Source organism: Gobio gobio (genome assembly GCF_949357685.1).
Source record: "Gobio gobio genome assembly, chromosome: 16".
Lineage (NCBI taxonomy): Eukaryota > Metazoa > Chordata > Actinopteri > Cypriniformes > Gobionidae > Gobio > Gobio gobio.
Genome location: NC_137109.1, coordinates 10,799,984 through 10,872,072, shown reverse-complemented (window position 1 = coordinate 10,872,072; position 72,089 = coordinate 10,799,984). Strand labels below are relative to the sequence as shown.

General features: G+C 40.0%; 6 protein-coding genes across 7 annotated transcripts; all 6 read left to right on the top strand.

Moving 5' to 3' along the window:
• Nucleotides 1-14,199: 14,199 nt before the first annotated feature.
• On the top strand, nt 14,200-20,816 carry LOC307140228 (protocadherin gamma-A6; the record flags this gene model as incomplete). 2 transcript variants are annotated; one of them, XM_079839568.1, is made up of 5 exons in its annotated part: nt 14,200-16,512; nt 16,606-16,719; nt 18,729-18,787; nt 19,258-19,376; nt 20,461-20,816. In XM_079839568.1, 5 exons carry the CDS (start codon nt 14,200-14,202, stop codon nt 20,814-20,816), a joined length of 2,961 nt encoding a protein of 986 aa, XP_079695694.1. The 2 variants fall into 2 exon arrangements, with proteins under 2 accessions (XP_079695694.1, XP_079695693.1); XM_079839567.1 differs by having other exon boundaries at nt 14,200-16,719.
• A 15,840-nt stretch (nt 20,817-36,656) lies between these two features.
• On the top strand, nt 36,657-39,014 carry LOC307140238 (protocadherin alpha-C2-like; the record flags this gene model as incomplete). Its single annotated transcript, XM_079839580.1, has 1 exon — nt 36,657-39,014. Exon 1 carries the CDS (start codon nt 36,723-36,725, stop codon nt 39,012-39,014), a length of 2,292 nt encoding a protein of 763 aa, XP_079695706.1. The 5' UTR covers nt 36,657-36,722.
• Nucleotides 39,015-39,787: 773 nt separating this feature from the next.
• LOC307140229 (protocadherin beta-16-like) lies at nt 39,788-45,068 on the top strand (the record flags this gene model as incomplete). Its single annotated transcript, XM_079839569.1, has 2 exons — nt 39,788-42,157; nt 43,995-45,068. The coding sequence occupies exons 1-2, from the start codon at nt 39,872-39,874 to the stop codon at nt 45,066-45,068; spliced, it is 3,360 nt and encodes a 1,119-aa protein (XP_079695695.1). The 5' UTR covers nt 39,788-39,871.
• A 638-nt stretch (nt 45,069-45,706) lies between these two features.
• On the top strand, nt 45,707-51,456 carry LOC307139530 (protocadherin beta-16-like; the record flags this gene model as incomplete). Its single annotated transcript, XM_079838525.1, has 3 exons — nt 45,707-48,100; nt 49,991-51,052; nt 51,388-51,456. 3 exons carry the CDS (start codon nt 45,707-45,709, stop codon nt 51,454-51,456), a joined length of 3,525 nt encoding a protein of 1,174 aa, XP_079694651.1.
• A 156-nt stretch (nt 51,457-51,612) lies between these two features.
• Nucleotides 51,613-60,024, top strand: LOC307139529 (uncharacterized protein; the record flags this gene model as incomplete). Its single annotated transcript, XM_079838524.1, has 4 exons — nt 51,613-53,973; nt 54,096-54,106; nt 54,534-56,931; nt 58,954-60,024. The coding sequence occupies exons 1-4, from the start codon at nt 51,619-51,621 to the stop codon at nt 60,022-60,024; spliced, it is 5,835 nt and encodes a 1,944-aa protein (XP_079694650.1). The 5' UTR covers nt 51,613-51,618.
• Nucleotides 60,025-60,504: 480 nt separating this feature from the next.
• LOC307139528 (protocadherin alpha-C2) lies at nt 60,505-67,643 on the top strand (the record flags this gene model as incomplete). Its single annotated transcript, XM_079838523.1, has 2 exons — nt 60,505-62,865; nt 67,611-67,643. 2 exons carry the CDS (start codon nt 60,505-60,507, stop codon nt 67,641-67,643), a joined length of 2,394 nt encoding a protein of 797 aa, XP_079694649.1.
• Between the last annotated feature and the right edge of the window lie 4,446 nt (nt 67,644-72,089).

The following is a 72,089-nucleotide window of genomic DNA, read 5'->3' as shown; positions in this document are numbered from 1 at the left end:
TTCTTGTGTTACGCAGCACGTTTGAGCTTCAGCAAGAACCAATGAGGTTCATTCTGGTGTTACGCAGCACGTTTGAGCTTCAGCAAGAACCAATGAGGTTCATTCTTGTGTTACGCAGCACGTTTGAGCTTCAGCAAGAACCAATGAGGTTCATTCTGGTGTTACGCAGCATGTTTCAGCTTCAGCAAGAACCAATGAGGTTCATTCTCGCGTTACGCAGCACGTTTGAGCTTCAGCAAGAACCAATGAGGTTCATTCTCGTGCATCAAACAGGTTCGGTTGACCTTATGTTTATGTTCGCTGATCACTCAATGTTTATGTGTGAATAAAGGCCTAAATTCAATCTGTTCATCATATAAAGTGACCCAAGTTTCAAAAATGTGTTCTAAACCTATCAATTCATATGGATTAGTTTTATGATCTCTTTATGAACTAATTGAAGCGTCAAAGTGGTAGTTACAGGTTTGGAACGACATGAGGGTGAGTAATTAATGACATAATTTTCATTTTTGGGTGAACTATCGCTTTAAAGGAACACTCCACTTTTTTTAAAAATAGGCTCATTTTACAAGTCCCCTAGAGTTAAATAGTTGAGTTTTACCTTTTTTGAATCCATTCAGCCGATCTTTGTATCTGGCAGTAACTTTCAGCATATAGCATACATCATTGATTCTGATTAGACCGTTAGCATCTCATTCAAAAAATGACCAAAGACACTTTCAATATTTTTCCTATTTAAAACTTGACTCTTCTACAGTTACATCGTGTGCTAAGACCAACTGAAAATGAAAAGTTGCGATTTTCTACACCTATATGGCGAGGAACTACTTTCTCATTCCTGCGTAATAGTCGCAGATCTTCGTGGCCGTACCATGGCTGCAGCAGCAATGATATTACAGCGCCTGAAAGTAACCCAGCTAGGTAACTTTTAATGTGACCGGCACTAAGTTTGTGTAGTTGCAGAGAAAGTTTCAGGCTTGCAGCCGACAAATTGTGTTGTGGATTTACCTGTGTGATTAGCCATGGTTCTGTGTGTTGTAAAGGGCTGTGATAGTAAGTCGAAGGTGTAAACTACCACCATGTTTCACAGAATACCAACGAATCATTGCGCTGCTGCAGCCATGGTACGGCCGCGAAGATCCATGACTATTACGCAGGAATGAGAAAGTAGTTCCTAGCCCTAGGTGTAGAAAATCGCAACTTTTCATTTTCAGTTTGTCTTAGCACACAATGTAACTGTAAAAGAGTCAAGTTTTAAATAGGAAAAATATTGAAAGTGTCTTTGGTCATTTTTTGAATGAGATGCTAATGGACTGATCAGAATCAATGATGTATGCTAAGCTATGCTAAAAGTGCTACCACCAGATACAAAGATCGGCTGAATGGATTCAAAAACGGTAAAACTCAACTATTTAACTCTAGGGGACTTGTAAAATGAGCCTATTTTCAAAAAAAGTGGAGTGTTCCTTTAAGGGTGTTAAAATTAGTATATTCCAAGAGAATGAAGAACCAAAAATGATTAAAATAAGCAGCCCTGTCGACTAAAATCCAGTATCAGTTGGTTTGATATTTTTTTATGTTTTCTGACTTTTCAAAAAACGTTCTTGTCGTAGATTGTTGATATCCTGATGTGATGTGAACACTTTCCTCTTTATAAATCTGTAGAAGCCTCATGGCTGTTGAGCGTGTCTCCAGTTTCAAGTTCCCGGGGATCCACATCTCGGCGGACATGTCCTGGACAACCAACACCTCCAGCCTGGTCAAGAAGGCTCACCAGCGCCTTTTCTTCCTGAGGACACTGAGGAAGAATCAGCTCTCCTCGGCTATCCTGGTGAACTTCTATCGCTGCGCAATAGAAAGCATCCTGACCAACTGTGTGGCAGTGTGGTATGGGAGCTGCTCTGTTGCGGAGCGCAAGGCACTGCAGCGGGTGGTGAAAACTGCCCAGCGCATCACAGGGACTCCACTACCTGCCATCGAGCACATCCAGAGGAAACGCTGTCTGCATCGAGCTCGCAGCATCCTTAAGGACTCCTCTCACCCAGCCCACAGACTGTTTTCTCTCCTGCCCTCCGGCAGGCGTTTCAGGATCCACCGGACCAGGACCAGCATGCAGACTAAAGAACAGTTTTTTCCCCAGAGCTGTCTCTTTACTGAACTCTAACACCCGTTGATCCACTTCCCTCATATACTGATAACTCTCCTCTCACACCTGACTTCACTTTGTTATTTGCACTACTGGAATGTCAATTTCCACTACCGACTGTTTATTACAGTAACAACTGTTTACTTATGCATTTTGCACTAGCTTAACTGGATTATGCTCATTTGCACTGCCGACTGTTATTTACAGTACCAACTGTTTACATATGCATTTTGCACCGTACTTCTAACTGTAATATGCAATTACTTTCCACTGCACTTTTACACTTTTTTTCGTATAGCTTCTGTCCATACTTCATTGCACTACCTTAATCCACTTCTATATTCCTCACCTTAGCCTAACATATCATTGTATACCTCTATCTGTAAAATTCTGTTTATGGTAATAGCCATCTGTATATTATATTATATTATATTGATAGTACATATTCACCTGTAAATTCTGTTTATAGTAATAGCCATCTGTATATTTATTCACTGTACATATTCACCTGTAAATTCTGTTTAATAACCATCTCTATATATATATATTTATATATATTCAGTACATATCCATGTCCTGCACTTATTCAACCATTGTATATCCTGCACTTGCTGCTATTGCACTTCTGGTTAGACCTAAACTGCATTTCGTTGTCTTGTACCTGTACTTGTGTAATGACAATAAAGTTGAATCTAATCTAATGTGTCCACGAGATGGCGCACTAAGACTGTGTAAAGTAGCCTGTCAGCGTTCCTGTAGCGAAACAGAAGTCTTATTTAAAATTAGGTTATAGGTTAGGTTTTATAATACGATCATCTGAGTTATTACCATGTGTCTTGACGGGTGTTGATGTTTAACTGTAATAGCGTCGCTGTTTTCAACGAGCAGTTTCGTTTTCTGTTGTTATGTGTTGGACTTCCGTGTTGTCAGTGATCACACTGGTTAAAGTCTCTCTTCAGTCCTGAATCTCTCGCGCTGGTGTAGCTCAGTGGTTACTTCATTTCTATGTCAAGAATTCCCGTTCATGGCCGCCGGTATACCGACGGCCAGAGCTCGAACCACGGGCTCTGTCCAGCGTTTTACATTTTTTGATGCCGTGAAAAACTTAATCTTCTGTTCACCGACTTTAAATGGTTTTGATCGCACGTAGGGTCAGTTAAATGCAATAAGGCCAGCGTGAAGCTAAACAATTTTTTCTACATTTAGCCTAAAGGCCTATGTATAAATGATTTATTATTCATGTGTAAGATGAGTAAAACGTAGAAAACGGGCTAGTAGTTATTAATGTTAGTTTTAAGCAAATGTTTTCAATTAAGTGTTAGGCTATACTAATAGGCTAATATAAGATATGTAGGCCTAAGCCAGATACGGGGTCAGTAGGCGAACTGAGAGAATATTTCATAATATTCATGTCAGAGCAAGTTGTCGTATATATTTTATATTATTACAGTATCCGCTGTCTTGATAATTATTATTATTATTTTTTACTATATCTGTGTTTGAAAATCCTATATATGCGGTTAAATGACAGGTGCCATGATTTATAAATGATAAAAATAGGCCTACTCTTGTCTTGAGAACAAATCTATTTACTGATATAGCTATATAGACCTTGCATGGGACAACTAGCCCTGATCTGGCCTATATGGGATTAACACATGACTTCTGTTAAATGAAACATCAATAACCAGTGTACCCTTGAAAAGGTAAAGTAACAGTTTAGGCTATACTCTTAATTTTTTATGCAATTGAATTACAGTTAGGCCTACTTCTGATGTAATTGCATTAAATAGCCTATTGTATAGACTGTTATGTTAAAGTGTTTTTAAAGGGATAGTTCACCCAAAAACGAAAATTTGATGTTTTTCTGCTTACCCCTAAGGCATCCAAGATGTAGGTGTCTTCGTTTCTTCAGAACACAAATTAAGATTTTTAACTCCAACCGTTGCTGTGTGTCACTCATATAATGCTTGTCAATGGGGTCTAATTCTATTAGAGTAAAAAAAAACATGGACAGACAACTTCAAATTAAACTCTGCGTCTCGTGATGACACATTGATGTCTTAAGACACGAAACGATCGGTTTCTGAGAGAAACCGAACGGTATATGCAATTATATCACCTCATATCAGACGAACGCTTTAGCTCTCCAGACTGCCATCACTTCCCGTGAGTGAGGTCAAAATTCCGGCCGGGTCATAGATATATACATAGATACCTCATTCAAGCGATCCACGCAGGCACTAATGAGGTATCTATGTATATATCTATGACCCGGCCGGAATTTTGACCTCACTCACGGGAAGTGATGGCAGTCTGGAGAGCTAAAGCGTTCGTCTGATATGAGGTGATATAATTGCATAAATACCGTTCGGTTTCTCTCAGAAACCGATCGTTTCGTGTCTTAAGACATCAATGTGTCGTCACGAGCCGCTGGGTTTAATTTGAAGTTGTCTGTCCATGTTTTTTTACTCTAATAGAATTAGACCCCATTGACAAGCATTATATGAGTGACACACAGCAACGGTTGGAGTTAAAAATCTTCATTTGTGTTCTACTGGAGAAACAAAGACACCTATATCTTGGATGCCTTGGGGGTAAGCAGATAAACATAACATTTTCGTTTTTGGGTGAACTATCCCTTTAATGTAACTTTCTCCCTTTACACACTTTGGTCAGTTCCATAATAATTGTATATTGTTCATTTTGAAAGAATTAAAAGAGCAGTTTGTTCAACTGAGACACCACAGGTAGCAATGTTTATTAGCACAATAAAGAAAAACAGTGTTTGCATCTTACACCTGCGTTCATGGAGTCATACGCGTCAAATATTGCTCGCTCCTCAAGCGGCTTTGAAAGACGTTACACGAGGTTTATATAAACCTATAGGATTTAGAAAGTAATTAGCAATTAAAATAGCTAATTATAGTAATCTAATTACACTGTTGAATATGTAATTAGTAGCTAGTAATTAATTACTTTTAGAGTAACTAGAGTAACTTTCACAACACTAATAGCCTACTATACAACTATACAATTTGGGCGGTAAGTTTTACTCTTCTTGCATATTAATAATTATAGACAAACTAATATAGAAAAATAATAAAAATCTTGCATGCAAAAGACGATTTTGACAGAGCCAAAAAAAAAAAAAAAAAAGTAAAACGTTGGACAGCGCCCGAGGTTCGATCTCTGGTCACCGGTTGCCCAGCGGCCATGAGAAGGTTGATTTGGCAAGTGATCGGAAGTAACCACTGAGCTACACCAACGCGAAAGTCACATGCCACACCAAAGCACATGACTTTCACAGTTGAAAACGAAAGTAGCGTATAGCTAATGTTAAATAATTGTATTGTTCTTTTGAAACAATTAAAAGAGCAGTTTCATGTTGTGTGGTCGAGGTGTATTTTAATGCAATTATATATTTGACCATTAGGTGGTAGGGTGAATTGGGACACTTTTTGCCATTGAGATGACTTGAGAAAAGTGTCCAAATCAGCCTGAAATCACCCTATATTAAGTATATTAAGGGCACCTAATGAGACAACAGGTGTGTTGTAATGGGGAAGCTCGCGGTCTTTAAACGTGCAAGACCACACAGGAAGGTATGATCGTCCTAATGAGTGTTTCATTATGCTTCATTGTTGAAGAAGGACGTTCAATTAACAATATGGACTATATGGACAATGTGTGTGTTGGATCTGCAAGGTATGGACTACACATTTGTATGCTGTGAACTTGAAAGTATGAGACACCACAGGAAGCTAATTGGAAGCAATGTTTATTAATTGGAGCACAATAAAGAAGACCATGTTTGCATCTTTACACCTGCGTTCATGGAGTTTGTACACGTCAAATAGCTACTTGCTCACTCCTCAATACCAGCGGCTTGGAAAGACGTTACACGAGGTTTTTAGGATTTAGAAAATAATTAGCTATATGTAGGCTAATGCAATAGAGAGAACAGCTAATTATACAGTAATATAATTACACTGTTAAATATGTAATAATTAGTAGCTAGTAAATATTAGGCCTTCTTGTTTAGAGTAACTTACAACACGGAACTAAACTATCCATATAAAATTTGGACGGTGAGTTTTACTCTTCTTGCTTATTAATAATTGTAGACAAACCAATATAGGAAAAAACACAAAAATGCAAAAGACGAATTTGACAGCGCCAAAAAAAGAAAAGAAAAAGTAAAACCTTGGACAGATCCCGTGGTTCGGTCACCGGTTGCCCAGCGGCCTAGAGAAGGTTGACTTTTGTTCATCGGAAGTATAGCCTAACCAACCACTGAGCTACACCAACACGAAAGTCACATGCCACACCAAAGCACATGACAGTTGAAAACGAAAGTAAACAGCGATCATTCTAAACACACACACACACACACACACACACACACACACACACACACACACACACACACACACACACACACACACACACACACACACACACACACACACACACACACACACACACACACACACTTCTCCTCCAGACTTTGAGAAGGCAAACATCATAGATCTCAATATGAACTAATATTCTTACATCAACTGCACATGCCCCTATACTCCTTTAACTCTTACAATTTATTTTTTCTTTCAGTAAAGTAAAATTATACTTCACATGTAGCCTAACATTTTCTTTTATGGCTGTGCATGGTTGTTTCTGTATAGCTCAAGCTGTAGGCCTAGCCTATAGAGCATAATGTTTGCAATGCCAAGGTCATGAGTTTGACATGAATAGGCTAGTTATATAAAATACGATGCAAGTCACTTTGTATAGGCCTATAAGCATTTATTAATTCCTAAGACGTGAAAGTAGAATGCTTTTTTATTTTACAGAGCTCAGGGTCTTTGTGGAATCTGATTGGTTGTCAAACACATCATCAGCCGCCTTAAGATTCCATTTCGATTCTCAGCATCTGCAGTGCATGTCTACAGGTTCTCCTGATATTATGTGGTCTTTCCTGCCCTCTTATTTGAGATATATTATTAGCAAGTTAAACACACTTTCCTGTCTACCCTTGCAAAAACAAAGTTTTTTTCTGGGGCCTGTGTATAGTGAAGTAATCCCCCAAAACCCTGGTATATTTGTGGTATAGCCTGTATAGCCTATAGCTTATATTCCGGGAGCCAATTCGACATAATTGACTATTTGAGAAAATGGCTGTTGACAAAATTCTCTCTGCGATTTAATGGAGCTTGACCCATTTTCAAAGAACAACAGGCAAAATGTGTCGCTAAGCAAGAGTGTTAAAAATAGTACTAGCCTATTAGTAGCATATTAGATATATTCCAAGAGAATGAAGAACCAAGGATGATTAAAATAACTAAAAAGCAGTATCTGTCTAAAGCAGTATCTGACTAAAATCCAGTATCTGTTGTTTTAATATTATTTGACGTTTTCTTACTTTTCCTACAAAGAACAAAACAAAACAAAAAAACTTTCTTAATGTCCTGGATTGTTGAAAACCTGATGTGAACCTTTCCTCTTTATAAAGCTGTAGAAGCCTCATGTGTCCACGAGATGGCGCACTAAGACCGTATAAAGCTTCCTGTAATCGTTCATTTTATTGAAACATACGTTTTATTTAAAAATAAGTTTTATAATATGATCATCTGAGTTGTTACCGCGTGTCTTGACGGGTGTTTTATTGTAATAACCTCGCTGTCTTTGTTTTCTGTTGTTAATGTTTCAGACTTCCGTGTTGTCAGTGATCACACTGGTTAAAGTCTGTCTTCAGTGCTGACTCTCTCGCGCTGGTGTAGCTCAGTGGTTACTTCATTTCTACTGATAAGAAAACCTCGTTCATGGCCGCCGGGTCACCGACGGCCAGAGCTCGAACCACGGGCACTGTCCAGCGTTTTACATTTTTGATGGCGGTCAAATTCTGTTCACTGACTTTAAATGGTTTTGGTTAAATGCAATATCCAATATGGGCTATAAAAAGTGTTAGCCAGCATGAAGCTAAACTAGCCTGTTTTAGTTTTGTGTTTATTTTCTTCTACTTCTACATTTATAGGCCCATGTTTCTAGATTAATAATTCTTAGAATAGAATAGAATAGAATAGAATAGAATAGAATAGAATAGAATAGAATACTTTATTGTCCCTATTGTCTTTATTGTATTAATGTGCAAGATGAGTAAAACTAAGAATATAGGTAAATAACTCACTGCGCAAATTGGCTAGTAGCCTAGTGTTAATTTTAGGCTTATGTTTTCAATGAACTTAAGTGTTATAAATAATCTCATACTGTAAGCAACCGGGGCTAGTTGTCACATGGGGTAGTTACCTGTTAGCAGCTGCCTGAGAGTATTTTTCATAATATTCAGGCATGTCAGAGCACGCAGAACGTCAGACCATGCTGTATTGATACACACACACACACACACACACACACACACACACACACACACACACACACACACACACACACACACACACACACACACACACACACACACACACACACACACACACAGACACAGACACAGACACAGACACACACACACACACACACACACAGACAGACACAGACACAGACACAGACAGATAGACAGACAGACAGACAGACAGAGACAGACACAGAGACAGACACACAGAAATACAGACACACACAGACAGTTGTGGACTTTTGACAACCAGCCCCGATCTGCCATATTACAGTTTTTTTTATTTGCTTTGGTACTATTTTCACTAGTAAGGTGTACATTTTCAAAACTCTTAGTACAAAAATCTAAACTGATCACACTTGTAACACAGCTAGTCATTCTTTCAAAACCTGATGTAATGCTTTCATTCAGTGGCACATATCTTCAGTCCACATAATCATTGTTTCAAACACAAGATTATTGTAATATGTAATGAGAACATTCGGTTTAATCACTGAAACACAACAGTATGATCTTCTGTCAGTTTAGTACTTTTAACAATCAGTTCATCCAACAGCAAACAATGCAAGATACATGTTTCAAATCACCCTTGTTGCTGAATTATCTACAGTAACACAGGCTACAGATGCCACATAAGAAAATACGCTTACATTACCTAATTTATGTTATTTAATCTATAATGTTTGTAATAGTATCTATCTATTCAGTGTGTTATCAAAAGGTGTGATGAAGTTACAACACAGCCATGAGGTTCTGGGCTATAGAACAGAGTTTGCTGCCAATACAGTAAATGCTCTCACTGTACCATATGACTGAATCTACTGTAGTTGAGCTTTATAAGGGTGAGTTACAGTAATGTGTCTCTACCATGGTAATCTGTTTACAGTATCAAATGCATACATACTGTAATGTACAGTAAAATGCTGTATTTGATGCCATCTGTCTCCCTTCTTCTGATGTATTTCTGATCAGTCTGATGTTACATTGTCATTGACTATTTCCTTTCCCTTATACTCTACTCTGCTCTGTTCACTCACTCACACACACACACTCACACACATATGTCTGGTTCACTATCTTTCTGGTTATAAGCAGGCATAATGGTTACAAACTGTATATTCTCTCCCCTTACACTAACCCTACCCATAAACCTATCAATCACACAAAACTTTCTACATTTTTACATTACAGTAAAAAAAAAAAAAAGTCCCTGCAAGGACAAGTAATTAGGATACTGCCATCTTTATAGGGACATCTTGTCCCCATAATGTAGAGTTTACCAGGCCACACACGCGCACGCACTTTGAACATAGTAGTTATAATCTATGATCAATTGCTTATAATGTAAAAATAAATAATTACATATGGTTATCTATATCGGAAATTGCAAACAAAGTAGAAACTATGTATATAGAATCAATATCTAAAAGAAATCTATAGGGGAACCAAATGATTAATTGATTAACCATTAAGATCTGTTGGATTAAATAATAGACAAATGTATTAAACTGAACGAGAAGAGATGCAAATCAAAAGTTTCATAGAAAGAGCTTTATGAAAGGCAGTTACTGTGAATGAAACATTTACATAGATGAAACAGTTATTTTTTGTGGTGAAAAGGATACTTTGTAGTTTTGTGTATTGTACTAACACAATTGAAAATATGCTTAAATGTTTGAAAAAAGTGCACTTTTGATGATCTGTTGTGATATTAGTACCATGAGTTTTGAAAATGCACACCTTGCTTGTGAAAATAGTACCAAAGCGAATAAAAAAAACTGTAACACTTGAACTCTGTTAAATGAAACATTAATAACCAGTGTTGGGTCTAATTAATTACTAACAGAGGTTGAACTTTTACTTCACTACATTTCAAAGCATAATGTCGTACTTTTTACTGCACTACATTTCATAAACTTTGAATTACTTTTACTTGAGTATGTTATATAACTGAGTATAAAAGTCATATTTTACATGTTATAACATCTATAAGAAAGTAATTAAGTATTAAATGATATTCAATATGAAACGCAATGCAGTAAAAGGTAAAATATTATGCTTTGGCATGTTGTGAAGTAAACGTTTTCAAAAGAAAAACACTTTGATAAAGTAGGCTACAGACACTTGAAAAAGGTACTTAAGAAGAGTAAAAATACTTCATACTGTCCGCCTCTGATTACTAAGTAATCGAATTACTGTACTGATTACTAAGCAATGTAATTAGGTTTCCATTGAAGAAATAACGTAGGGATTTCTCTTAGTTTTGCTGTAATTTAATTACAGTTACTTCTGATGCAATTGCATAGACTAGAACAATTCTATATAAAACAATAGTGTGTTCAACATTAAAATGTAATGTTAAAATGAGTGATTTAATGTAACCTTCTCCCTTTACACACATTGGTCAGTTCAATAATAATTTATGCAATTGCATGTTGTTCATTTGAAATAATAAAAAAATTGCAGTTTCATCATGTCTGTTCAACTGGAAAGTAAGTAATAAGTAATGCAATACTTTTTAGAGAGAGTAATACAGTAATCTAATTACACCGTTTAAGATGAGAACCTATAGGCCTATTCTTAGTTTTGCTCGTCTTGCATAGACAAACCAATGTAGAAAAAATACGTACTTTACTTAAATTACAAAGACGATTTTAACAGCACCAAAAAAATGTAAAACGATGGACAGTGCCCGCGGTTCGATCTCTGGTCACCGGTTGCCCAGCGGCCGTGAGAGTTTTCTTATTGGAAGTAACCACTGAGCCACACCACCGCAAAAGCGAAAAGTGATTTTAACACACATGATCATTACAACACACCAACGCGCATGACTGTTTCACAGTTAAAAACGAAAGTAAACAGCATTCCTTCCAAACAGTGAAACTGTCAAGACTATTATAGCTAATAGTTATTATTGGGGAGACCAATGATGATTGTTACACATTTGTAGTGAATGTTCTTTGGGTAAGAATTATTATTATTATTATTCAAGTCTTTCTTACGCATACCTTAAACAGGTTTTTTAATTGGCCTAAATGTCATGTAATGCAAGCGGTCGTGTTTTAAATGCACCTGAATGTTGTAACACCCTTAGATGAACAGCAGAGGGAGCCCAAATATAATTTTTCATTCCAAAGATGGCACAAAGAATCATAAAATCGTGTTTAATCATAGGTTTTCTTTCATATTCTCGATGTCCCTAATGCATTAGTTTCTTATTTATACCTCTTCATTCATACGTTTTTTCTTCATGATTTATTTTAAATGTACTATTATGCCTGTTTAAAGTGAATTGAGTCTCTTTGCCTGCGCGCGTGTGGGTCTTGTCTAGACTTTATTCTGATGTCTTTTGTTAATGTGATCTCATCCTTTCCTGTCCCTGTGTTTTTTATTCTCCTATATGAAAGGCCAATGTCAGTTTCTCTCTCATCCTTTCTTTTCGCCTCTCTCTTTTCTTACTAAGGTATTCAGCAGAGACGGACAGGGGTTTTGCAAGGTTACCGTGAGTGAGTTTAAATGGAGCTTGTGGTGAAAGTAATGGCACTCTCGCGCCCCGTGGACAATAAGCCGGCGGATGAAACGGGGCTTAAGGGCTCGTGTAATGCATGTTAATGTGACGGGCACCGTGAAATGCGCCGGGGATTATTTATCCAAAAACATTTGTATTCTTCTGTTGAAGAACGGCTGATCCCGGATAGCCGAGCACTAATCCGTCTCTCCGTTAATTAAAAAGAAGTCGAGAGCGGAGGAACTCCTGTTTTTTCAAATGTAATCATTTCTGCTGGAGCTTTACCATCTGCTGGAGGTTAAATCTGACAGCAGATTGTGTTCTGCGGTTATTTAAACCTGGTTGGAGGATTTCACCTCCCTGCAGAGACGAGAGGGGTCAAGAGATGTCGGAAAACCTAAAAATATGCGTTGACGTGGTTTGCTGGTCTCAGTTTAGGATGGTAATTTGGCGTTCACCTGACCCGAGTTGGTGGTTGACCATGGTCAGCCATTCTGACAAGGCTTCCAAACACACTTCAAAACAGCAAACCACATCAAAACTGGTTTATTTTTTAGTTTTCTCCAGCATGGTTCTTCCCTCACCCCTCTCGCCAGGTTACTATCCTAACCAGAGATACTACAGGGGGAGTACTCTGGGTTCGGGCCAAAATAACGAGCTCGCGGAGCGCTCTCCTCAGACAGCACGCCAAATACGCATACTTTACTTTATCTGATTATTTGTAGGCTAAGTGTGAACTCGTGAAACTGCAACAATGTGTATGTGGTTTACGAGGAAACAAATGTGTATAATGACATGGGTATTTCAACGTTTATGAGGACACTTCCTTAAAAACATTCTAAACAGTGTTTTCTGAAATTCAAAAAATGCCAAAAGTTTGGTGTTTATTGGGGTAGGGTTAGTGTAGGGACACAATATACGGTTTGTACAATAGGCCTTTAGAAACCATTACGCCTGTGGAGAGTCCCCGTATAAACCACTCAATAATGTGTGTGTGTGTGTGTGTGTGTGTGTGTGTGTGTGTGTGTGTGTGTGTGTGTGTGTGTGTGTGTGTGTGTGTGTGTGTGTGTGTGTGTGTGTGTGTCTGCTACGAGGGAGAGATAGACTGTGTGTCTGACAGAGAGTCGTGCGCGCTCTTAATTAGAACATTCCTCTGAGGATGCTCGTGGGGAGCGCGCATCATCGACTGGTGCATAAAATGGTTTTAGAGTCATGAGGATTATCCATGAAAATTAAAGATTAGATTTGGGCGAACATGTGTCAGTCTTTCAGAAGACACGATTTGGATTTGTCCCATCAAAACAATAACTTCCATAATCCATAATCGTATGTCACACGATCTGTTTTGTTGCGCAGGATCATACGAAAATATGTTCTTACAAGAACTTACAAGACTAGCAGGTCACGTATACTGGACCTCCTTTTTAGAGGAATGGAAAGAGCAGGGGCGTCACGTTTTGAAGTCACATAAAAAAAAGTACAATAATCGGGTATTTTAATAAACCATTTTTTCTTTTTTCTTTGAGGTTGTGTTCAAAATCCACCTGAAATGAATGAATGAATGAAGCTATAATCACCCCATTAAACAAGGTCCCTACTAGTGTATTAGATTTACAAACTATGGACTTACGCTTTTCAGAAATGGAAAGTTGCACTGCGCTATAAGAAATGAAGTATTAATTCGTAGATTACTGTCTCAGTTATTTCATGGTGATTACGCGCACTCTGTAACTCTCGAGTTAAATGTGTCGGTACAGTGATTATGCTCTGTACTCTCATGTCGCCATCCGCCAATATGATTCCTCCCCACCACACACACACACGCGCACACACCACCTCCCTCTCTCGTCTCACACACTCCTCAAAGCGTCTAACACACTGGAAAATCAAAGCGCTCGCCTCTCCTGCTCACACACTGCCTGCGCTGCGCGCAAAGCGCACAACCCAAGAGAAACTCCAAGTTTGCTGCGAATTTCCATTCTCGTTTAAATCGACTTGAGCACTTTTTTAAAATGATTTTTATTCCACTTTAGAAAATAATGCAAGTGCGTGTTGTGTACAGAAAATGTTTTTAAAACTGTTTGAGCTGAACATGAATCTTCTCTGTGAACGCAGCTGAGAATAACAGATTGTAGAAAAATGGACCGGAGGCTTCCGAGGAGGCGATGGACGTTGGCAGGGCAGGTTGTTTGTCTGCTCTTGTGTGCGTGCGCACTGGATCGGGTTTTGGCGCAGATTCGCTATTCAATTCCCGAGGAGTTGGAGCACGGGGCTTTCGTTGGAAATATCGCAGAGGACTTGGGTTTGGACGTGGCCAAATTGTCTTCGCGGAGATTCCGGATTGTATCTGGGGCAAGAAAACAATATTTAGAGGTGAATTTGGAGAACGGGATTTTGTTTGTGAATGAGAAGATTGACCGCGAGGAGCTCTGTGAACAAAGTCCCGTTTGTTTCTTGCACTTGCAGGTGGTTATTGAGAACCCTTTGGAACTGTACAGAGTAGAGGTGGAGATCTTGGACGTAAATGATAACGCTCCCAGCTTCCCGTGGAGCGAGTTTAATCTGGAGATCACGGAGTCTGCTGCGCCTGGCTCCCGGTTCCCGCTTGAGAGCGCGCAGGATTTTGACGTGGGCTCAAACTCTCTCCGCTCATACTTACTGAGCGCTAATCAACACTTCCTGCTGGACATTCAGACCCGTAACGATGGCAGCAAGTTTGCCGAACTCGTTCTGCAGTCGCCGTTGGACCGAGAGCAGCAGAAGACGCACGAGATGGTGCTCACGGCTGTGGACGGTGGCTCCCCGTTGCGCTCGGGCACGGCTCAGATCACGGTAACTGTGCTGGACGCGAATGACAACGTACCCGTGTTCGACCGCTCCGTGTACCGGGTCAGCTTGGTGGAGAACGCACCGAGAGGCACGCTCGTGCTCAAGCTGAACGCCACGGACCTGGACGAAGGCGCAAACGGAGAGATCACCTATTCGTTCAGCGGGCACGCGCCTCTGAAGGTGCGGGAGCTGTTTAGCGTGGACTCTCACTCGGGTGAGATTCGGGTGAAGGGAATCGTTGACTATGAGAGGGCCAGCGTGTATGAGCTCTACGTTCAGGCGAAAGACAAGGGTCCCTCCGCCGTGGCCGTGCACTGTAAAGTGCTGGTTGATATTCTGGACGTGAACGACAATGCGCCTGAGGTCATATTAACCTCTGTGTCAACACCTGTTCAGGAGGACGCGCCACCGGGCACAGTGATAGCTGTGATCAGTGTAATGGACCGCGACTCCGGGGAGAACGGGGCTGTGGATTGCCAGATCCCCGGAAACGTGCCGTTCCAGCTGCACTCCTCTTTTAAAAACTATTACACACTCGTGACCAGCGAGTTTCTCGACAGGGAGTCTGTCTCGGAGTATAACATCACCCTCACGGCGCGCGATCTGGGCTCGCCGCCGCTGTCCACCAGAAAGACGATTCTGGTTCAAGTGTCTGACATTAACGACAACCCGCCGCGCTTCGTTCAGCCCTCGTATACTGTATATGTGACCGAGAATAACGCCCCGGGCGCTTCCATTTGCTCGGTGACCGCATTCGATCCGGACTCTAATCAGAACGCGTATTTGTCCTACTCCATCCTGGAGGGTCAGATTCAGGGCATGCCCGTGTCCACTTATGTATCCATCAATTCTGATAACGGCAACATCTATGCGTTGCGCTCTTTTGATTACGAGCAGCTCCGGAACTTTCAGATCCGCGTGCAGGCGCAGGACGCCGGTTTTCCGCCGCTCAGCAGCAACGTCACCGTCAATGTTTTTGTTTTGGATCAGAACGACAACGCACCGGTCATCCTGTCACCACTGCCGAGAAACGGCACCGTGGCCACTGAGATGGTGCCCAGATCGGTGGATGCTGGATACCTTGTGGCTAAAATAACGGCACTCGACGCGGACGCGGGGCAAAACTCTCGCCTGTCATATCAGGTGCTGCAGGCGACAGATCCCGGGCTGTTCAGCGTGGCTCTGTACACCGGGGAGATCAGGACGATCCGCCGCTTCGTGGACAAAGATGCCATTAGGCAAAGACTCGTCATACTTGTCAAGGACAACGGGCAGCCGCCGCTTTCGGCCACCGTGTCCATCATTCTCTCGGTGGTGGACAGCGTGCCGGAGTCGCTGTCCGATTTCGGTGACCTCTCACTCAGCCCCCAGCCCCCGTCTAACCTCGCGCTCTATTTAATCGTGTCACTGAGCACCGTCTCGCTCATCTTCCTCGTGGCCATCATCGTTTTGGCGGCCGTGAAATGCTACAAGGACCACGACTCCCTCGGCGGCTACGCGCTCTCCTCGCTCGGTGCCGCTTGCTGCAGCTTTGAACCGGAGCCGCCCGCCGAGGTGTTCAAAAAGTCTAATCTCAACCTGCAGATCTCCACCGGCGCCAAAGTGCCCACGAACTGCGTGGAGGTAAACAGCAATCCAGGAAATCTCTCTCAAGCGTACTGTTACAAAGTGTGTTTGACGCCCGAATCTGCAAAGAGCGACTTTATGTTTCTCAAGCCTTGCAGTCCCGGCACACCGAGAAATAACGCGGCGAGAGGAGCGGATAACCTGGCGCTGAGCTCGCAGAGCCGCTGCTCATCCGTGAACAACGGAGCGACTACACCGAACGAGGTAAAGCGACATTCACCCTCTCTCTCTTTATTTAACATCCTCCTGTTCATTGAGTTTGTCAGTTTTTGAATCACTTTAGTGAAGGGCAGCTATCATTTGTGTGAAGTGTGAGTTATGTATTTATGAAACGAGATGAATTGGCTATCGTTTATCTATAAATAGTACACAGAAGAAAAAACTGAAGGGCGCTAATTATTTGACAAGAAATGTATTATATATCTCAAGTCTATCAATGACCTTGATTGACAGTAAACGAGCGTCTCTAGACAGCAGCATCTCCCAGAGCAACCGAAGACAATGCGCGTCTTTTATCTCTCTCTCTCTCTCTCTCTCTCTCTCTCTCTCTCTCTCTCTCTCTCTCTCTCTCTCTCTCTCTCTCTCTCTCTCTCTCTCTCTCTCTCTCTCTCTCTCTCTCTCTCTCTCTCTCTCTCTCTCTCTCTCTCTCTCTCTTTCTTTCTCTCTCTCTCTCTCTCTCTCTCTCTCTCTCTCTCTCTCTATATATATATATATATATATATATATATATATATATATATATACACACACACACACACACACACACACACACACACACACACACACACACACACACACACACACACACACACACACACACACACACACACACACACACACACACACACACACACACACACTACAAGCTAATTATCCAGTACACAATGGCACACTGACGCTGACTGGTTTCTTCCATAATGGGGCTGGGAAATGAAAGCATTAGGGAGCGAGCAGGAGCCGATGGAGACGTGTCGCGCCTGTAGATTCTGCCACTTTGCCCTCATAGAATGAGAACCAGAGAGAGAGAGAGGAAGAAGCTGTGTGTGTGTGTTCTGTTAATATCCACTAGGTGGAAACGTCAGGCTTGTAAAACGTAAACGTGCTCACTTCAGTTATTATTCAATTGTCAGGGTGACCTGTTGGAGAGACAGGTGTCACCTTGCCGTGGGTCAGTGAAGTTCATACAGCTTGTGAAGAATCAACTCGTCCATTGAGAGAATTACAATCAATGATGTCCATAGAATGTGTGCTTAAGGTCTCAAATATAACATTTATAAAATCATCGTTTATTTACCCTAATTTTGCCTCTTAAGATCTCTTATGTCACTGGCCAACACAGAGGGTATAACTCAAACTGATTGTGTTCACTCAGCTATTGAGCAGATCTTAAACAGGATTTCATCTGGGAATATATTAAAACTGAAGAATCCTTTATAAATTCACCAGAGCTGCAGTGGAAAATGCGAACGCACGGGAGTTTCTAAAATAAAACACGAGAAATTAAATTAAATTGAATTCGCGGACAGTTAAATGCGTTTTCGAAATTAATTTCCTGCCCGCTGCGGTTTCCTTTGAAGATTAAAATCGTATGTCGGTGCTCTAATTATCTACGGAAGGTATTTTGAAGAACCGTTCTAATAATAAGCTTACATGGCGCGCTCCTTATGAAAGTCTCTAAGCGAATTAATAGAGCGTGGAATCCATACTCTCTCTCTCTCTCTCTCTCTCTCTCTCTCTCTCTCTCTCTCTCTCTCTCTCTCTCTCTCTCTCTCTCTCTCTCTCTCTCTCTCTCTCTCTCTCTCTGACATGGAATAAATAACACCCCCATTCTTCTCCTCCTTCTCCTCCTCCTCCTCCTCCTCCACCCCCGCCTCGTCTCTGAGGATGAAAGAGAAGACCGTGACACTACAGTCATTGCTCAAGGCACCACAGTTCTGAAAGAAATGACATGCAATTCAAACTTTTGGCCACAAGGAGGCATTCAGTTAAAGGAATGTCTTTAAAAAGTGCCTCCTGAACATATGTAGCAATTTTATACACTGAAAATAGAAACATTGTTCACATTTTTCACATTTTTCCGAAAGACTGAAATAGTATTTTTTTGTAAAACATACTCCAATAATTGATGTGTATTTTTTTTTTTACAGTGTATATATCCTATTTGTTACATATAATCATTCATTATTCTCAGTTCTGATTTTTCTGTGTTGCAGCTGAAACAAGCAAACACTGACTGGGCCCTCACCAAAAACCAAACCTCCTCCCTGAAAAGGTAAAACAGACGTTCACTTGTCTCTAAATGAGGATACACCATAGATTTCTGATTTTTAGTAGTGCAAATAAATCTTTGTATTTACATAATATAGGTGTGTGTATAGTTATTATTATTTTGTATATTTGAATACCTACACATGTATATATTTAAGAACAATGTGTTATATATATATATATATATATATATATATATATATAGATAGATAGATAGATAGATAGATAGATAGATAGATAGATAGATAGATAGATAGATAGATAGATAGATAGATAGATAGATAGATAGATAGATAGATAGATAGATAGATAGATATATAGATAGATAGATAGATAGATAGATAGATAGATAGAGTTTTTCATTCAGTGACAGCAAACAGACAATGATCTTTCACACGTGCATTTGTTTACTACATGTTTTGGAGTATCTCATTACATCTCAGGTTGGGCTTTTTTCTCATGATCTGTTTGCAGTTGTAACTCCATGAACATGGATGGCACTCTGATGCGTAAAGCCATGCAGGCCGAACCAGAGAATTATGTGGGTCAAATGGCAACCGGACAGTACTGGACCTGGGGAACCCGCTCGAAAGGTACAGTACAGCTAAACTTTTCTACGTCACATTATTTGATCCTGTGTATAGTAATTTATGCATTTAGCAATCAATATGAAACAGAGCTATTTTTTTTGCGTGTGGGTAAATGTCTGTGGTTAACATTACTTGAAGAGACTTGCATGATTTATTTATTTATTTTGTACAACAAATATCATACCTCAGACTTGATCCAGAGTTATTTATTTATATGAAACAGCAAAAGAATGATCTGACATGAAACAGATAAAGCCAGATAATTGGGTAAATTATGCCATTATGCCATTGGGCTCTGGTGTAGCATTTACACTAGTTCAAAAGTCTGAAATTATTTATTTTATTTTATTTTTAATTTTTTTGAAAGTCCCTTCTGCTCACCAAGCCTGCAGTTATAAATACTAAGTTTGTAAAATATTACTACAACTTAAAATAACTCTATTTATAAAAATTTTATCTATTTTAAATGAAATTTATTCCTGTGATGCAAAGCAGAATTTTTAGCATAATTTCTCAAGTATTCAATGAGATTAGAAATGCTTAATTATTATCAATTACTATTGTTGCTGGATTATTAATGCAAATTCTTATTATTTTCAATGTTTGTTTCAATTTTCTGCTTAATTTTTAAGTGGAAACTCTGATTATTTGTTGTTCAGGATTATTTGATGAATAGAAAGTTCCAAATAACAGCATTTATTTTAAAATAGAAATCTTTTGTAACATTTACTTATCAATTTAATGCATCCTTGCTGAATAAAAGTGTTCATTTCTTTCCCCAAACGTATCACGTTTTTCACAAATATATTAGGCAGCAACACTGATAATAATCAGAAATGTTACTTGAGCAGCAAATCTGAATATTAGAATGATTTCTGACAGATCACATTTTACAATATATTCACATAGAAAATATTTATTTTAAATTGTAATAATATTTCACAATATTCCTGTTTTTACTGTATTTTTTTTTAATCAAATAAATGCAGTCTTTGTGAGCAGAAGAGACTTTCAAAAACAGTAGTAATTATTCCAAACTTTTGACTTGTAGTGCAAGTTATTTTTTATTTATTTTTTAACCATCCAGAGTACCGGATGCATTCTCCAGCAGGTGGGGTTTCTCAGAGGGCGTGGACGCCTCACTACACCCCCCCACACAACTCCACCCATCACCTGCAGCAGCAGCAGCCGCAGCAGCAGCAGCAGCAGCAGGCCACGCCGCAGACCCACCCGCACCCTCCACCGGACTACCAGCACAACGTGTACATCCCCGGCACGCCCTCCGGCTTCTGCACCCTGCGGCCCAGCTACCGCAGCGAGCTCGACGTCCACAACTCATTCTCCACCTTTGGCAAGAAACGTAGGTTCATCTCTCCCAGCAGCTATGACCCGTGTGACGACACAGGGCCGGATGTCATCAACAATGACTTGTATAATGAATAAAACAAGACAAAAGGACCTAAGCAGTGATGATGAACAAATAGAGTGACTTGTTATTATTACCAAAGCATAGCACTCATCATGTAGTCTCAGCCTCAGATGGCTCAAGGACCGCCACAGTCCACTCAATGACCATCTGATGCATATTGCACATGCAATGCAACTTCCATGATTCGGGGGGGACAGGTTTGTATTAGCCAACCTGAGAACAAAACGGTTTTCAAATGATACCAGGTGGATATTATGATCACTGGATTTGCCATTTCACATCTTTGAAAGTGGTTAAGAGTCATTCAGAAGTGGAAATGTGTGTATTTCTGTCTGTAAAAAGGATTCTTTTTTAGCAGAAAAGAAATTCTTATCACAAAGTTTTTGTTTTTGTCATTTGCAGAGATTTATAGAGTGCAACAGTGCTGACCACTTGTTCAGTGGCATTGGTTCTAGAAGTTTAGCGATAGAGTTCTTAAAGAAAAGTCTTTGTTAAAGAGTTAGAAACCATGAACGCAAACTTTGATTTGAAGCCAAAAAGTATTTGAAAATCGGACAAAAAGACAAAGGTACAATATTTTGTGTATTTGACAGCTTTAGTTAGGGAAAGAACTACAATCCCATGAAGCATTGTACATGATATAATTGAATTACATCAATTATGTCCCCTATATACTATATATTATAAATATATAGTATATACTGTAGGTGATATAATCTCCTATGCTCTCAAACTACTATAAATGTTTATGCATAACAAATATATATATATATATATATATATATATATATATATATATATATATATATATATATATATATATATATATATATATATATAATTTTGGCGACCACAGTATGTAAATATAACAATATATATATAACATATATATATATATATATATATATATATATATATATAATGTTATATATATATTGTTATATTTACATACTGTGGTCGCCAAAATTATTAGAACCTGACAGATCTGCAAATATTGATCTTTTTTTGCCTCCAAAACATGATTTAATTTCATAATGTTCATGAAACATGCAGATGGTTGCTCTGACCATCAAATATCAGATGAAGTGAGTCATACTGTTTATATATATATATATATATATATAAACTTTTATAGTTTATTAGTATAGTACATTTATAGTAGTTTGAAAGCATAGGGAGATTGTTGATGATGATTTTCTTGTTGTGATTCTCTAATTGGTGGAGATTTCTCTGCAAACTCATGGGTAATGTAGTTTTTCATTTTTTTTTTGTAGACTTCAACTGTTGAACACAATTATTTCAAAAATAAGTCGAAATAATGTGTTATGATGGCTTTAACAACAACAAATACCATTGATTAACAACCTAGTAACTCACAGTAGGTCTGTCTTTAAAGGTTTATAAGTCATCATTAAAAATGAGTTCCCCTGTGGAGAAAATTAATTGGAATTTTGACTCCCAGAACCGACTGCTGCACTCTATTTCAGATGAACCCACCCCAACAGTGGTTAGTTGCTTTAGATGTTGGCTAGTTTCGACTACTTGTCATGTGACAGGCAGGGAACTAAATCTCTATGACGTCACAGTGACGCTATGATGGTTCTGTGCGTCACCGCTGTGCTCACACTCACTCTAAGGTGCACTTTTCCCTCACATGGTGTGTGTTTCATCATTCAGGTCTGCTCATACCCTGCAAACAAAAATGTGCTCTAAGAATGTTCCATTATTTTTTATTTTTTTTTGTTACAGGAACATTCCATTTTATCATTCTAAACATTATGGGAACGTTACTTGAATGTTTTCTGGATGTTCTGAAAAAAGTAGTGACATAAAAACATTCCATGAACAAAGTATAAAGAGCCTATTTGTGCTAACATTGTTAAAGATAACTCTGAACAAACATCCTATTAATGTTACTGGAAGAACGTTTGTTCATAAATTGCCAGAACGTTAGTCAACGTTCTGAGAACGTTCGGGTTGCTGGGTTAGCCGGGTAGGGCATATGTCCTGTCATAGGGGCCCATTTTACTGTACTACAGAGGCTCTGTTCCTCAGGATAGGATAGTGACAATAAACAGATATTTAAAGGAACTTGACTGTACATGCTCACAGGGAGACGAGCAGCAGGCTCTTATTATCCCACTGAAGCGGAGAAACTTACTTGTCCTGTTATATGAGAGATAGAATACAACTTAATCTGTTATTATTATTACTTGTAATTGCATCTGCTTGGTCAGCTCAGTCACACCAGGTCTAAAGGTCAAAGGTCATTACCAATGAGATGCCTGGCCTGAGATTTAATACAAGACTGGATATCATTATTATTTTTATATTTTCCTATTGTTATTACTTTGACAATCATTTCAGCCAAAATGTGATTATTACACGCCTTTTGCACATGGTGTTTATATCAACACAGTGGTCATGATGTGGCTGAATTATGGGCCAGGAGGAAGTGGATGCTCACCAAATGAAATGGATCAATTCAATATGATTACTCGCGTAGGAATGACTGGATCTGCATTTAGACACATTACTGCCTCATACAAGAGAACAGGATGTGAAAATCCATTCATTCCAAATATGTACATAAAATATGAGAAATAAATATTTTTTTCTGAAATAAAACTGCGGTGTTGTGATTCATATTTTATAAGAAATATATATGATATAAAATAGTAAGAGAGTATGCAATACGTATCAATATTTTTTTCAAAATGTAAGTTACAGTAGTATTCTGCATTGTTGTCACATGACAACATCACATTGCATTGGAGTGGCATCCAGTTACCATATAAGAAATGTGTTATTTTATTTTTTATCCCTAGGCATGCAGACGCTTCTACAAACATTTGTGAGAGAATGGGTCGCTCTCAGGAGCTCAGGGAATTCAAGCATGGGACCGTGATCGTTTGCCACCTGTGCAATAAGTCCATTCGTGAAATTTCCTCATTAATAAATATTCCACGGTCAACTGTTAGTGGTACTATAACAAAGTGGAAGCAATTGGGAACACCAGCAACTCAGCCACGAAGTGCACAGTGAGCAGAAGTCGCCAACAGCTTCAGACCTCCAAACGTCGTGTGGCCTTCAGATTTGCTCAAGAACAGTGTGTAGAGAGCTTCATGGAATGGGTTTCCATGGCCGAGCAGCTCATCCAAGCCTTACATCACCAAGTGCAATGCAAAGCGTGGGATACAGTGGTGTCAAGCATGCCACCACTGGACTCTAGAGCAGTGGAGACGTGTCCCCTGGAGTGACCAATCACGCTTCTCTGTCTGGCAATCCGATGGATGAGTCTGGGTTTGGCGGTTGCCAGGAGAACGGTACTTGCCTGACTGCATTGTGCCAAGTGTAAAGTTTGGTTGAGGGGGGATTATGGTGTGTGGTTGTTTTTCAGGGGTTGGGGTTGGCCCCTTAGTTCCAGTGAAAGGAACTCTTAATGCTTCAGCATACCAAGACATTTTGGACAATTTCATGCTCCCAACTTTGTGGGAACAGTTTGGGGATGGCCCCTTCCTGTACTAACATGACTGCGCACCAGTGCACAAAGCGTCAGTCCATAAAGACATGGATGAGTGAGTTTGGTGTGGAGGAACTTGAGTGGCCTGCACAGAGTCCTGACCTCAACCCGATAGAACATCTTTGGGATGAAAGATGAGAGCTGAGACTGCGAGCCAGGCCTTCTCATCCAACATCAGTGCCTGACCTCACAAATGCACTTCTAGAAGAATGGTCAAAAATTCCCATAAACACACTCCTAAACCTTGTGGAGTTGAAGAGTTGAAGCTGTTAAAGCTGCAAAGGGTGGGCCAACTCCATATTAAACCCTACGGATTAGGGATGTCATTAAAGTTCATGTGCATGTAAAGGCAGGCGTCCCAAAACTTTTGGCCTTTTTCAAAAGTTGTGGGTAAAAAAAAAGGGTCTGTGGTTAACATTACTTTCATGCCCCTACAACATAAATGAATTTTGAAATATCGTACTTTAAAGTTGCATAGTTTGTTTCAGCAACTTCTGTTTTTAAAGAACCGAAGGTGCTTGAAAATTCCCATTTTGTGTATAGACTGTGTGTTTATTTTTGTAGAACAAAACATGAAAGTAATGTTTACCACAGACATAAAAACAAACCCCTGCAGGGAATTCCAGAGGGAACCCAGTTAGTTCAAAAATGCCAATTCTCATCCAGGTTTTAAGGCTACAAACTGAACATCTCTGTTGTCTTAATTAATTCTCGACACTTATCTTTACATAGTTGCATGAAAAGACATTTCTCAGCACAAAGAAAAGAATAAAAATGACCCAGTCCACTCTCTCATGCACTGAGTAAACACTGCAAATGCTAACATATTCTAATGAGCTTTCTTATATTCTCTTTTTCCTCCCACAGAGAATAGACTTGGTTCATTAACTGAACAAACACAAAACTCCATCGTCTAAATATCATTTTAATTAAAGACGGGGAAACAGACGGGCCCACGGGGGGAATCTGGCTCCCCCTGAAAATGCCACACCTGGACGCAATCTCTCCCGCGCCCTTTCCATTTTAATTTCCCGGGGAAATGAGTTCAGAATGTCAATAGATGAGTATCGCCCAGTTGAGAGGGGTAATTAGGTTTGCCGTGTGTCCTTTCAGATTACAAACGTTAATGAAGAAACGGTCTCCATGGCGCTAACACACTTCTCTAAATCGAAGTTCATCTCTCTGAGGGCCCGTGAACCGGAGGTGAGGAGATGAGCAATTTAGACATGTCCCTCTCTAGACTACAGATCAGAAATTAGAGGAGCTCAGCTTTACAGAACAGAGTCACATTCAAACAATGACATCCTTTTGAGAAGTAGGGACAATCTAGGGAAAAAAACTTCAAAACTTTGCTCATGAATATTAATCAGGTGATTTGACTGTCACCCAGTAGCTAACACGTCTTAGCTAATAGACTGGTATTCGTAAGCATATAGTGTAGTTATTATTATTATTATTATTATTATTATTATTATTATTATTTTGTTACGTGTAATTTAACTTGAAGGTGAAGTGTGTCATTTTCTTGAATGTTAAAGAACTGTATATCTGACCTCACATGTTGGAGCAGAAGCCGGGCACGTGATTAAATCTAGAATAATCAATGATCTATTTGAATTAATCAACACTAATTTCACATCATGCTTTTTATAAATTTTAGAGTCATGTGTCTGCTTTGTTCAAATGTACAAACTGAACTATAAAGATGAAGAGGTAATTTTTATTGTGTGTCTGAGATTCACCCTTCACCTTTGACTTCCAGCATATAGTGCATCTACAGTTTGACCTTGTCCTTCTCCTTGTCCTAGACAGAATATTTTAGCTCTGTTACTATGACAACACCAGTCTGAACTCTCTCCCTTTGTTCCACCCTGTTTGGTTTTAAACCAGTAGCAGAGCTGCTCTGTCAGACATTGACATCATAGCCAGCCATTACACATGCTGTGTGTATACACTGATCAGACATAACATTAAGAAGTGAATAACACTGATTATCTCTTCAGCAGCGCCTGTTAGTGGGTGGGATAGTATAATACTGTTAGTATATTAGGAAGCAAGTGAACATTTTGTCCTCAAAGTTGATGTGTTAGAAGCAGGATAAATGGGCAAGAGTAAGGATTTGAGCGAGTTTGACAAAATGGTTGAGGGCCAAATTGTGATGGCTAGATGACTGGGTCAGAGCATCTCCAAAACTGGTTCTGCAGTGGTCGGTATCTATCGAAAGTGCTCCAAGGAAGGAACAGTGGTGAACCGGCGTCAGGGTCATGTGCGGCCAAGGCCCATTGATGAACGTGCGGAGCGAAGGCTGGCCCGTGTGGTCCGATCAAACAGACGAGCTACTGGAGCTCAAATTGCTCACGAAGTTAATGCTGGTTCTGATAGAAAGGTGTCAGAATACACAGTGGATGGCAGTTTGTTGCCTATGGGGCTGCATACCCGTAGAGCAGTCAGGGTGCCCATGCGGACCCCTGTCCACCACTGAAAGTGCCAACAGTGGGCATGTGAGCATCAGCACTGGACCACAGAGCAACGGGTGGCCTGGTCTGATGAATCACGTTTTCTTTTACATCACGTGGATGGCCGGGTGCGTGTGCGTCACTTACCTGGGGAACACATGGCACCAGGATGCACTATGGGAAGAAGGCAAGCCGGCAGAGACAGTGTGATGCTTTGGGCAATGTTCTGCTGGACTTACAGGACTTAAAGGATCTGCTGCTAACATCTTGGTGCCAGATACCACAGCACACCTTCAGGGCTCTAGTGGAGTCCATGCCTCGACAGGTCAGTGCTGTTTTGGCAGCAAAAGGGGGACCAACACAATATTAGGATGTTATGTGGAAAGAGTGTTAATCCTGATATTCAAAATTAATAATAGATAATGTTTCTTAAAAATGAAATATTTATAGTGTATTTATTTTTGTGGCAATTGTATGTTGCACTGTGGTATGGTATATTTCCCTCTACGTGTCTCCTGTTCTCCTCTGGCCCCTCCCACTCTTTCACTCTGATTACACCCCAGCTGCACCTTACCAGCCTGGGGCCCGTTTCAATAAGGAGGTTCCAACTCTGAGTTTAAACCTGAACTCTGAGTTGACTAACTCTGAGATGGGAAACTCTGAGTTTTGGGTTTCAGAACAGCTGAATTGAGTTGGTTCAATCAACTCTGAGTAGACTGACTCTGAGTTAAGCACATGCACTCCAAGCTCTGAATTTATGATTCACCATGGCAACAGCACCCAACAATAAGACATTCACATACTTCCGGGTCAATTTGTAAGTTTAATTCTTAATTATTTTAATTAAGTTTAATTTTCATGGTATCCAAAAGGCAAAAAAAGAATGTGGCAGCAGCTAAAAATAAAAACATAATTCAATCAGGTAAGGCTTTAAGCATAAAATGTTCATGGGTGTAGGTTTAATGACTTTACAAACATTTGACATATTAAATAAATATCATTCAGTGTCCAATGTGCAACAGCTTTTCCCACATGACGTGTTTTAATGGTCATCAATATTGTAAATCCTGCAACGTTTTTTGTATTTTTTGTATGTATGTGTACATTTATAACACTAATACTTTGTATTATATTACTTTTGCATCAAATTACAAAAAACAAGTTACCGCTGCTGTGAGAGTGTTTCTAATAAAGCGTCAATGGGAGTGATGGTGAAAAATTACATCTTTCTCTCTTTTCACTTCCGTTATCAATCTCACTCTATTTTTTCCCTCTTTTTGAAAGTTGTGAAATCACTATTGTGGGGTTTTTCTTTTGCTATTTGAGCAAATGGGGACACAAATATATATATTTAATGTATTCTCTCATTCACCGCTATAAAAGTTAACCCAACTATGACGACGTCAGCTTCAAAGAAACCTGGAAATGTGAAAAGGGTCTATGTTCTCTGATCCAACCTGTTACATTTATTAATTAGGGTAATGACATTAACATTTGACTTCTACTCAGGCCAACCAAACTCCAGCACCACTGACAGATGAAGAGGAGATGGAGGAAGAATATTAACATCCTACAGGAACAAGAATAAAGTATTTGTAGGAAATAAAGATGTAAATAAATGTATTTAACAGCTGTGGTGGTGGTTATGGCATATATCTCGTACTACCATCTGGCAGCATCCTCCCATTCCATACAATAATCCGTTTTCAGAAAGTGTGATGATGGGAATATGAGCGTCATCAATGTGTCCAACCACTGGAAATCCTAAAGGAAATTCAAATTATTGGGATACTTCTAGAGGTTTATCAGGTGAACGTCAGGATCCTGTATAAAAGGACATGCCATTTTTGTCACTTTGACAGTGTCCTCATGATGAAAATATGAGCAATGAATGAATGTTCCTGCACTGCAAAAAATGCTTTTCTTACTATGTATTTTTGTCAAGTGGCAGATAATTTAATTTGTTTTAAGTAAACTTCGCTTACTTTAGATTTAGTATTATATTTGTACTTGAAATACGACCAAAATACTCAGTAAGTAAAGCATTTGTGGCGTTTGAATGAATGAATTAATGAATGATTTAAACACAGCTGGCGCTTTAAAAGGGGGGAGGAGACTGAAAGAAACTCTGGGTTTACCAAAGAAAACCTGCTCCTGACCAGGTTAGGTTCACAGAGTAAGTTACCCTGGTAACTGACTCTGAGTATAAGTTACCTCTCTTTTAGAAACGGTCTTGACTTACCCTGCTTTCTCGGGTTTGACATACCTCCCATTCTGAATCAGAAAACCCAGAGATTCCCTTAATTATTTCAGGGTTAACATACTCAGAGTTTTCACTTAACCTCCTTTCTGAAACAGGCCCCAGGAGGGAAGCAGCAAACAAGCAGAGCAGAACTCTCAGCCAGTGAGAACTTTTCTCCAGAACATGATCTGTGTCCAGTCCAGTCTTGAAGCTGTTGTATGTAGTATGACTGACTGCATTTCTTTCCTTTGGTTTAAAAGTTTAAAGCCTTACTGCTGCTCACTATTGAATGTTTTAGCCTATGAGCACTGTTGCCTAGTTGCTCATCCTGCTAAACACTTGAGCGTAATGTTCTGTTGCCATATTGTGACATGTCCTAGACTATAACTGGGCCATTGCACAGTTACATTGTTTCTTTGTTTAACATTTAAGCTGTTATTCCTCTTTTCTTTATTTATTTATTGTAAACTGTAGGAAGGTGGGAGCCATTTTTAGTTTAGAATCCCCTGTTTTCTCCTGTTTTGTGGCTACAGAGGGAGTCAGTGTACTTTTCTGTTGTTGATTTTTTTTTCTTTGAGAGACTTACTAAGAACTCCCAGGGTAGACTAAACTTTTGTTTGTTATTTTGGCATTGCCCCCTTCTTAAGTCTTTGTTTCCCACCTAAGTTGTACTCTTTATTCAAAGAAACCAGGCTATACGTTGCTACCCTCTAATAAAACTGTTAAAAAAGGATAGTGGTGTTGTGGCAGGGCCCAAAATCATGCTCTTTAAATCCTTAATTTTGTTACATTCTGCTAAAACAACCCCTAGACACCCGTAGGACGTAACAAAAGTAACAATATTTAAAATCCAAAAGTCTAAGACTACTGGTGAAAATGTGACTATTCTGACCTCACCTGCACACAAACACGTGTGTGTGTGTGTGTGTGTGTGCGTGTGCGTGTGTGGTGTGTGGGTGTGGTCAGAAGTCACATTTTCACCAGTAGTCTCAGACTTTTGTACTTTGTATTTTAATTATTATTACTTTAAACATTTATTTTTTTAAGAAACATTATCCAAGACAATATGCACAAAAGGAAACATTTTGACCTGATATTTTCTGTATGAATGTGCAGCAGTGAAGTGGGAAATCAGTCTCATAAACCACCACTAGAGGTCGCCTGCATTACATGCCAACAAGCACAAGAAGCAAAACAGTTTGGTGGATTTGATGTCCCCATGAAACAATAATGCATATTTTATACAAAATGTTAATCAACTTTCGTGTAAAACTGTTTTCTGTGCATATATGCATGATTCCTACCTAAGAATTATTTTAAAAATATTAATTTAAGCATTTGATTTTACCCAAAATGTCCCCAATCATGTTTTCTCAACTTTTTATTAAATAAAAGATATAATTATGAATAAGCAATTTTGAGTATTGGCATATACATTCACTTATTCTCTTTGACATACAATTTATTGTGAGAGTATATTACACATTGATGCTACTTGCTGTGTAAAATCTTCAGCATATGACCTAAATCACATTATTTGACAGAAATGATATACATTTCTTGGAGGGAAAGAACAAAGCATTAGTCATAACTTTTCTCTCTTTTCCGCATTTTTAGAATATTTATTCAATAGTGTAAAGCATAACATGTCCACTCTATTGTGTCAGTTTATACTGGACATGAAAATATTAGGCTGTTCTTGACTTTGAGGCCTGAGTTTGGCCAGTGTGCTTTCTGATAGACAACATTGTTTTACCATTTTTCTAAACAAACCTGGGGCCCGTTTCAATAAGGAGGTTCAATCAACTGTGAGTTTAAACCTGAACTCTGAGATGGGAAACTCTGAGTTTTGGGTTTCAGAACAGCTGAATTGAGTTGGTTCAATCAACTCTGAGTAGACTGACTCTGAGTTAAGCACATGCAACCCAACTATGAAAAGCCACAATCAATGGAGCTCCGAAATTATGATTCACCATGGCAACAGCACCAAACTAAAAGACGTTTGCATACTTCTGGATCAATATGTAAGTTTAATTCTTAATTAGTTTAATTAAGTTTAATTTCCATGGTATCCAAAAGGCAAAAAAAGAATGTGGCAGCAGCTAAAAATAAAAAATAAAAACATAATTCAATCAGGTAAAGCTTTAAGCATAAAATGTTCATGGGTGTAGGTTTAATGACTTTACAAACATTTGACATATTAAATAAATATAATTCAGTATCCAATGTGCAGCAGCTTTTCCCACATATACCCTTTTCACAGTGTTTGACCGCTTTAACGGTCATCAGTATCGTAAATCCTGCAACTTTTTTGTATTTTAATTTTTCTTTTTTAAATGTATGTACATTTATAACACTAATAATTTGTATTATATTATTTTTGCATCAAATTACAAAAAACAAGTTACCGCTGCTGTGAGAGTGTTTCTAATACAGCGTCTATGGGAGTGATGATTAAAAAAAAAAAAATTAGGTTTCTCTCTTTTCACTTCCGTTTGTCAATCTCACTCAATTTTTTCCTTTTTTTGAAAGTTGTGAAATCACTATTGAGGAGCTTTTGCTATTTGAGCAAATGGGGACAAAAAATATATTTAATGTATTCTCTCATTCACCGCTATAGAAATTAACCCAACTATGATGACTTCCACTCTGAGAAACCCGGAAATGTGAAAAGGGTCTATGTTCTCTGATCCAACCTGTTACATTTATTAATCAGGGTAATGACATTAACATTTGACTTCTACTCAAAGGCCAGCCAAACACCAGCACCACTGACAGATGAAGAGGAGATGGAGGAAGAATATTAACATCCTACAGGAAAAAGAATAAAGTATTTGTAGGAAATAAAGATGACCATAAAAATTGTAAATAAATGTATTTATCAGCTGTGGTGGTGGTTATGGCATATATCTCGTACTACCATCTGGCAGCATTCTTCCATTCCATACAGCAATCCGTTTTCAGAAAGTGTGATGATGGGAATATGAGCGTCATCAATGTGTCCAACCACTGGAAATCCTAAAGGAAATTCTAGTTATCAGGTTACTTCTAGAGGTTTATCAAATGAACGTCAGGATCCTGTATAAAAGGACATGCCATTTTTGACACTTTGACAGTGTCCTCATGATGAAAATATGAGCAATGAATGAATGTTCCTGCACTGCAAAAAATGCTTTTCTTACTATGTATTTTTGTCAAGTGGCAGATAATTTAACTTGTTTTAAGTAAACTTCGCTTACTTTAGATTTAGATTTAATTTATACTTGTTTTGATATTTGTACTTGAAATATGACAAAAAAAACAAAACAAAAAAAAAAAGCATTTGTGGATAAATATGGTGGACAATATGAATAAAGTATTTAAACACTGCTGGCGCTTTAAAAGGGGGGAGGAGACCGAAAGAAACTCTGGGTTTACCAAAGAAAACCTGGGGCCCGTTTCAGAAAGGAGGTTAAGTGAAAACTCTGAGTATGTTAACCCTGAAATAAGGGAATCTCTGGGTTTTCTGTTTCAGAATGGGAGGTCAAACCCGAGAAAGCAGGGTAAATCAAGCCCGTTTCTAAAAGAGAGGTAACTTATACTCAGAGTCAGTTACCAGGGTAACTCTGTGAACCTAACCTGGTCAGGAGCAGGTTTTCTTTGGTAAACCCAGAGTTTCTTTCAGTCTCCTCCCCTTTTTTAAAGCGCCAGCTGTGTTTAAATAGTTTATTCATTCATTCAAACTGCACAGATGCTTTTTTTACTGAGTATTTTGGTCGTATTTCAAGTACAAATATCAACAAATTATAAATGTAATCTAAATCTAAAGTAAGCCAGGTTTACTTAAAACGAATTAAATTATCTGCCACTTGACAAAAATACATAGTGAGAAAAGCATTCTTTGCAGTGGAGGTACATTCATTCATTGCTCATATTTTCATCATGAGGACACTGTCAAAGTGACAAAAATGGCATGTCCTTTTATACAGGAAGGATCCTGACGTTCACCTGATAAACCTCTAGAAGGAACCTGATAACTAGAATTTCCTTTAGGATTTCCAGTGGTTTGATGCATTGATGACGCTCATATTCCCATCATCACACTTTCTGAAAACGGATTATTGTATGGAATGGAAGAATGCTGCCAGATGGTAGTACGAGATATATGCCATAACCACCACCACAGCTGATAAATACATTTATTTACAATTTTTATGGTCATCTTTATTTCCTACAAATACTTTATTCTTTTTCCTGTAGGATGTTAATATTCTTCCTCCATCTCCTCTTCATCTGTCAGTGGTGCTGGAGTTTGGCTGGCCTTTGAGTAGAAGTAAAATGTTAATGTCATTACCCTGATTAATAAATGTAACAAGTGGGATCAGAGAACATTTCATTATGTGAAAAGAGCATAGAGCCTTTTCACATTTCTGGGTTTCTCAGAGCGGAAGTCGTCATAGGGTTAACATTTATAGCGGTGAATGAAAGTATAAATTAAATATATATTTTTGTGTCCCCATTTGCTCAAATAGCAAAAGAAAAACTCCACAATAGTGATTTAACAACTTTCAAAAAGAGGGAAAAAATAGAGTGAGTTTGATAACAGAAGTGGAAAGAGAGAAAGATGTAATTTTTCACCATCACTCCCATACACACTGTATTAGAAACACTCTCACAGCAGCGGTAACTTGTTTTTTGTAATTTGATGCAAAAGTAATATAGTACAAAGTATTAGTGTTATAAATGTACATACATTTAAAAAAAATACAAAAAACGTTGCAGGATTTACGATATTGATGACCATTAAAACACGTCATCACTATGTGGGAAAAGTTGCTGCACATTGGACACTGAATGATATTTATTTAATATGTCAAATGTTTGTAAAGTCATTAAACCAACACCCATGAACATTTTATGCTTAAAGCTTTACCTGATTGAATTATGTTTTTATTTTGCATTTTTAGCTGCTGCCACATTCTTTTTTTGCCTTTTGGATACCATGAAAATTAAACTTAATTAAAATAATTAAGAATTAAACTTACATATTGATCCAGAAGTATGCAAACGTCTTTTAGTTTGGTGCTGCTGCCATGGTGAATCATAATTTCGGAGCTCCATTGATCGTGGCTTTTCATAGTTGGAGTGCATGTGCTTAACTCAGAGTCAGTCTACTCAAAAGTTTATTGAACTACCTCAATTGAGCTGTTCTGAAACCCAAAACTCAGAGTTTCCCATCTCAGAGTAAGTCAACTCAGAGTTCAGGTTTAAACTCAGAGTTGGTTGAACCTCCTTACTGAAACGGGCCCCTGCTCCAGACCAGGTTAGGTATAAGTATAAGTTACCTCTCTTTTAGAAACGGGCTTGATTTATCCTGCTTTCTCGGGTTTGACATACCTCCCATTCTGAAACAGAAAACTCAGTTTCCCTCGTTTCAGGGTTAACATACAGGGTTAACCTCCTTTCTGAAACAGGCCCCAGCTCAGTCCAAAATCCACCAAACTATGGCAATGACCAAGATTACAGTTGCTTGAGAATTTCATTGGCATGTTAAAGTATTGCTAATGCTTATTGCTAATGATATATTCAGTCATTGAGCGTGATTACTAATCAATGGTTCTCTGCAGTGATTGGTCGTGTTATCTTTTTAAATGTGATGGAGTTTGAGTAATATGATTTGTATATGCCTGATGAAGATCATGAGACCGAAATGTTGCCAATAAAACATTTTTGATATCTTTCGCAAGTATCGATGTGGGATTTCCTTTAACTTTTGAGATTTTGGTAATTTTTTGATCCTCTTTCCTATCTATTACCTACAGGTGTGCAATGGTAATTGTCAATTTGTATGATATTTTTGTGCTTTTAGTTATGAGAATGTATTATTTAACTAACTTTTGTATTTTATTATTATTATTATTTTATTTACTGCTTTAAGATAAAATGTGAAATTGACTATATGCAGACAAAAACAAAAGTAACAAAGATAAAAATATGTTTATAAGGATTAAAATCCTTATGCAGTTCTCTGTCTTTTTTCCCCCTTTTTTTGATGTAAGAAAATCTTACAAAATCTTCAGGGAGCCTGTATTCATCTGACTGACATCCGTTCCTGGGAGAGAGAGAAACAAAAGAGAATGTGTTTCTGAAACAGTCAAAGTTCACCGAAAGAGAGGTAAGTCAAAAAGTGAGATGTTGACATGAGCAGCTGCTCTCTTTTGCCAAAGTGTATTTTATTACAGTCTTATGTTAATTGGTCACTTCAATATCACTATCTTAGTCTTTGTCTATTTGTTTATTTGACAGGAATGATACAGAATTACTTTATTATATCATATTTAATGCAGACGCTCTGTATCGGCTTCTACTTAATTTTACAGTGATGCTATTTAATTAATTTTTGATCCAAAAATGCATTATAATATACAAAAGCTGATTGGAAAGCCTGGCTTGAGACAAAGACGAAGGGTGCGTCTCAATCAGCTTGCTAGTTCAATAGTCAGGGCACTGATTAGGACTGAACTAGGGAGCTGATTGAGACACTGTTAAGATAGTAACAGTCACCAGCTCACTCACCCTCAGCACTACACTTCCCATAATCCTCTTTGCTCACCACCTGCACACACTCCACCATCACCAGCACCTGCCAGCAATCACCCTCCTCATCACACTATTTACGCAGTCACCTTCCACCTCACAAGTGTCTGGTCTTGTCTAATGCATGTTCAAGTGCATACTGCAATACTTACCTGAGGCGTTTACCTGCTCGTGTTGAGGATCTTCTTGATCAGCCATCGTCTCCAGTTCAGCCCCTGCAACCCAGAACATGCAAGTTACCTACAGTCTACCATCCGGAACTTATCTTCAGTGTTCAGATACACCTGTGTTTCTCCTGCTTCACCTCCAACCTCAGCATTTATAAATAAAGTGTTATCTGATTTCACCCATCTATCCTCTGTTGCCGTGACAATAGTCATGCTTGCAGTGGCCAATTAGTCTAATCTATACTGTAATAAATTACACTCTGGCATAAGAGAGCAGCTGGATAGTGGGTAGAAATCTACAGAGCCTCTGCTGCATAATCTGATGTAATGATGGTATGCTGTATCATCCTATAAATACATTTAATAAAAAAATACACACCAAGTATGCAAAGCATTACTGTATTCAGTAATGAAATGGAGAAAGGGAGAATAAAGAGACACACACAGACACAGACAGACACACACACACATACAGAGTGAGAGACCGAGGAAGTTGTGATATGTTTAATATAGAAAAGGCTTCGATCATTTTCGCTCATGAGCAATATAAAACTATATCAAAAGAACATCAAGACTGTCTCTTCTGTGTATTACTTTCATCCAGTAAATATGCAGTTCTTGTCTCTGTCTCAGCGCGTCGCTGTTGGCCAGTAAATCACACACGGGCTTAATTTAAAGGGATGTTGCACAGTATACCAGAATCCTGGTACTGAGAACAGCATCCTTTTCAGCTGGACCGTATTTTAATATTTTTTATAAAGAAGACTGAACACGAGGGGTATTTCAAGGAGCAACACGAATAGTGACTCCATCTGACTGATATTTTCTGGGTGATTTTGTGTCTTCTGCTGGAATTGATTATGAAGCCAGTCAGACGGTGGGCTCCGTTTTTCTTTGTACTTTGGGCGACATGGGAAACGGCTTTGTCTGTGACGCGGTATTCCATACCGGAGGAGATGGAGCGCGGGTCTGTCGTTGCAAATCTAGCTGCTGATTTGGAGCTGGATGTTAGTGGACTATCACAGCGAGAGGTAAAACTTGATATTTTCCAAAACAAAAAATATCTAGATGTTAATAAAAGGACAGGGGAGCTATTTATTGTTGAGAAAATGGACCGGGAATCTCTTTGTAATACAAAAACTACGTGCTTCTTAAAATTAGACCTAATAATTGAAAGCCCATTGCGTATTTTCAACATTGAATTGGGCATCACAGACATTAATGATAACGCTCCTCATTTCCGAAGAGACAGGATTGAATTAGATGTCTCAGAGTCCGCGTCACCGGGAGAAAAATTCTCTTTGCCCAATGCGTTTGACCCGGACGTTGGTGCCAATACAGTCAAGACCTATAAATTAAGTGAGAGTGAACATTTCACCGTTGATATACATTCTGGTAGCGATGGGACAAAATATGTCGATTTGGTCCTCATGAAGGCTTTAGACAGGGAAGAGAAGGCTGTTCATAATCTGATACTCACTGCAATTGATGGCGGAGTCCCTGCGCGCTCTGGCACAGCTAATATTATTGTGCGCGTGCAAGATACAAATGACAACGCCCCTCAGTTTGACCAGGCAGTTTACTCTCTGAATATGAGCGAGAATTCTCCAGCTGGCACTGTTGCTATTAATTTAAACGCTACTGATGCTGATGAAGGCCCGAACGCTGACCTTACATATTCATTTACGCTTTATACTTCTGAGAAAACGCAGGAGATGTTCTCGTTGAATTCAAATACTGGCGAAATAGCAGTTAAGGGCACAATTGATTATGAAGATATGAAAATATTTGAGATGTTCGTTGAGGCTAAAGACAATGGCCCCGTTCCTCTCTCTGGTCAATGCAGAGTGACTGTGTATGTTAAAGATATGAACGATAACTATCCAGAAATAACCATCAAATCCCTTAAGAACACCGTGGACGAAAACATCCCAGTCGGCTCTGTTATTGCTCTGGTGGGTGTTAGTGACAGAGACACGGGAAATAACGGTAAGGTAAATCTTATAATGAACAAGTCCTTGCCGTTTATTTTAAACAAGTCCTCTGACTACCTCTACGAGTTATTGGTGTCAGAATCATTAGATCGTGAAACGATCCCAGAATATGATATCATGCTACTTGTGACCGATGAAGGGAACCCTCCCTTGTCTGATAATGAAACTATAACGGTGCATTTACTAGATGTCAATGATAACGCACCGCAGTTCCCACAGACATTCTACACGATCCCTGTTAAAGAGAATAACGCGCCTGGAGCTTTATTGAGCTCTTTAACTGCTTTAGACCCAGATCTCAATGAAAATCAGTATCTAGTTTATTTTATAATCGAGAGGGAAATAGTAAACACCTCCATGTCCATGCTGTTCTCCATTAACCCAGAGAACGGTAATCTTTACGCGCTAAAGACGTTTGACTATGAGATAGAGAAGGAGTTTCTTTTCCACATCGAGGCCAGAGACTCTGGTGTTCCTCCGCTCAGCAGTAACGTGACCGTTCACATTATTATCATGGACCAGAACGACAACACACCGCTTATAGTGTCTCCATGGCGCGCGCAAGGCTCGGAGGTGAAGGAAAAGATCCCGAGATCCACCGATAAAGGAACTCTGATAGCCAAAGTCATCGCCATAGACTCTGATTCAGTGCACAACTCTCGAATCACGTACCAGTTCCTCCAGAACACTGACGCCACGTTATTCAGCTTGGATCAATACAACGGAGAGATCCGGACCATGAGGATGTTCAGTTACAGAGACTCGCGAGACCAGCGGCTGGTGGTGATCGCCAAGGACAACGGAGAGCCCGCGCTCTCTGCTACAGTCACCATCAAACTGTCCACGGTGGAGACCGCCCTCAAAACCTATACCGAGGTGCCTTTGGAATATGACATCTTCTCAGATTTAAACCTGTATCTGGTGATCGGACTGGGCTCTGTCTCGTTTCTTTTACTCATCACTATACTGGTCACCATCGTGCTGAAGTGTCAGAAAGCGAAGCCCAGCAAAGCGGCTCCCTCGTGCAGGAACAGTGTGATCAGCGAGAGGAACTCGACCATCGCGGACTCCACTCTGGTCTCCAACGATGCCTACTGGTACAGTTTATTTCTAGCAGAGACGAGGAAAGGAAAGCTGGTGGTCAGACAGCCTGTGCCAAAGGGATCGAGATACATCGTGTCCAGTATACCGAGGAGCACAGGAATGACCGAGACCAGCGACTCAGCTGCATCGACTCTACAGGTAAGAAAATAGACTATATGTTATACAAATATAATAATGACACTGTAAAAAAAAGTCCGTAAAAATGGGGCACAGTGTACTGTATAAATATGAATGAAGGGATTTTCCGTATTGGTTTTTTACAGGTGTTTTACCCGTATTTTGAATTATACATTGCATTAGTTTGTGTTTTAAGGGTTAACGGAAATTTCAGTAAAATTACTGAATAAAGTCCTGGCAGAAAATTACCACACTGTAAAAAATAAAAACGGAAAATGTACTGGTAATTTTGTGCCATGCACATTATCCAGTACTAATGTTTTAATGAGATTATCCACAAACTAATGCAATGTGTAATTCAAAATACAGGTAAAACAGTTTTTACAGTGCAGTACATTTTCCGTTTTTATTTTTTTTAAAGTGTATGTAGATGTGCTATATAATTCAAGGTGACAATGGCTGAAAAAAAACGTATGAAGGATACATTATTTTCCACCAACAATATGTTCATTATTCACTCATTATTGTAAAAACAATTCAACTGAGTTGGCTCTATATGAAACGTGATGTTTTTATGTCGTGCACAAAGTGTCGCTGTTGTCTAGCAATACACAAGATGGAAATGACTTATTGGTCGCCATTAACGTCACAGTCTACAGCTATAGTGGGTGATCATCTCTCCTCCTCTCTTTGTATGCCTCTTTGTTCCTCTGCGTCCTTCACTGACTATTTCACTTGCTTATTTGGATTATACTGGAATTGTATCTTAAATAAAAATGGCACCGTGCATGGACACACCGAAATGGAGAAGGTACGTTTTGTTATTCCTGATCATCTTTTCAGTGCTGAACTCGGCATTTGCTGTTACTCACTACTCTATTCCCGAGGAAATGGAGGTAGGATCTGTTGTTGCAAATTTAGCCGCTGATCTTGGCTTGGATGTACATACTCTGACAAAACGCAAAATGCGCTTAGATGTGATAGCAAATAAAAAATATCTGGATATAAATAAAGAAACGGGAGAGCTGTTTGTCGTCGAAAGAATAGACAGAGAATATCTCTGCCCATCCAAAACTACAAATTCTTGTTTTCTGAAGCTCGATGCTACAATTGAAAATCCAATAAGAATGTTTAATATTGAATTAGAAATATTAGATATCAACGACAATGCACCTCACTTTCGACGGGACGTCATGCATTTAGACATTTCAGAATCGACACCAGCCGGAGAACGTTTCTCACTCAACAATGCAGTGGATTCCGACATTGGGTCTAATTCAATCAAGACGTACTATCTTAGCGAAAGTGAGCATTTTACTATCGAAATACAGTCTGGCCGAGATGGATCTAAACTAGCTGATTTAGTACTGAAAAAAGCATTGGATCGCGAAGAGCAAGCAGTCCATAATCTGATCCTCACTGCTGTAGATGGCGGAGTACCCTCGCGCTCTGGTACAGCGAATATTATTGTCCAAGTGTTAGACACAAACGACAACGCCCCACAATTCGATAAAGAAAGCTATACTGTACATGTAAGTGAAAATTATCCAATAGGAAGTCTTGTTGTTAAGCTAAATGCAACAGATTTAGATGAAGGGCAAAATTCTGAAATAATGTACACATTCAGTTTATATACATCTGAGAAAACGCAAGAGACGTTCAATTTGAATTCAGAAACTGGTGAAATTCGAGTTAAAGAGATGATTAATTATGAAGATTTCAAAATCTATGACATGGAAATTATAGCAACAGATAAAGCCGCTAATAGTCTTTCTGGAAAATGTAAAGTTAAGATATTAATCACAGATATGAATGATAATCATCCTGAAATTTCCATAAAATCATTCTCGAGTCCAGTTAAAGAGGATGTTCCTGTAAATACAGTAATTGCAGTTGTTAGTGTGAGTGATAAAGACTCAGGAGAAAATGGACAGGTAGATATTCATATATCTGGTGATTTACCTTTTGCGCTCAAAGAATCGTCTGATAATTATTATGAATTATTAATTTCAGAACCGTTAGACCGTGAAAAGGTTCCAGAATATGACATCACTATTACCGTGACTGACAGGGGCAACCCGCCGTTATCTGATAATGAAACTATAACTTTAGAGCTTCTGGACGTTAATGACAATGTTCCTCAGTTCCCACAGACATTCTACACGATCCCTGTTATGGAGAATAACGCGCCTGGAGCTTCACTGAGCTCTTTAACTGCTATAGACCCAGATCTCCATGAAAACCAGTATCTAGTTTATTTCATAATCGAGAGGGAAATAGTGAACACCTCCATGTCCATGCTGTTCTCCATTAATCCAGAGAACGGTAATCTTTACGCGCTAAAGACGTTTGACTATGAGATAGAGAAGGAGTTTCTTTTCCACATCGAGGCCAGAGACTCTGGTGTTCCTCCGCTCAGCAGTAACGTGACCGTTCACATTATTATCATGGATCAGAACGACAACACACCGCTTATAGTGTCTCCGTGGCGCGCGCAAGGCTCGGAGGTGAAGGAAAAGATCCCGAGATCCACCGATAAAGGAACTCTGATAGCCAAAGTCATCGCCATAGACTCTGATTCAGTGCACAACTCTCGAATCACGTACCAGTTCCTCCAGAACACTGACGCCACGTTATTCAGCTTGGATCAATACAACGGAGAGATCCGGACCATGAGGATGTTCAGTTACAGAGACTCGCGAGACCAGCGGCTGGTGGTGATCGCCAAGGACAACGGAGAGCCCGCGCTCTCTGCTACAGTCACCATCAAACTGTCCACGGTGGAGACCGCCCTTAAAACCTATACCGAGGTGCCTTTGGAATATGACATCTTCTCAGATTTAAACCTGTATCTGGTGATCGGACTGGGCTCTGTCTCGTTTCTTTTACTCATCACTATACTGGTCACCATCGTGCTGAAGTGTCAGAAAGCGAAGCCCAGCAAAGCGGCTCCCTCGTGCAGGAACAGTGTGATCAGCGAGAGGAACTCGACCATCGCGGACTCCACTCTGGTCTCCAACGATGCCTACTGGTACAGTTTATTTCTAGCAGAGACGAGGAAAGGAAAGCTGGTGGTCAGACAGCCTGTGCCAAAGGGATCGAGATACATCGTGTCCAGTATACCGAGGAGCACAGGAATGACCGAGACCAGCGACTCAGCTGCATCTACTCTACAGGTAAGATCACATTTTATAGCCTACTTTTTGAAGCATTTTTGCACATGCATTATTACTTATGAAGCACACATTCCAAGGTAAGAATATTTGAATAAATGTACTTTTATTTTTAAACTATATAAAAAAAATAATAGCTTATAAAAATATAGATAAATTAATAGGTTGTCAGCGGTAATGCATATTTTAACACAACTTGTGCACAATCTTTAAGGCACCTCACCGTGTGTGCGCAAAGTGGCGCTGTAGTCTCACAAATTACATCTCACAAAGTATGCGTGCATAATGTCAACGTCACTATCACAGCTGGCCATTTTGCGCTGAACCCTTGTTTTGTGCGTCTCTGGTTTTAGACAAAATATTGGGCTATACATCGAGGAAACCTTTCGTCTTTTATCCCTTCTTTAACTGTTTTTTCTGCCTCTTATTTTTGGAGTAAGATCCAATACTTTGTTGCTGCATGAACTGCTTTGTCCTTGCATCATAATCATTTGATCAGACAATGGATTCTGATCTGAACGCCTGGTCATGGAGGAGGTATGTCTCGCTGCTTTTTCTTCTATCAGTGGTTTTTCATTTGGCTCTGGCTGTTACTCATTATTCTGTTCCAGAGGAGATGGAAGTAGGATCTGTCGTGGCAAATTTAGCCACTGATTTGGGGCTTGATGTGCAGACTTTGATTAAACGAAACGTCCGTTTAGATGTGATCGCTAGTAAGAAATACCTCGCCATAAACAAAGACCGAGGTGAGCTGTACATACTGGAGAAGATTAATCGTGAATATTTGTGTCCTGCAAAAACAACTACGACTTGTTTTTTAAAAATGGAAGTTATTGTCGAGAACCCTGTGCGAATATTTTACATAGAGCTAGAAATCACTGACATAAATGATAATAATCCTCAGTTTAGACGAGACACAATCAATTTAGATATCACTGAATCTACACCAGCAGGTGAGAGATTTTCTGTCAGTAATGCAGTTGATTCTGATGTCGGTTCCAACTCGGTTAAAACGTATTATTTAAGCAAAAATGAGCACTTTGATATTGAAATTCAGTCGGGGAGGGACGGTTCCAAATTTGCAGACTTAATTTTAAAAAAGGCTCTGGATCGTGAAACCCAAGCTGTTCATAATCTGATACTGACAGCAGTGGATGGCGGAGTCCCTCCGCGTTCAGGCACGGCCAGTATCATCGTTCGTGTGTTGGATGCAAATGACAACGCCCCTAAATTTGACCAAGAGAGCTACACCATCAATCTAACGGAAAACTCACCCATAGGCAGCCTGGTCGTTAAACTGAATGCAACAGATCTAGATGAGGGTTCTAACGCCGACCTCGCGTATTCATTTAGTCTGTATACATCAGAGAAGACACAGAACGCATTCAGTTTAAATCCTGACAGTGGCGAAATTAGAGTGAAAGCGATGGTTAATTATGAAGACTTTCGAATTTACGATATGGAGGTTATAGCATCAGATAAAGGAACTAATCCATTGTCCGGCCAATGTAAATTATCCATTATAATTACCGACATGAATGACAATCACCCAGAAATTTCGATTAGGTCATTTCAGAGTCCAGTTAAAGAGGATGTACCTGTAAATACAGTAATTGCAGTTGTTAGTGTGAGTGATAAAGATTCTGGAGAAAATGGACAGGTAGATATTCATATTTCTGATGATTTACCCTTTGCGCTCAAAGAATCATCTGATAATTATTATGAATTATTAATTTCAGAACCGTTAGACCGTGAAAAGGTCCCCGAATATGACATCACTATTACCGTGACTGACAGGGGCAACCCGCCGTTATCTGATAATGAAACTATAACTTTAGAGCTACTGGACGTTAATGACAATGTTCCTCAGTTCCCACAGACATTCTACACGATCCCTGTTATGGAGAATAACGCGCCTGGAGCTTCACTGAGCTCTTTAACTGCTATAGACCCAGATCTCCATGAAAATCAGTATCTCGTTTATTTTATAATCGAGAGGGAAATAGTGAACACCTCCATGTCCATGCTGTTCTCCATTAACCCAGAGAACGGTAATCTTTACGCGCTAAAGACGTTTGACTATGAGATAGAGAAGGAGTTTCTTTTCCACATCGAGGCCAGAGACTCTGGTGTTCCTCCGCTCAGCAGTAACGTGACCGTTCACATTATTATCATGGACCAGAACGACAACACACCGCTTATAGTGTCTCCATGGCGCGCGCAAGGCTCGGAGGTGAAGGAAAAGATCCCGAGATCCACCGATAAAGGAACTCTGATAGCCAAAGTCATCGCCATAGACTCTGATTCAGTGCACAACTCTCGAATCACGTACCAGTTCCTCCAGAACACTGACGCCACGTTATTCAGCTTGGATCAATACAACGGAGAGATCCGGACCATGAGGATGTTCAGTTACAGAGACTCGCGAGACCAGCGGCTGGTGGTGATCGCCAAGGACAACGGAGAGCCCGCGCTCTCTGCTACAGTCACCATCAAACTGTCCACGGTGGAGACCGCCCTTAAAACCTATACCGAGGTGCCTTTGGAATATGACATCTTCTCAGATTTAAACCTGTATCTGGTGATCGGACTGGGCTCTGTCTCGTTTCTTTTACTCATCACTATACTGGTCACCATCGTGCTGAAGTGTCAGAAAGCGAAGCCCAGCAAAGCGGCTCCCTCGTGCAGGAACAGTGTGATCAGCGAGAGGAACTCGACCATCGCGGACTCCACTCTGGTCTCCAACGATGCCTACTGGTACAGTTTATTTCTAGCAGAGACGAGGAAAGGAAAGCTGGTGGTCAGACAGCCTGTGCCAAAGGGATCGAGATACATCGTGTCCAGTATACCGAGGAGCACAGGAATGACCGAGACCAGCGACTCAGCTGCATCCACTCTACAGGTAAGAAAATAAAAAAATGTACTTTTTTTGCTTTTGTTTACACTTATGTGTAGACAAGATATGTGTGTGTATGTGTGTATTTATTTACTTATTTATATTTATATATATATATATATATATATATATATATATATATATATATATATATATATATATATATATATATATATATATATATATATATATATATATATATATATATATAATGAAAATAATGTCCCTTTTCTGTTTATTTTATCTTATTTAAACTCCACTGAATATTGTAGCCTACCCTGACCGTGTTGTGACTTCATATATACAATCTATAGTCGTTTAACACCTCATGAAACCGGTTTTATGTGACATATTGCGTTTTTCAGAGTATTTAGTGGTTGTATTTTAAGACTAAAATTACTGTGAATGTGTGCCACACAAACCAATGCGCACAGCGTCGCTGTTTTCCATCAAAACGACTCCTCTGCGTTTATCTTTCATTCCAGCCAATGCTGGTGACGTATCTGCTTTGTTGGCAGAAAGCTGTATGCTCTCTTCTTTCATGAACACCGCGAAACGGCTTGTTCTGCTTCCTTACAATCAAAATGTTATATTGGTAACCGCATGCATTTGTTTTACATTTCATGATCACTGGAATATATAGCTTACTCGACAAAATGGAATCTGGAATGAAAAGCAAGTCATTGAGAAGGTACGTGTTCGTAATTTTAATCTCTCTGCTGAATACAGCATCTTCTGTTACTCATTATTCTATACCCGAAGAATTGGATGAGGGATCTATAGTGGCTAATTTGGCAACGGATCTGGGATTAGATGTTAGAACACTGAGCAGACGCAAGATTCGTCTCGACACACTCGCAAATAAAAAATATCTGGATGTTAACAAAGAAACGGGAGAGCTGTTCATTGTGGAGAGAATCGACCGCGAGCACATTTGCACAACCAAGTCAGGAACAACGTGTGTTCTTAAACTGGATGCCACAATCGAAAACCCTGTGCGGATGTTTAACATTGAGTTGGAAATTGTTGATATTAACGACAATGCTCCACATTTTAGAAGGGACACAATGCATTTGGACATTTCAGAGTCAACGCCTGTGGGAGAACGATTCTCTTTAAACAATGCTGTCGATCCTGATGTCGGTGTTAATTCAATTAAAACATATTATCTCAGTGAAAGCGATCATTTTTCTATCGAGATTCAGACCGGACGGGATGGATCGAAATTCACTGATTTGATTCTTAAAAAAACGTTGGATAGAGAACAACATGCCATACATAATCTGATCCTCACTGCTGTGGATGGAGGAGTCCCCGCGCGCTCTGGCACGGCAAGCATTATTGTGCGCGTTCTGGACACCAATGACAACGCCCCTCAATTCGATAAAGACAGTTATACTATAAATCTAACGGAAAACTCGCCTATTGGAAGCCTTGTAGTGAAATTAAACGCCTCAGATAAAGACGAAGGAACAAATTCAGATTTACTTTACTCTTATAGTTTGTATACTTCAGAGAAAACGCAGCAAACATTCAGTTTGAATCCTAACAATGGCGAAATCAGAGTGAAAGAAATGATTAATTATGAGGATTTCAGGATCTATGATATGGAAATTATAGCAACAGATAAAGCAGCTAATAGTCTTTCTGGAAAATGTAAAGTAAAGATATTAATCACAGATATGAATGATAATCATCCTGAAATTTCCATAAAATCATTCTCGAGTCCAGTTAAAGAGGATGTTCCTGTAAATACAGTAATTGCAGTTGTTAGTGTGAGTGATAAAGACTCTGGAGAAAATGGACAGGTAGATATTCATATTTCTGGTGATTTACCTTTTGCGCTCAAAGAATCGTCTGATAATTATTATGAATTATTAATTTCAGAACCGTTAGACCGTGAAAAGGTTCCAGAATATGACATCACTATTACCGTGACTGACAGGGGCAACCCGCCGTTATCTGATAATGAAACTATAACTTTAGAGCTACTGGACGTTAATGACAATGTTCCTCAGTTCCCACAGACATCCTACACGATCCCTGTTATGGAGAATAACGCGCCTGGAGCTTCACTGAGCTCTTTATCTGCTATAGACCCAGATCTCCATGAAAATCAATATCTCGTTTATTTTATAATCGAGAGGGAAATAGTGAACACCTCCATGTCCATGCTGTTCTCCATTAACCCAGAGAACGGTAATCTTTACGCGCTAAAGACGTTTGACTATGAGATAGAGAAGGAGTTTCTTTTCCACATCGAGGCCAGAGACTCTGGTGTTCCTCCGCTCAGCAGTAACGTGACCGTTCACATTATTATCATGGATCAGAACGACAACACACCGCTTATAGTGTCTCCATGGCGCGCGCAAGGCTCGGAGGTGAAGGAAAAGATCCCGAGATCCACCGATAAAGGAACTCTGATAGCCAAAGTCATCGCCATAGACTCTGATTCAGTGCACAACTCTCGAATCACGTACCAGTTCCTCCAGAACACTGACGCCACGTTATTCAGCTTGGATCAATACAACGGAGAGATCCGGACCATGAGGATGTTCAGTTACAGAGACTCGCGAGACCAGCGGCTGGTGGTGATCGCCAAGGACAACGGAGAGCCCGCGCTCTCTGCTACAGTCACCATCAAACTGTCCACGGTGGAGACCGCCCTTAAAACCTACACTGAGGTGCCTTTGGAATATGACATCTTCTCAGATTTAAACCTGTATCTGGTGATCGGACTGGGCTCTGTCTCGTTTCTTTTACTCATCACTATACTGGTCACCATCGTGCTGAAGTGTCAGAAAGCGAAGCCCAGCAAAGCGGCTCCCTCGTGCAGGAACAGTGTGATCAGCGAGAGGAACTCGACCATCGCGGACTCCACTCTGGTCTCCAACGATGCCTACTGGTACAGTTTATTTCTAGCAGAGACGAGGAAAGGAAAGCTGGTGGTCAGACAGCCTGTGCCAAAGGGATCGAGATACATCGTGTCCAGTATACCGAGGAGCACAGGAATGACAGAGACCAGCGACTCCGCTGCATCTACTCTACAGGTAGGCCCATTTGCATTATTTTTTATAAGTTGTAATATTTTCGTGTGGTTACTGGTATGGTAAGAAGGTAAACAGGTTTTCATTTTCAACGCATTTTTTTAAATTTAAACATTTGAAGCTATTCTTTTCTTTTTATACAATGGACTCTGAATGTTTTGCTTTGACAGACAAACCAGTCAGCATTTTTGGAGCAATTTGATATGCATTCGATGTTTAAAATGCTGCTCGATCACGTAACATATTTTTAAAGTGGACTATTTCTTCTTCATGGATTCGAGTCGTTCCCGTTCGCTTTAAAGTGTACTCCTCTCCTTTGTGCGCAGAGAGTCGCTGTTCACCATTAAATCATATCTGGCTACGTAACAGTCGTCGCCATAACTGTTTATTGTGCAGAGAACACAGCAGCCAATGTTCAGTTTACAATCTGTCCTTTCGAGGCTGAACATTTCATACATTATTTCTATTCATTTTACCGCGCTAAATCTGTTTTAAAGACAGGTTACGTTTTGAACAGATATTTGGCATCTAAGAGAATACTGCATCGCGCTCACAAATATGGATTCTATTGTGAGAGCCGCGAGACGCATTTCAAGGTACGTTTGGGTGTTTCTTCTTTTCTTCGCATCCTTTAAGACCGTGTCTACAGTAACTCACTATTCTATCCCCGAGGAGATGGAGGAAGGATCCGTAGTTGCAAATCTGGCAGCTGATCTCGAGCTGGATGTTAAAACTTTAAATAGACGGAAGATGCGTTTGGACACGATTGCATCCCAAAAATATCTTGACATTAACAAAGAAACCGGAGAGCTGTATGTCGTGCAGAAGATAGACAGAGAACTTCTTTGCAATTCCAAATCAATCTGCTTTCTGAAGCTAGATGCTACGATAGAACATCCAATTCGAATGTTTAACATCGAAATAGAAATAACTGATATCAATGATAATGCGCCACATTTTAGGAGAGACACAATGCACTTGGATATATCAGAGTCTACTTCAGCTGGGGAGAGGTTTTCTTTGAACAATGCTTTCGATCCAGATATCGGAAGCAATTCAGTAAAATCGTATTACTTAAGTGACAGCGCTCATTTCAACATCGAAATACAGGCAGGAAGAGATGGATCGAAATTTGCTGATTTAATTTTGAAGAAAGCTTTGGACCGTGAAGAGCAAACAGTTCATAATCTGATCCTCACTGCTGTGGATGGAGGAGTCCCCGCGCGCTCTGGAACGGCTAGCATTATTGTGCGCGTTCTGGACACGAATGACAACGCCCCTCAATTCGATAAAGACAGTTATACTATAAATCTATCAGAAAACTCGCCTATTGGAAGCCTTGTAGTGAAATTAAACGCCACAGATAAAGACGAGGGCTCAAATTCGGATTTACTTTACTCTTATAGTTTGTATACATCAGAGAAAACGCAGCAAACATTCAGTCTGAATCCTAACAATGGCGAAATCAGAGTGAAAGAAATGATTAATTATGAGGATTTCAGGATTTATGACATGGAAATTATAGCAACAGATAAAGCAGCTAACAGTCTTTCTGGAAAATGTAAAGTAAAGATATTAATCACAGATATGAATGATAATCATCCTCAAATTTCCATAAAATCATTCTCGAGTCCAGTTAAAGAGGATGTTCCTGTAAATACAGTAATTGCAGTTGTTAGTGTGAGTGATAAAGACTCAGGAGAAAATGGACAGGTAGATATTCATATATCTGGTGATTTACCTTTTGCGCTCAAAGAATCGTCTGATAATTATTATGAATTATTAATTTCAGAACCGTTAGACCGTGAAAAGGTTCCAGAATATGACATCACTATTACCGTGACTGACAGGGGCAACCCGCCGTTATCTGATAATGAAACTATAACTTTAGAGCTACTGGACGTTAATGACAATGTTCCTCAGTTCCCACAGACATTCTACACGATCCCTGTTATGGAGAATAACGCGCCTGGAGCTTCACTGAGCTCTTTAACTGCTATAGACCCAGATCTCCATGAAAATCAATATCTCGTTTATTTTATAATCGAGAGGGAAATAGTGAACACCTCCATGTCCATGCTGTTCTCCATTAACCCAGAGAACGGTAATCTTTACGCGCTAAAGACGTTTGACTATGAGATAGAGAAGGAGTTTCTTTTCCACATCGAGGCCAGAGACTCTGGTGTCCCTCCGCTCAGCAGTAACGTGACCGTTCACATTATTATCATGGACCAGAACGACAACACACCGCTTATAGTGTCTCCATGGCGCGCGCACGGCTCGGAGGTGAAGGAAAAGATCCCGAGATCCACCGATAAAGGAACTCTGATAGCCAAAGTCATCGCCATAGACTCTGATTCAGTGCACAACTCTCGAATCACGTACCAGTTCCTCCAGAACACTGACGCCACGTTATTCAGCTTGGATCAATACAACGGAGAGATCCGGACCATGAGGATGTTCAGTTACAGAGACTCGCGAGACCAGCGGCTGGTGGTGATCGCCAAGGACAACGGAGAGCCCGCGCTCTCTGCTACAGTCACCATCAAACTGTCCACGGTGGAGACCGCCCTTAAAACCTACACTGAGGTGCCTTTGGAATATGACATCTTCTCAGATTTAAACCTGTATCTGGTGATCGGACTGGGCTCTGTCTCGTTTCTTTTACTCATCACTATACTGGTCACCATCGTGCTGAAGTGTCAGAAAGCGAAGCCCAGCAAAGCGGCTCCCTCGTGCAGGAACAGTGTGATCAGCGAGAGGAACTCGACCATCGCGGACTCCACTCTGGTCTCCAACGATGCCTACTGGTACAGTTTATTTCTAGCAGAGACGAGGAAAGGAAAGCTGGTGGTCAGACAGCCTGTGCCAAAGGGATCGAGATACATCGTGTCCAGTATACCGAGGAGCACAGGAATGACCGAGACCAGCGACTCCGCTGCATCTACTCTACAGGTAAGACAATCAAAGAGAGATTTGCATAACTTTTCATTCACAGTTTCCTTTCAGATTTTTAGAGAAGAGGTCGTGCACGCGTCCCTACATAGCATACTTCTTGTTTCTCAGGTTGAGAAATTGTTAGAGGATTTTCTTCTTCCCATATTTTAATTACATTTCTTCACAAAATCATCAATGTTTACAAAGTCTGTTCTTTGCATTTTTTTTTTGAGGCATATAATCAGATTTTTTTTCTCGGGAATTTAAAAAAGCCAAAAGGATCATAAAATACAAATAACGCGTAAAATCAAATACTTATTGTACACAAAGCTCTTCTTATTGTGTATGTTCAGGGTAAACTCACTGAGCGTCGCTGTTCTCTAAGAAAACGCGTTTGGTCATATTTATCACAATCGCCATGACACATTTTCATAGGTGGAAATCGCACAAAGGAGCGCGCCATGACAAGAGCTTCGCTGTGTGTCCTATTCGTTTCCCGATCGTTTCATTATCGCGAGGAATAAAAATATCTTAAACGTTGCAGAATGGAGGGATGGGTAAATTCACAGTTTTGGAGGTATGTAATGGTCCTTCTGTTTTTCTCTGCTGTTTTGGACACCGCGTCCTCTGTTACGCACTATTCTATCCCAGAAGAAATGGAGGAAGGCTCTGTTGTCGCTAATTTAGCCTCAGATTTGGGACTTGATGTGAAAACACTGAGCAAACGAAAAATGCGGCTCGATATTAGATCTAACAAAAAATATTTGGATGTCAATAAAGAAACAGGAGAGCTCTACATATTAGAGAAGATGGATCGAGAATATCTTTGTTCATCTAAAACGACAACTTGTTTTATCAGAATGGAAGTCACATTCGAAAATCCTGTGCGGATGTTTAACATTGAAATTGAAATTGTGGATATAAATGATAATGCTCCCCATTTTTGGAGAGATACGATCCATCTTGATATTTCAGAATCTACAGCAGCCGGCGAGAGATTCTCGCTCAGTAACGCGGTGGATCATGATATTGGCTCGAATTCGATAAAAACGTATTATTTGAGTGAGAGCGAACATTTTGACATTGAAATACAAACAGGGAGGGACGGGTCAAAATTTGCTGATCTGATTCTGAAAAAGCCTTTAGACAGAGAAGAACACGCGTCACATAATCTGATCCTCACTGCTGTGGATGGAGGAGTCCCCGCGCGCTCTGGCACGGCTAGCATTATTGTGCGCGTTCTGGACACCAATGACAACGCCCCTCAATTCGATAAAGACAGTTATACTATAAATCTAACAGAAAACTCTCCTATTGGAAGCCTTGTAGTGAAATTAAACGCCACAGATAAAGACGAAGGAACAAATTCAGATTTACTTTACTCTTATAGTTTGTATACATCAGAGAAAACGCAGCAAACATTCAGTCTGAATCCTAACAATGGCGAAATCAGAGTGAAAGAAATGATTAATTATGAGGATTTCAGGATCTATGACATGGAAATTATAGCAACAGATAAAGCAGCTAACAGTCTTTCTGGAAAATGTAAAGTAAAGGTTTTAATCACAGATATGAACGACAATCATCCTGAAATTTCCATAAAATCATTCTCGAGTCCAGTTAAAGAGGATGTTCCTGTAAATACAGTAATTGCAGTTGTTAGTGTGAGTGATAAAGACTCAGGAGAAAATGGACAGGTAGATATTCATATTTCTGATGATTTACCTTTTGCGCTCAAAGAATCGTCTGATAATTATTATGAATTATTAATTTCAGAACCGTTAGACCGTGAAAAGGTTCCAGAATATGACATCACTATTACCGTGACTGACAGGGGCAACCCGCCGTTATCTGATAATGAAACTATAACTTTAGAGCTACTGGACGTTAATGACAATGTTCCTCAGTTCCCACAGACATTCTACACGATCCCTGTTATGGAGAATAACGCGCCTGGAGCTTCACTGAGCTCTTTAACTGCTATAGACCCAGATCTCCATGAAAATCAATATCTCGTTTATTTTATAATCGAGAGGGAAATAGTGAACACCTCCATGTCCATGCTGTTCTCCATTAACCCAGAGAACGGTAATCTTTACGCGCTAAAGACGTTTGACTATGAGATAGAGAAGGAGTTTCTTTTCCACATCGAGGCCAGAGACTCTGGTGTTCCTCCGCTCAGCAGTAACGTGACCGTTCACATTATTATCATGGATCAGAACGACAACACACCGCTTATAGTGTCTCCATGGCGCGCGCACGGCTCGGAGGTGAAGGAAAAGATCCCGAGATCCACCGATAAAGGAACTCTGATAGCCAAAGTCATCGCCATAGACTCTGATTCAGTGCACAACTCTCGAATCACGTACCAGTTCCTCCAGAACACTGACGCCACGTTATTCAGCTTGGATCAATACAACGGAGAGATCCGGACCATGAGGATGTTCAGTTACAGAGACTCGCGAGACCAGCGGCTGGTGGTGATCGCCAAGGACAACGGAGAGCCCGCGCTCTCTGCTACAGTCACCATCAAACTGTCCACGGTGGAGACCGCCCTTAAAACCTACACTGAGGTGCCTTTGGAATATGACATCTTCTCAGATTTAAACCTGTATCTGGTGATCGGACTGGGCTCTGTCTCGTTTCTTTTACTCATCACTATACTGGTCACCATCGTGCTGAAGTGTCAGAAAGCGAAGCCCAGCAAAGCGGCTCCCTCGTGCAGGAACAGTGTGATCAGCGAGAGGAACTCGACCATCGCGGACTCCACTCTGGTCTCCAACGATGCCTACTGGTACAGTTTATTTCTAGCAGAGACGAGGAAAGGAAAGCTGGTGGTCAGACAGCCTGTGCCAAAGGGTTCGAGATACATCGTGTCCAGTATACCGAGGAGCACAGGAATGACCGAGACCAGCGACTCAGCTGCATCTACTCTACAGGTAAGACAATTCACGTGAATAATCAAAGAGAGAAGGTTTGCATAACTTTACACGCACAATTTCCTTTCAGATTTTTAGAGAAGAGGTGGTGAATGCGCCCTTGTATAGTTCTTGTTTCTCAGGTAGAGAAAATGTCAGATGATTTTTTCTCTTCACATATTTTAATTACATTTCTTCTAAATAATGATGATTATTATTATTATTACAAAGTCTGTTTCTTTTCTTTGCATTTGTTATTTTGAGGCATTCAATCAGATTTTTCTCGGAAATCTAAAAAAAGCAAATAGCATCACCAAATACAAATAACGCGTAAAATCGAATAATTCTTATTGTACACAAAGCTGTTCTCTTTTTATCGTGCATGTTCAGGGTAAACTCACTGAGCGTCGCTGTTCTCTAAGAAAACGCGTTTGGTCATATTTATCACAGTCGCCATGACACACTTCCATAGGTGGAAATCGCACAAAGGAGCGCGCCATGACAAGAGCTTCGCTGTGTGTCCTATTCGTTTCCCGATCGTTTCATTATCGCGAGGAATACACATATTTCAAACGTTGCAGAATGGAGGGTTGGGTAAATTCACAGTTTTGGAGGTATGTAATGGTCCTTCTGTTTTTCTCTGCTGTTTTGGACACCGCGTCCTCTGTTACGCACTATTCTATCCCAGAAGAAATGGAGGAAGGCTCTGTTGTCGCTAATTTAGCCTCAGATTTGGGACTGGATGTGAATACACTGAGCAAACGAAAAATGCGGCTCGATATTATATCAAACAAAAAATATCTCGATGTTAATAAAGAGACAGGAGAGCTCTACATATTAGAGAAGATGGATCGAGAATATCTCTGTACAACAAAAACAGCAACAACATGTTTTATCAAAATGGAAGTGATACTCGAGAATCCTGTGCGCATATTTAACTTTGAAATTGAAATTGTGGATATAAATGATAATGCTCCCCAGTTTCGTAGAGATACGATCCATCTGGATATTTCAGAATCTACAGCAGCCGGCGAGAGATTCTCGCTCAGTAACGCGGTGGATCCTGATATTGGCTCGAATTCGATAAAAACTTACTATTTGAGTGAGAGCAAACATTTTGACATTGAAATGCAAACAGGGAGGGACGGGTCAAAGTTTGCTGATGTGATTCTGAAAAAGCCTTTAGACAGAGAAGAACAAGCTTCACATAATCTGATCCTCACTGCTGTGGATGGAGGAGTCCCCGCGCGCTCTGGCACGGCTAGCATTATTGTGCGCGTTCTGGACACGAATGACAACGCCCCTCAATTCGATAAAGACAGTTATACTATAAATCTATCCGAAAACTCTCCTATTGGAAGCCTTGTAGTGAAATTAAACGCCACAGATAAAGACGAAGGAACAAATTCAGATTTACTTTACTCTTACAGTTTGTATACATCAGAGAAAACGCAGCAAACATTCAGTCTGAATCCTAACAATGGCGAAATCAGAGTGAAAGAAATGATTAATTATGAGGATTTCAGGATCTATGATATGGAAATTATAGCAACAGATAAAGCAGCTAATAGTCTTTCTGGAAAATGTAAAGTAAAGATATTAATCACAGATATGAATGATAATCATCCTGAAATTTCCATAAAATCATTCTCAAGTCCAGTTAAAGAGGATGTTCCTGTAAATACAGTAATTGCAGTTGTTAGTGTGAGTGATAAAGACTCTGGAGAAAATGGACAGGTAGATATTCATATTTCTGATGATTTACCTTTTGCGCTTAAAGAATCATCTGATAATTATTATGAATTATTAGTTTCAGAACCGTTAGACCGTGAAAAGGTTCCAGAATATGACATCACTATTACCGTGACTGACAGGGGCAACCCGCCGTTATCTGATAATGAAACTATAACTTTAGAGCTACTGGACGTTAATGACAATGTTCCTCAGTTCCCACAGACATTCTACACGATCCCTGTTATGGAGAATAACGCGCCTGGAGCTTCACTGAGCTCTTTAACTGCTATAGACCCAGATCTCCATGAAAACCAGTATCTCGTTTATTTTATAATCGAGAGGGAAATAGTGAACACCTCCATGTCCATGCTGTTCTCCATTAACCCAGAGAACGGTAATCTTTACGCGCTAAAGACGTTTGACTATGAGATAGAGAAGGAGTTTCTTTTCCACATCGAGGCCAGAGACTCTGGTGTTCCTCCGCTCAGCAGTAACGTGACCGTTCACATTATTATCATGGATCAGAACGACAACACACCGCTTATAGTGTCTCCATGGCGCGCGCAAGGCTCGGAGGTGAAGGAAAAGATCCCGAGATCCACCGATAAAGGAACTCTGATAGCCAAAGTCATCGCCATAGACTCTGATTCAGTGCACAACTCTCGAATCACGTACCAGTTCCTCCAGAACACTGACGCCACGTTATTCAGCTTGGATCAATACAACGGAGAGATCCGGACCATGAGGATGTTCAGTTACAGAGACTCGCGAGACCAGCGGCTGGTGGTGATCGCCAAGGACAACGGAGAGCCCGCGCTCTCTGCTACAGTCACCATCAAACTGTCCACGGTGGAGACCGCCCTTAAAACCTATACCGAGGTGCCTTTGGAATATGACATCTTCTCAGATTTAAACCTGTATCTGGTGATCGGACTGGGCTCTGTCTCGTTTCTTTTACTCATCACTATACTGGTCACCATCGTGCTGAAGTGTCAGAAAGCGAAGCCCAGCAAAGCGGCTCCCTCGTGCAGGAACAGTGTGATCAGCGAGAGGAACTCGACCATCGCGGACTCCACTCTGGTCTCCAACGATGCCTACTGGTACAGTTTATTTCTAGCAGAGACGAGGAAAGGAAAGCTGGTGGTCAGACAGCCTGTGCCAAAGGGATCGAGATACATCGTGTCCAGTATACCGAGGAGCACAGGAATGACCGAGACCAGCGACTCAGCTGCATCTACTCTACAGGTAAGCAATGGCACATAGTGAATTTTAAAAAAGTCCAATTAAAAAGTAAGTTAAGATCAGCTTTGCGCATGCGCATTTGCTTCTGTTTTCCTTGTACTTGCTAATAAATGTACTCAGCAGGTAGAAAATAAATATTTTGCACCTTTACGCACAATAATGCAGTTATGTATTGTTCAGCAATAATACAGCTGCATTAAACCTCTGAAAGTTCTCGCATTCAATGAAAATTGTTACTTGCGTTAAACATACTGCATTTTTATTTGCACAGATTGTATTTTCCATTTGCTTTTGTTTTCATATATGGAAACCTTTATTATAGGTATTTAGTCTTTTTGATTTGAATTTGGAACCTTTTTTTATCTTATATCCTTAATCAATGTCACAGGATTTTAGTACGCGTTTCTATTTTTTTTTTATTTTTACGTTGCACTCCTTGCTCCTGTGCGCATAGAGTCGCTGTCCACCAAGAAAATACATTTCTATACTGCCTTCGTCGCCATTGCTGATTCCGTATTACAGGACAACATTGCAGTCTTTCTTTCAGGCAGGACTATTCGTCCTCTGATATATTATTCCAGTTCTCTCTTTCTTTTTATATGTCTTTGCCCGCATCATTTTCTCTAAACATACCCAGGTTTCGGAACACATTGGAACTCCTTCATGTGTGTATTTTCACGAGAACTAAAAACAATGGAACCGACAGCACGGCTTTGGCTAAGGTACGTCTCGATCTTCGTATTCCTGTCGGCTGTTTTTCAGACGGCATCTACTGTTACGCACTACACAATTCCCGAGGAAATGGACGGCGGGTCTGTGGTTGCTAATCTAGCGTCTGATTTGGGATTGGATTTGGAAAGTCTTAGTAAACGTAAAATGCGGTTGGATGTCGTTGCTAGTAAAAAATATCTTGACGTTAACAAAGACACTGGGGAGCTGTACATTTTAGAAAGGATTGACAGAGAGAATCTGTGTACATCTAAATCAGTCACAACATGCGTCCTTAAAGTGGATGCCACATTAGAGAATCCTATTCGAATGTTTAATATTGAACTTGAAATAATGGACATAAATGATAACGCGCCACGTTTCCGACGCGATACGATGCATCTAGACATATCAGAGGCAACGGCAGTAGGGGAGAGGTTTTCCCTCACTAATGCAGTAGACCCTGATACAGGATCAAATTCTGTAAAGACATACTATCTCAGTGAAAGTGATCATTTTAATATTGCGATTCAGACTGGGAGAGACGGATCCAAGTTTGCCGACTTGATTCTGAAAAAGTCATTAGACAGAGAAGAACACGCGTCACATAATCTGATCCTCACTGCTGTGGATGGAGGAGTCCCCGCGCGCTCTGGCACGGCTAGCATTATTGTGCGCGTTCTGGACACCAATGACAACGCCCCTCAATTCGATAAAGACAGTTATACTATAAATCTAACAGAAAACTCTCCTATTGGAAGCCTTGTAGTGAAATTAAACGCCACAGATAAAGACGAAGGAACAAATTCGGATTTATTTTACTCTTTTAGTCTTTATACTTCAGAGAAAACGCAGCAAACATTCAGTCTGAATCCTAACAATGGCGAAATCAGAGTGAAAGAAATGATTAATTATGAGGATTTCAGGATCTATGATATGGAAATTATAGCAACAGATAAAGCAGCTAATAGTCTTTCTGGAAAATGTAAAGTAAAGATATTAATCACAGATATGAATGATAATCATCCTGAAATTTCCATAAAATCATTCTCGAGTCCAGTTAAAGAGGATGTTCCTGTAAATACAGTAATTGCAGTTGTTAGTGTGAGTGATAAAGATTCTGGAGAAAATGGACAGGTAGATATTCATATATCTGGTGATTTACCTTTTGCGCTCAAAGAATCGTCAGATAATTATTATGAATTATTAATTTCAGAACCGTTAGACCGTGAAAAGGTTCCAGAATATGACATCACTATTACCGTGACTGACAGGGGCAACCCGCCGTTATCTGATAATGAAACTATAACTTTAGAGCTACTGGACGTTAATGACAATGTTCCTCAGTTCCCACAGACATTCTACACGATCCCTGTTATGGAGAATAACGCGCCTGGAGCTTCACTGAGCTCTTTAACTGCTTTAGATCCAGATCTCCATGAAAATCAGTATCTCGTTTATTTTATAATCGAGAGGGAAATAGTGAACACCTCCATGTCCATGCTGTTCTCCATTAACCCAGAGAACGGTAATCTTTACGCGCTAAAGACGTTTGACTATGAGATAGAGAAGGAGTTTCTTTTCCACATCGAGGCCAGAGACTCTGGTGTTCCTCCGCTCAGCAGTAACGTGACCGTTCACATTATTATCATGGACCAGAACGACAACACACCGCTTATAGTGTCTCCATGGCGCGCGCACGGCTCGGAGGTGAAGGAAAAGATCCCGAGATCCACCGATAAAGGAACTCTGATAGCCAAAGTCATCGCCATAGACTCTGATTCAGTGCACAACTCTCGAATCACGTACCAGTTCCTCCAGAACACTGACGCCACGTTATTCAGCTTGGATCAATACAACGGAGAGATCCGGACCATGAGGATGTTCAGTTACAGAGACTCGCGAGACCAGCGGCTGGTGGTGATCGCCAAGGACAACGGAGAGCCCGCGCTCTCTGCTACAGTCACCATCAAACTGTCCACGGTGGAGACCGCCCTTAAAACCTACACCGAGGTGCCTTTGGAATATGACATCTTCTCAGATTTAAACCTGTATCTGGTGATCGGACTGGGCTCTGTCTCGTTTCTTTTACTCATCACTATACTGGTCACCATCGTGCTGAAGTGTCAGAAAGCGAAGCCCAGCAAAGCGGCTCCCTCGTGCAGGAACAGTGTGATCAGCGAGAGGAACTCGACCATCGCGGACTCCACTCTGGTCTCCAACGATGCCTACTGGTACAGTTTATTTCTAGCAGAGACGAGGAAAGGAAAGCTGGTGGTCAGACAGCCTGTGCCAAAGGGATCGAGATACATCGTGTCCAGTATACCGAGGAGCACAGGAATGACCGAGACCAGCGACTCAGCTGCATCCACTCTACAGGTAACTTGAACTGCATTAAAACACATTTTAAGTTTAAGTTCAGAATTAATTTGAAATCACGTGGGACTTTATTATTTTATTCATATTATGATTTCATATTTTAGTTGACATTTTTTTCTCTTATCACGAAAATAAGCTCAGTTACGACTGTAATCTTGGCTATATATTATATATTTGTAGTAATTCTTCAAAACATACTCAACGTGTCGCTGTGCCCCAACAAAACGCACGATTTTTTAATTATTTATTTATTTTGTAGACGCCATGACAGTTCATGCTCACCGGCGACGCGTCGAGTCTTTATAAAAAGGCGTGCGGGGATGCAAGTGCTTCTGGCTTTCTCCATCGAATAATACTGTCATACTTCCGTAGAACGCAGGTGAAAACTAAGTCACTATTGGAATACACCGAATGTCTTCTATGTGCGATCATCATAGTTAAGGACAGCTGTGTTTTGTGCTCGCAAAGACAACGCGCTTCACGGACAGAATGGAGTGCGCAACATTGCTGCTGCTTTCGGCACTCGTTTACACGGCATCTTCTGTGAACCATTATTCTGTTCCGGAGGAGATGGAGGTAGGCTCTGTGGTTGCAAATTTGGCTGCAGATTTAAGTATTGACGTGCAAACGTTGGCAAGACGAAAAATCAGGTTAGATATCCTTGCAAATAAGAAATATCTGGATGTGAACAAAGACAACGGAGACCTGTTTATTTTGGAGCGCATTGACAGAGAGTATCTTTGCACATCAAAAACAGTATGTTACTTAAAAATGGAAGTCATACTGGAAAACCCGGTTCGTATATTTAACATTGAATTGGAAATAATGGATATCAACGACAATGCGCCTTACTTTCGTAGGGATACGATTAATTTAGACATCTCTGAATCTACAGCTGCTGGCGAGAGGTTTTCTCTAAGTAATGCGGTTGACCCTGATATTGGTTCAAATTCCATTAAAAGTTATTATTTGAGTGAAAGTGCAAACTTTGATATTGAAATACAGACGGGGAGGGATGGTTCAAAATTTGCTGATTTAATACTGAAAAAAGCTTTGGATCGCGAGGAGCTGGCCATACATAATCTGATCCTCACTGCTGTGGATGGAGGAGTCCCCGCGCGCTCTGGCACGGCTAGCATTATTGTGCGCGTTCTGGACACGAATGACAACGCCCCTCAATTCGATAAAGACAGTTATACTATAAATCTAACGGAAAACTCTCCTATTGGAAGCCTTGTAGTGAAATTAAACGCCACAGATAAAGACGAGGGCTCAAATTCAGATTTACTTTACTCTTATAGTTTGTATACTTCAGAGAAAACGCAGCAAACATTCAGTCTGAATCCTAACAATGGCGAAATCAGAGTGAAAGAAATGATTAATTATGAGGATTTCAGGATCTATGATATGGAAATAATAGCAACAGATAAAGCAGCTAACAGTCTTTCTGGAAAGTGCAAAGTAAAGATATTAATCACAGATATGAATGATAATCATCCTGAAATTTCCATAAAATCATTCTCGAGTCCAGTTAAGGAGGATGTTCCTGTAAATACAGTAATTGCAGTTGTTAGTGTGAGTGATAAAGACTCAGGAGAAAATGGACAGGTAGATATTCATATATCTGGTGATTTACCTTTTGCGCTCAAAGAATCGTCTGATAATTATTATGAATTATTGATTTCAGAACCGTTAGACCGTGAAAAGGTTCCAGAATATGACATCACTATTACCGTGACTGACAGGGGCAACCCGCCGTTATCTGATAATGAAACTATAACTTTAGAGCTACTGGACGTTAATGACAATGTTCCTCAGTTCCCACAGACATTCTACACGATCCCTGTTATGGAGAATAACGCGCCTGGAGCTTCACTGAGCTCTTTAACTGCTATAGATCCAGATCTCCATGAAAATCAGTATCTCGTTTATTTTATAATCGAGAGGGAAATAGTGAACACCTCCATGTCCATGCTGTTCTCCATTAACCCAGAGAACGGTAATCTTTACGCGCTAAAGACGTTTGACTATGAGATAGAGAAGGAGTTTCTTTTCCACATCGAGGCCAGAGACTCTGGTGTTCCTCCGCTCAGCAGTAACGTGACCGTTCACATTATTATCATGGATCAGAACGACAACACACCGCTTATAGTGGCTCCATGGCGCGCGGCCGGCTCGGAGGTGAAGGAAAAGATCCCGAGATCCACCGATAAAGGAACTCTGATAGCCAAAGTCATCGCCATAGACTCTGATTCAGTGCACAACTCTCGAATCACGTACCAGTTCCTCCAGAACACTGACGCCACGTTATTCAGCTTGGATCAATACAACGGAGAGATCCGGACCATGAGGATGTTCAGTTACAGAGACTCGCGAGACCAGCGGCTGGTGGTGATCGCCAAGGACAACGGAGAGCCCGCGCTCTCTGCTACAGTCACCATCAAACTGTCCACGGTGGAGACCGCCCTTAAAACCTACACTGAGGTGCCTTTGGAATATGACATCTTCTCAGATTTAAACCTGTATCTGGTGATCGGACTGGGCTCTGTCTCGTTTCTTTTACTCATCACTATACTGGTCACCATCGTGCTGAAGTGTCAGAAAGCGAAGCCCAGCAAAGCGGCTCCCTCGTGCAGGAACAGTGTGATCAGCGAGAGGAACTCGACCATCGCGGACTCCACTCTGGTCTCCAACGATGCCTACTGGTACAGTTTATTTCTAGCAGAGACGAGGAAAGGAAAGCTGGTGGTCAGACAGCCTGTGCCAAAGGGATCGAGATACATCGTGTCCAGTATACCGAGGAGCACAGGAATGACCGAGACCAGCGACTCAGCTGCATCTACTCTACAGGTAGGCCCGTATTATGTTAACTTGTCAACAGAGTTTGACCTTTCAACCTTTGGCCAAATACTTGGCCACAACTTTTCCAGCTTCCCATCTTGTATGGGGTCAGTGAGGCTATTTGCTTGTCTTTGCATCACTTTCAAAACGAGAAATTTCAGTCGCTCTTGGCATATCCTCTTTACACTAGAGTTTCTGATACCGTTCATTTCATTTTAAGTCAGTAACACTTAATTTTTTCAGTAAAGTTCATCTTCACTTATGCGTATCTATCCAGACTAAATGATAGTGATGTGTGTATTTATGCTGTTTGTTCTGATTCTCATTTCCACAGCCCCATATTTTTTCTCTTTTACCTGTTGTACATATAGTCTCAGCTTCCCTCTGGCTGAGCCAGCTGTCACAGTGAAAGAGGTTTTGCGTATGTGCGTGTAAAATGTAGATTTGTGCAAGCATGTTGCGTGACGTGTTGCTTCTCTCTCAGAGCAGGTTGACCTACTTTCCTGACCTGCTGCTGCTGTTTCACCTGCAGATCTGATGTTCACAAACTCATGCTTTGATACATTTGTGCTTTAATCTCTTTATATTCTGATGTCATGTTGGACTCCACAAAGATTTATGAGTTTATTTAGACAAATGTAATGGCTCCAAGAAGTATTTGGATAGTTAAGTATGCATTAAGCTTTCTTTATTTGCATGATTGAGTTGTTCTGTAGCATTTCATTAACTTATTCTCATTTGTTAGAGAGGGTCGCCTGAAGGGACAGGTAAGTGATTGAAAAACAGAATGAGGAAGTCTTTAAAGCAGGGGTGTCCAATCCTGCTCCTGGAGGGCCACTGTCCTGCAGAGTTTAGCTCTTACTTGCCTCAACACCTGTCTGGAAGTTTCTAGTATGCCTAAAAAGACCTTGATTAGCTGGTACAGGTGTGTTTAATTGGGGTTGGAGCTAAAGTTAGTAGGACAGTGGCCCTCCAGGACCGAGTTTGGACACCCCTGCTTTAAAGGATTAGTTCACTTCAGAATTAAAATGGACTGATAGTTGACTTACCCCCATGTCATCCAAGATGCTAATTTTTTTTTCTTCAGTCGAAAAGAAATGAAGGTTTTTGAAGAAACATTCCAGGATTTTTCCTCCATATTGTGGACTTCAATGGGGTCCAACGGGCTGACGTCCAAATTGCAGTTTCAACGCAGCTTCTCTACATGATCCCAGACGAGTAATAGGGTCTTATCTTGCGAAACGATCGGTCATTAAAAATTGTATAATGACAGATCGTTTAGCTAGATAAGACCCTTATTCCTCGACTGGGATTGTGTAGAGCCATTTGAAGTTGCATTGAAACCGCAATTTGGACCGTCAACCCGTTAGACCCCATTGAAGTCCACAATATGGAGGAAAAATCCTGGAATGTTTCTTCAAAAACCTTAATTTCCTTTCGACTGAAGAAAGAAAGACATGAACATCTTCGATGACATGGGGCTAAGTAAATAATCAGGACATTTTTTATTCTGACATGAACTAATCCTTTAACTTAACCTTAAATTGTATAGTCTTTTTGAGCAGTCTTGCTTTTAAACAGTGTATCTTAAAGGGATAGTTCACCCAAAAATGAAAATTAGCCCATGATTTACTCCCCTTCAAGTCATCCTAGGTGTGTATGACATTCTTCTTTCAGACGAATACAATCAGAGTTATATGAAAACATTTATATATGCACTTTTATGGACTTCAAAACAGAAATAGCCATTCACTGCCATTATAAAGCTTGGAAGAGCCAGGACATTTTTAAATATAACTCCGATTGTATTCGTCTTAAGAAGAATGTCATATACACCTAGGGTGACTTGAGGGTGAGTAAATCATGGGCTGATTTTCATTTTTTGGTGAACTATCCCTTTAATCTGACTCATCTCTTATTCCTCTTATGTTTAGTGAATTGTGTAATGTAGTTTGTTTGCTTGATTTATGCAACAAATGTATATATATATATATTTTGCATAATTTATGCTTTTACACTATTCACATTGTGTCACACAGGTTACCTGGAGTCCCTGATGATTCAAACAAAAATGACTGAGGAGAGGAATGTCTTCTCCTGATTTGTTAATGCACTGTAGAGATAGGACTGATGTAGACACATTTTTTTACAGAGTTTTTTTTGTTTGTTGACAGAACACTCCCAATCTACTCTGTTCAGTGAAATTCATCAAAATGTTTGTTCCATACGCTAAATATTGAAATGTGTGTCTCTGTTTTTGTTTCCGTTTTAAAGTACTCAAAATGAACGAGGTCCCTTCTCCCGCCGGAGGTATGCAGCCCTGACTTCACCATTTTCTCGATTTCTGGAGCACCTGATCCCAGGGCCCATTGACCTTTACTGAAATATGTGTGACTCTATGTGTTTCTCTTTGTGGTTGGTGGTTTTTGTCAGTGGAGTTTGCCTTGTCCTGTTGTAGGAGGAGCCAAGGAACCAATATATACAACTGAATTCAAATCAGTTTTGTTTCCCTGAGGCCTGTTCATAATCACAGTTTAGAGGCAGATAACCGCAGGTCAACATCAACGCTCAGTTTGACATCTCACTTGGTCTTCTGAGCGTCTTAGATGTACAGGCTGCTAGATTTAAACCTTGCAGTCTTTATGAACACGATGTGTGCATTTGTTTCCACTTGTGAAACTCGATTGTTAGATTGACATCCTTAATGCTGGTGTTTTCTTCACTACAAATGATGTTATGCAGCCTCACAAACCCCATCTCTTATAGACACCTTTGACCAGCAGAAGCGCTAATGATAACAGTGACTCTGTGTGGTTTGATTGACAGTGGCTGGGGGTGCAAAAGTTGATACAGCCGAGATATATTACTGATTTGGTTAAAGAAAGTTCACCCAGAATTGAAAACTGATCATTTACTTACCCGATGTCATTCTAAAGTTAAATTATTTAATTTCTGTTGTGGAAGAATGTTTGGTTTCACTTTATTTCGATGGTCCCTTTAACACATTCTGTTGACTATAAGTAACTTTGCACCTACATGTCTTCTAACTCATTAGAGCAGTGGTTCTCAAACCTGTCCTGGGACCCCTCACCACTGCACATTTTGTATGTCTCCCTCATCAGACACACCTAATTCAAGTCTTGCCGTCTCTACTAATGAGATGAAGAGTTGTGAATCAGGTGATTTAGATGAGGGAGACATGCAAAATGTGCACTGGTTAGGGGTCCCCAGGACAGGTTTGAGAACCACTGCATTGGAGTGTTAGTAGAGTATTAGTCTCGCATGCGTTTCAGACTGACGGCAGAAGGACTCTATCGCAGCTTTCATTGGTCTAGGACCACCCAAGAGGACATTTGACTGACATGTAACGCGACCAATCACAGTTTTTGTTCCGCGTCATGTTTAGAAAGATAAATTCGATGTCCCTGCAATAACAAACCGGCGTGCATCTATAAATGGTTCATTCAAGAACGTTGTGCAAGTTTACTGCAACAATTTATCCACAAACTTTATCACGGTTATAAACACAAAGGCGTTCTTCTTCCACGAGAGTGTTTGGCTAATACTAATACTCAAATGAGAGTTAGTTGACATGTAGTTACAAAGTTACTTGTAGTTCAAAAGGGCCCATCAAAATAAAGTGTTACTGAATGTTTATGCTGCTCTTTTCTCTACAGTGAAAGTGACTGGAGAAAGTGAAGGGAATGGAGGCTGTCAAGTCAAAAAACCTTGATATAAAGTGCTTTATACAATACAGATTGTCTCAAAGCAGCTTCACTGTAATAAACAGGAAAATAACAGAATCATGTATGCAAAATTTATTAAATATGAGACAAATTCTGCTGTAATGCAGTCCTAAAAAGACAATTATTCAGCTCAATTTTGATCTCATTTGATAGTGTCAAGTCAAATCTTTGTTACTTAATATTAAATTTAAAACAGCAAAACAAGTAAGGTGAAAAAGACGTACTATTAAATGTATTAAAAATGCATTATAGTATATTTGTATTGTACTAAAAACATACTCAAGTATGTTTATAATGCATTAAATAGTACGTATTTTTCACCTGAGATGCTTGACTGTGAATCTATGGTATGTGAATGAGAATGTTTTCTCGACAACATCTGTTCTTATCCACTTTCATGGTCTGAAAAACAGCATTTTGTATTCCACAGATTTGTTTTTTTTAATTATTTGTTGAAATGAGAGACGGGTTAGTAAATGGCAGAATGACATTCCTTTAAACAACGATTAGTATGAGTGTTTTTAGCAAATATGGCTCTAGTGCATGATGTGGGTTTTAACGGTATATGTACTGACTGTTCATCTATACTAAACATCATTATGAGCTCCTCAGCCTGTTTGTTGGATGGTTTGTCTACTTGTGTGTTTGAATGGTTGGTGAATTGACTGGTGGATTCCAAGTTCACACACTGGTTCTGTTGAATTTCTCTTCACAATTGAATCAGAGTGATGGGAAACGTATTACAACAACCACCCAGTTTTCAGCTCGCTGCCCTTCCATCACCCCAACCACCCTCACCTAATATTTGAGCATGGTTCTCATTGATCAACCCACCCCCCCGTCACCTGTCAATCAAACCAAGGTTCCACCTTCTGTTTTGCCTGAAGCCTTTTATATTTGAGTGACAGGCCTTGGTTGCATGAGACGTGTTCAGATTCTGGCCTATCACAATGTGAATAACATCTGAAGTCCAGCCTCTCATGTGCAGTTTTTCTTTCTCCTTGACAGGCATCCACCACCACCAGCAGCAGTTCCACCTGAGGACCCTCGCAGCAATGTATTACTGGAGCAACGTATGAAAAACGTTCCATCAACCTGCATGTCTGTTCACCTGCATCCTTTACATCCACCTGCACCATCCTACAGAGATGAAACGAACCCATCATCACGTCAGTGTTCGGAGAGTTTTGCCCTCGCTTTTCCCAACAAGCCCATGGACGATCTGACCAGAGGAACGACAAAGACGAGATACTCTTACACCTGACCGGTCAGGATTGGACTTGGACTGGGTCTGTGAGCGCACACACACACACACACACACACACACACACACACACACACACACACACACACACACACACACACACACACACACACACACACACACACACACACACACACACACACACACACACACACACACACACACACACACACACACATACACACACGCACATGCATATCTTCAGACAGCACAGCTCATGTCTTTGTCAAAGAAACCTTTCTGCAAAACCAGTATGCTTGTGTTTGCATGGTTAAAGCTCCGTGTAAGATCTTCATTATATATATAGTGTCTGATAAAAACATTGGAGAGAGACATTATTAACAGAATATTGTCACATGACCTGACGTGGACACTGAATTGCAAAAAAATCCCATTTTTAATCAGTAGCTTTGTCGTTTTTTCTAGTAGAAATATCTAAACATTCTTGAAATAAGATTAAAACCTTACTACATTTAGAAAAAACTGAAAAAAATGACATAACAAAATATTTATATAAGACATACATGGTCTAAAATGCAGTTAATCTCATGCATTTTGCTTCTCATGTAAATATATCTGGTTTCATGCATTTTTAGATATTTTTATTGAAAAAAAGATTAATGGGATTTTTTTGTTGCAATGTGAGTGATACTGAACAAGCACAAAGTGGATTGAAATGATGCAGACCTGTGGAGAGATGGCCTGTGGAGCTCTGCTCTTGCTAGAAAGAGTGTGGACGTTGAAAGCTTCTCTTTCCCTGCAACATATGTATAAAGCATTTCTTATGTGTTTTCTTGGATCTCATTAAGACCTCTATCAAAATAATACAAGTGTATTCAGAATAGGTCACAGCAAAATGGATTTGTTGTGCCTGATAGTCTTTGCTCTTCTCTGTAGTGTTATTATAGTGTATTATGCCAGTGTTGCTGTTAGTGTCAGTATTTTGAGTTTCAGTTTGTAAAGTTGAATCCAAGCACTGATCTGACACAGAAAGTGTTGAGAACGGAGTACCGTTGTTGTTATGATCGCTCCTGAATCTGATATGATTTTCTATGAGTGCAGTGAAGGCTGTAAAACACCATGACTGCTTACTCTGTGGTGAAGGATCTAAGGATTTGTTTTAATATCAATCTGTATGTGTGTGTGTGTAGCTTCAAGAGCGCAACCATACATTTGTAATCTTGATTAATCGCATCTAACACAAAGGTTTGTGTTTTTATATATATATACCTATCAGGCATAATATTATGACCACTGACAGGTGAAGTGAATAACACTGATTATCTCTTAAGCACTGCACCTGTTAGTGGGTGGGATATATTAGGCAGCAAGTGAACATTTTGTCCTCAAATCGCAGTTTGTTGCGTATGGGCCTTAATAGCTACAGACCGGTCAGGGTGCCCATGCTGACCCCTGTCCTCCGCCAAAAGCGCCAACAGTGGGCACATGAGCATCAAAACTGGACCACAGAGCAATGGAAGAAGCTGGCCTGGTCTGACAGGGGTCAGCATGGGCACCCTGACTGGTCTGCGGCTATGCAGCCCCATACGCAGATGCACTGTGTATTCTGACACCTTTCTATCAGAACCAGCATCAACTTATTGAGCAATTTGAGCTACAGTAGCTCGTCTGTTTGATCGGACCACACGGGCCCGCCTTTGCTCCCCACGTGCATCAATGACCCTGTCACCGGTTCACCACTGTTCCTTCCTTGGAGCACTTTTGATAGATACTGACCACTGCAGACCGGGACCACCCCACAAGAGCTGCAGTTTTGGAGATGCTCTGACCCAGTCGTCTAGCCATCACAATTTGGCCCTTGTCAAACTCGCTCAAATCCTTACGCTTGCCCATTTTTCCTGCTTCTGACACATCAACTTTGAGGACAAAATGTTCACTTGCTGCTTAATATATTCCACCTACTAACAGGTGCCGTGATTAAGAGATCATCAGTGTTATTCACTTCACCGGTCATACTGTTATGCCTGATCGGTGTATATATGTGTGTGATTGTGTACACACATACATTATATAAACACAAACTTTTAAGTGAGATGCGATTAATAGCGATTAATCGATTTGACAGCACTAGATGTGTTATTTTCTTCATTTAGTTTTATTATCATTTATAATCATTAATCAAGTCATCATTTGACCTTCTTTATTTGTGCTGGTCAGATGAAGATTATTCAATAAACCCTGCTCATTTCTGCTAATTCATGGCTTCCTCTGTCAACCTCTCAGGCTGACAGAAGTCTTGGGTACCAAACTGATTTTGTGTATTAGACAAGACTCTGCTGACTGGTTTTGAATAGCAGGCATAGAGACCGGATCCAGTATTCCTAGCGTGGGGATCCGATGCAACCTTAGACATTCATGAATGCACAAACGCAGACACAGCACAGTGATGTCATAGTGCAGAGGCGTTTGAAGGACGCAGTCGTTTCTAAAATGATGATGACTCTGATGCCCAAGATCTCATATAAAAACACATCTACTTCTGAGATGTTACTCCTTTTTGTCATGTATAAAACAGCACACTATTTAAGAGATGGAGACATATAGTAAAGAGTTTCATTAGTCTTCACTAGATCTTTAAAAAAAAAAGGCCAAATGCAAAGAGCACTCAAGGTGGATGACTTACTTGCTTAAAAAACAAGAAAAGATGACTGTTAATGTTTACTTTGATTATTTACACAATTATTATTATATAATATTATGGAATGTGTTTGTTTGATGCTTTGAAAAGAGACAATTTAAGAGAGAAAAGGTGAAAATACATAATAAAAAGTATTATTTTTATTTTGTACCTTTTGATTTTCAATGTTAAGATTATGTATTATTATTAATGTATTGATATAATTGCTCATTTTGATTGCTGATATTTCTTATTTGCTGTCTATAGCAGTGGTGCAATATATGGACATCAGTATTTTATTTCAGTGAACAATATGGTATTTTTCTGATATTTTGCTGCCTTTCTGAAATGTCATTTATGATAAAATCCTGGTATAATCATAACTTTCTGAGGGTATGGCAGCTTCCCCAGGCAGGTCAGGATGTCTTGGGGTGAATTCAGTGACCGGCTCTGGGATGCACAGCATGTGTGTCTTGGTCTTGTCAAAGTAATGCACCATTACAAAATATGTTCACCCAGTTCTTTTATTTTCTGTTTTGGAGGTACAAATGCTGGGTGTTTACATGTGATATTTTAATAGACAGGAAGTCATCATTTCAAGGCTCTTAACTAGCAGTCTCAGAAAACGTGGCTAATTTTCAGACATGCTGTGATGAGATGATCGGAGAGAAAGAAAGAGATGCATTTTTGTGACAAGATAGTGACAAGAAGGTGTTTTTCTGTAATTTCATGTCTGTCAGTGTGAGCAGCTATAAGTAGGTCAATCTCTCACTGCCCAGAAAAGTGGCTATAATTTACCCAAAAGCCTCAATTTGTGATTTAAAAATAGGCTGTCTATATAAAGCACACGATAGCCCCTCTCTAGTCCCATACAATTGTTCTTCATTCTCCCTCTGTCCAAAGAACCTTTATCCAGTTTATCAAACTTGCATTTTCTACCAGCATTTGTGCTCTAAAGCAGACAAACTGCCTTCTTAAAGCTGAATGCATCCATGATCTGCCCTGGAGAAACTCACCAGGCCCTCTTTGCTCATAAGTATCTGCTCATGTTTGTACTGCATATTTCCAATAGATAAAAACATTGAAAACAGTATGTGATTTCTGTCATTCTCCATGTAATTCACAACTACATAAAACGTGATGGGACTTTGCATTTGTATGTTTTAGCTTTTTAATGACTTCTCAACATGTGAGTAGCAATCAGCCAAATTCAGCACTGGAGTATAAAAATAAAAACACATTGTTTGTACAGTATACTATTATGATTATCTTTTCAATGGGAAAGAGAAAGACAAACCATGTATAGAATTATGCTTAACTGATCTGATCATCAATGAGTGAATCAGTGATTTATGTGAATTATGAATCTTTGTTTGCATGGTTTTCAGTTGTTTTGAGGTGGTAGGTGAGTGTGCTTTTGTTTGGGTGGGTGACTGGATAAATATGAGGTCATCTCTGCAAATGATGTAATGCATGAAGATAATCAGACAGACTGCCTCCGTTTCATGTCATATCAGCTTTTTAGATGTAAAAAGCTATAAAACAGCAATTGGGTTATCATCATCCACCCTGATAAATAAATGTT